Source organism: Magnolia sinica, chromosome 9 (assembly GCF_029962835.1).
Source record: "Magnolia sinica isolate HGM2019 chromosome 9, MsV1, whole genome shotgun sequence".
In the NCBI taxonomy this organism is placed as follows: domain Eukaryota; kingdom Viridiplantae; phylum Streptophyta; class Magnoliopsida; order Magnoliales; family Magnoliaceae; genus Magnolia; species Magnolia sinica.
In genome coordinates, this window is record NC_080581.1 from 10955747 (window position 1) to 11027835 (window position 72089).

Below are 72089 nucleotides of genomic sequence, written 5' to 3' on the forward strand. Positions count from 1 at the left end.
TCTCTTTATTTGTCCTAAAAACCCAACTCGAAACCTAGATCAAAAGACATGACGGTACCCAAATTGCATTGGATCTAATCCAGGTCCACAAGAATGAGACTCTAGACCCATTGACAACATGACATAATCTCATTAATCGCATTCAGACAACGAGCACAAAACGAAGTGTATCCTTGCTATAAAAAGGTAAGTGGAAGACCCAAGAGGACATTGATGGGGTAGTAAGAAAAGACTAAATGACATATCATCTAACTAAAGGTATGGCCCTTGATAAAGGGGAATGGCCCAACAGGATTCATATAGCCGACCCCGTAGTAATAGGGATAAGGCTTACAAGAAAGCAATGATGATAATGATGAACAGCAGGCACAGTCAAATCTCAGCCTAGCAATTCCCTAGTTTTTACAAATAACGAGATTGCTTGTGGAACCTAGGAAATTAAAACAGAAAGTTAGGGCCTGGTTCATTATTGGGGAATTTATTTAATGGTTTTTTATGTTCCCTGGGAATACGCCTGAACTAAGAAAGTAGAGCTGGGCCAGAGATAAAGCCTCTCTTACAATCAGAACAAAAATCGGGCTGATTATCTGAGAGGAATTGAGTGTGCGAATTGGAATTCGTTCAATCCAATCCAATCCGCACCTCCATATCAATGCCTCACAGAATATACAAACTAACATGGGCTTCCATAGATAACACAGCATATCTGCATCCAATATATACATAGTAGCCAACCATATATCAACAAAACAAGCAATAGAAGAATGTTTATATGAACATTCATTTTTACCTCTGCACAAGTTGGTGCAGAAATCAGGGCCCTCATCGCCACGATTTCAGACCGTCTAAACAGGTCGGTCGTGCACTTAAGAAACTCATGCCTTCCAACATGATACAAGGAGACCTATCAGTAACTAGCCCATGAAAGACTTGAAGTTGATCTTAGATGGACTGACGATGCTGCATTTCCATGCCTTTCATCTTGTTCTGGGGAGTCGTGGCAGAGTTGTAGCTAAAGACCAGGTGGAACTCTCTGAGTTTCATCAAACCTGGATTGTCATGTGTTAGCATCAAGAAATGCAGAAAGTCTGCGTGAGATGCACACATACCATGCTAATGGCTTGGCCTTAAAAATCAGAGGTCAGCCCAGTCATCGGGCAGGCTGCAGGTGCCTGAAATAGAAACTAATGATAAAAAAAATCTGCCAAAGCTCACATCTGATATGCACATGTGGCCCACCTGATGACTGCTCCAGCCTGATTTTTTGGCCACAGCATGTAGGCATGGGACCCACATGAAGAGTGACCCAGATCTCCTACGAGTGGGATGTAAAGGACTGCTCGCTCCAGCAAATAACCTTAACAGCATAATAGAATATTAAATGTACAGGTTTATCGGGGCTATGGACAATTTATCTGACTGAAAATTCACATGCAGTTAGCAACTGACCTGAGAATTTCTAGCTTTGAGTCTCTGCAGTTCCTCTTGGGCACACACGAGCCTACGGCAGCACAAAAAACAAACATAAAAGGGCAAAAAAAAAAAACAAAAAAAGACATTGAGATTTTAGTGCCCAACATCAATATTCAATTTTATCTGAACATGAATACCTCCACTGCAGGTCAGTAATGTCCTGCAGTAGCTCCTTCTCCCTATCATGTGCAGACTCCAGCTGTGAAGAAAATGAAAGAAATTCACCAACAACCTCCAAGAAAGAAAAGAACGCATTTACAGCTTTTCACACTTAATAAAACACTTATTGAGATTGTTCCGAGGAATGTAATCAAAATTTTTAGGCCATTAGATGATTGATAATCAGGAGGCTATGTAAAACCAAACCTGGACAGACATAAGACGGAGAAAAATGTTATGGGCGGTAATAGTTTGGAATTGGACAACCCCAACTATTACCTTCGCAGCTCTGTCTCAGTAATCAACAGATGTATAATTTGCCGGGGCGCAGATTTCAGTATGGTAGGACCCATAGTTGGAAGCATCCAGAACACCGATCAGATGGACCAACAATGGATGGGAGATGCCCCAAAAGTCTCCCTGACAGATGGATCCTAACCTTTTGATCTTATCTCTGCAATGTTAAAAATGTAAAGGATATTGCGGTTCACATTACGGAAAAATACATCAAAGATGAAGCATTAGACTTGGGATCTAATCATGCATTATGATATAACCATGCCCTTCAAAATGACGTTTTTGTGAGAGATTTATAAACCTCTGATGGTTTTTCTGTGCCCAGATATACAAGTGGATCAAATTGCCAACATTCAGATTAATATGAGAAAATGGTGAAAATTTTATGATGTTTTCCTAGTATTCAAATTGTGGAAGTACCTCAAATTGCAGTTCTGTCTTTTCATAGTCTAACTTGCAACTACCATAATAACAGTTCAGAGCCAAGAACCTCATATAAATGCTAAGGAAATCAAGCAATTTGTTACTTGCACTTCATCATATTAAGAATCACAATTCAATTCAATGCATCCAAACACACCCTTTGTGTGAGGGATTTATAAACATTTGAACATCACAAACCAAACATCTTTTACCCATATGAAAACGCTGTAACACCCTTCAGAAATTAACTGTGAATCGCAAACCATGTCTAGTGCTCAATCACCAAATAAACAGAGAATATACTTCCTTGGCATTAAAAAATCACTAATGAAAACAGTTTCAATCAATTATACAGAGAAAATAGCAAGAGCAATTGTGCCTGAGGAACGTGGAGTTACTTACCAAAGACCTCTCCGCTGCAATGGTGGACACTGGCATGGACCCCACTGCAATGGTGGACACTGGCGTGGACACTCCATCTGCTGTTCGATTAGCTTAAGGGATAGAAACCAGATGTGTTAGGTTATCTCAAGCAAAAGAAGAAGGAGAAGAAATGCGAAGAAAAGGAAAAGGAAAAGGAAAAGAAGAAGGAGAAGAAGAAGAAGAAGAAGAGAAGTAAGAAAGAAAGAAAGAAAGAAGAAGAAAATGCAGGTTTAAGGGACAACATGGACGAGTACCTGATATATCACCAACGCTCACTTGCTTCATCAGATTTAGAATGTTCTCCTGTTAAGAAAAGGATGACAGTAAAGAAATCCTAAATAAAATTAGACATCAAGATGATGTAAAACATTGCAATCCGTACCCTTTGAAGAATATTAGCTTGCAAAATAGAATGCAATTGCGGGAAAAGGGAACATCCAAGAAGATTTGATGGTGGAGCATCAGACGGTGACGTTGGAAACATTTGAGGAAGTTGAGTAATCACCTACATAATCCATAACCTCTATATAAGACATTCAATGAAACAAGATTGAAAAGCAAGATGCATGCAAACTTCCTTGGAAGAATTTTGCTGAAGCCCACACATACCTCTAAATGTGGCCACACTTGCCAGCCTGGTGCATGTAGAACACCAGACTGTGCATCAGGCATGTCCCACCATGCGTCTGTCTGACCCCAAATAAAGGCCAACCCAATCATCGAGAGGGATGTAAACATGTAGACTGGATTTGCACAATTGACTTTGTTTTTCTAAAATCTGTTTCGGTTTGCATGTGACAAACTTGACAGGCCTGATTTTAACAAAGTTCATCTACACAGTGGGGCCCACCTGATGCATGGCTTGTATGTCCCACAGATGCATGATTGCATGTGGGCTTAGCAAAGGTCTTCTTTGAAAGAACATGCGACATTATGATGGGAAAAAATTTTATTGTTTGGAATTACAGCTTCTCATGTTTCACATTCTAAACCCTTGATGAGGTGATGTTCTTTTACACTGGGAAACCTGTTCATGTCTGATAACAAAATCAAATAATGGATATATTGTGCATGCATAGACCATGAAATTTTGTTTTCATGCGTGTCTTTTAAAGAAAAAGGCCAGTGGTCCATATGATGGCATCCCAAAGGATACACAGGCAATTGTGAAGTGGAGGCTTCATTAGTCCCTTGCACCAAGTCAATCCATGGGTTTTTTTTTTCCTTAGGTTTGCATTGTCATCATCATCCATTCCACTATCAATATCAAAAAATTGTGGACCCTTGGGCAAGAAGTTTGTTGTCGTTGCAAATATGGGCACCATGATTGATGCAGGACAATTAACCACTTGCTTTAAAAGCTCGAACTGTTAGAGCATGGCGAATCAATCCCTTTATCTCATAGCCCAGGCCCCACATCTCATGGGTTAGGACCTCTGCTGAACCCCCCCTTCTGGGCCCCAAATCACATTTGTACCGCCTCACACGGGCCGCCCACCCCGAGTGTGCCCCTACATCCCACAGGCAACCCCACTCAAGCCCGGTGTGAAAATGTCCCTGCATTAATCACCCCCGGTGAGGAGTCTCAAACCCAAGACCTCCTGCTCTGATACCAATTTGATGCAGGACAATTAGCCACTTGTTTTAAAAGCTTGAACTATTAGAGCATGGCGAATCAATTCCTTTATCTCATAGCCCAGGCCCCACATCTCATGGGTTAGGACCTCGGCCAAACCCCCCCTCGTGGGCCCCAAATAGGGGTGTACATGAATAGAGCTAGCTCGATTAGCTCGCTCGATTCGATTCAGTTCGAAGCTAAGTTCTAACCGAGACGAGCTGATTTTTTGAGCTCAAAAATGAGTTTGAGCCGAGTTCAAGCTGGCCCCAACTCGACTTGGATTGAATCAAGCTTGAATCGAACTAGGATCGAACCAGTTCTGACTCAGTTACTTTGCTGTTGATGTTGCTCACTAGGTGTTTGAAGAAATGACTTAACCAAGTGTGGTTGGTACTGTAACTGTGTAGGTTCTCAGTTCTCTTTCCTATCTATTTATATGCTAATATTGTGTATGAATGAGTCTATGCATGTGAGTTCTTTAGTAATCATTGACATGATTGCATGCATTCTGGTAGCTCATGATCCATCTTCCAGAACTAATTCAAATGGTGAGTGTGAAAACTCTTCTTGGGTCGTCATAATGAATGGTGCTAGTCTGTGTAGGCACAACATTTCAAGGATTTTGAAATTTATTTATTTTGTTCTCATTTTGTGCACAAAATTTTGTTCCTTGATAGTAAAGTTTGTAGTGTTTCTTGTCTCAGTTTCCAAGGAAGGTATGTACATGAAACAAATACCCTTTTTTTTCTTGGTTTTTATGTTGCTTAGAAGGTATTTGATAAAATACTTGTAAAACCATTGCTTCTGTTTTACAAACAATGGGATTTTGAAAGTGCAGTCCAAGTGTTTGTGGAAATGCTACAATGGCGAACTCGGATCAATCTTGGCTCGAACTCGGCTTGAACTGGCTTGAGCTGCTGACCGAACCGAGCCGAGCTAGCTAGTCAGGCTCGAGGACCGAGCCGAGCTCGAGTTGAGGTCGGCTAGCGGCCGAGCCGAGCCGAGTCGAGCGAAGGCCAGCTCAACTCGGTTCGACTCGATGTACACCCCTAGCCCCAAATCACATGGGTACTGCATCACACGAGCCACCCGCCTCACACGGGCCGCCCACCCTGAGTGTGCCTTTGCATCCCACAGGGCAACCCCACTCGAGCCCGATGTGAAAATGCCCCTACATTAATAATCCTTCGAGAAACCCATCTTCATGGCGGACTGCTGTCCAAGTGAGAGCCATTGTCCACCACAGTTTGAAACCATTTTTGTTGGTCATCGTGCCTCACTTTTCCAATTTCACCATTCCTCGGCGGTGTGTTCAGCACAATGATGCTTCATGAGGTTCTTCTGGGAATTGTGAGGGTCGATGTAGATGTGTCCAGGCACTCCATGTTGAAGTTGGAGCAGCAGATCAGTCCATGGATTACATCTTATGTATAACCAAGCATCCTCAGTATCAATGAGTCCCAAACTTGTTTTTGCTTGATACACGCAAATTGTCTGACTTAATGCTCACTCTAACCTCACATGAAGGATTTCAACCAGCCCATGTTATCAATTGTACTTCACTCACCTGTAGGCGTAGTAGTAGTATTGCCTTGTGTCTTCACATGTTGCAGATGCAGTCCCTTGCTGTTGGAGTATGAAAACACCTACGGAGTGCCCTATCGTCATGTTCATGATCATGTCTACATTCATTGTACAATATCATGTAAAGATTCTTTTTGTTCTTATCCCCCAACTGTAAACTAGTTGATAAAGTATGTAGTCTCTGTTTATGCTTGTCTCTTCTTTGAAGAATATCAATTAAATACAGTGATTCATTCTCAAATCTCCTTTCTTCTCTCTTTGTGAGATTTTATTCCTGCAACATGGTACAAGGGATCTTTAGGGTCTACATATGATGTTATTTTGTAGTTGTTCATCATTGGATCTGTGGGGCCATCTTCTGCTAATCAATGCGTTTGATTTGTTGTGGATTTTACACTAACACAAGATTTTTGTGCATTTTCCATTTTTTTTAACTCTCCAAAGGGGTCAAATTTCTTCCATTTCTCTCTTCTTCTTTTTTTCTGGACAACTGTCCAGTTTTATTCCTGGACCATAGATCTTTGCAATAAGATCACATTTGGATCTCAATCTTTGGACCCCTTGCCAATTATTTTATTTTATTTAATGGTGAACGCATCAATCAAGGCCAATTTTCAAATGGAACAAGTTTAGATGGAATTTTGCCTCTGTCGTCACATCTATCAAGGCCGATTTTGGAATGGAGCAAGTTTAGATGGAATTTCGCCTCTGTCATCACCTCCCCCCTCTCTCTTGTGATGATTTATTTTGTACCCTCATCTATGGCGACCTCCTCTTCTTTAATTAGTTCTGGAATCTATGACAGGATTTCGAAATACATCATTCTAAAATCACAACAATCAAGTTGAATGAAAACAACTTCCTACAATGTTGATTGGCCATCAAAATACTTCATGGGAGACAAATAGAAGTTAGGATATGCTGATGGGTCCATAACCAGCCCATTCGAAGATGATTCGAAATACAGAGAATGGTAAGCCAATAATCAACTTGTCATGTTGTGGTTGTTAAATTTGGTGAGTGAAGAAATCAGCAGGGGTTTATGCACACATTACTCCGCAAAAGACATCTAAGGTAATCTTCAAGAATTATATTTTGACCAAAATAATTTGGCACATATCTATCAATTGCATCAAGATGTTGCATTTCTTCGTAGTATATGAAAAGAATTGGAATACTCTTATTTCTTTTTCTTTTCTTTTTTCAAAGTGAAGAAGTTTTATTATTAAGGCTCACCTAAGCAAAAGCTAAAGCGGGAAATAATTACAACCCAAACAAAAAAACCAAATTAAAAACAACCACGGCTTCCAAGATGGGAGCCCACTCCACTACAACCATCTTGATTTTTCCTTGCCAAATCCTCCATTAAACCAATCTTGTTTTTAAAAGAATGGTTGTTTCATTTCCCCCAAATAGCCCAACGTGCCTTCATTAGGACTAACTACCAGAACACCTTGCCTTCTTTTCCGCTATCCTGTATAACAGGACAAAAGGAAGTCAACAATCAACTTCTACATCTCCCAAGAGGTGTTCAAGAGAGGGAGGAGTCCCACACCATACGGGTCAAAGAGCAATGAATGAAGAGATAATCAAGTGTCCAATCATTATTCATGCACATCAAGCATACATTTGGAGAATCATGGACCGTCTTGGGAGATTGTCAACTGTGAGAACCCTCTTCCTTCCCACTAATCACACGAAGGTTGCAACCTTAGAAGGGGCTTCATATTGCCATGAACAATAAGCACAGACCTGCTCCCCCAATGTAACTTCCTAAGCAGATTGTAGAAAAAGTGAACTAGGAATCACCCCAACTTATGATTATGCCATACCATCCCATCCCTCTCTCCCAAAGATGGATAACGGTCCTACAGCCAAATCAAGAGTCTAATGAAATCCCCCACTTCCTCGTCTTGAAGATCCTCTGACACAAAGGAGTCCATACCATAGCATCGCCACATAGGGAATAACAGTGGGCCACAGTGACATTCCTCTCTGGGGAGAGGTGAGCTAACTTGAGAAAGTCCATCTAAAGCACCCTTCCCCCACACTACATATCCTCCCAAAAGCAAATGCCTCCTCCCTCACTTAGGGCAAAAGAAACCCCCTCCTTAAAAACTCTGACGCCACACTAGAGATCACTTTCCACAAGCCTGAGGCCCTATCATGGGAGGAGCCTTCACCAACCCCCAAACCCACCCCCACCCCCCTAATAGACCCTGTACTCGCTAGCTAACATCTTGCCAGATTCTCCTTTCTTCTATCCCAAAACCTCCATGGTCATTTTCCTTGCAAAGCCAGTTCCATATACCCCTTCTTCCTTATCACCCGGGACTTGGATGTCCCTTGAAATGCTAACCAACTTGGCTTCCCTCTTCCCCAAAACCACATTGTTCAAAGAGTTTTCCCTCTAGTAATTTCAGCTTCCATAAACCTAAACCCTACAAAACCCCCCACCACAAAGGACTCCCACCACTCCTTGACCATGTTCGAAAAGCCTTCCACTTCTAACTAGTTAGGTCCCCAGTTCTCCTCCACCTCAAGAAGGATTGGCTAATGATAAAAAACTGGCCTTGAGAGAGCACATTGTTAAATTAATGGGAATCTCTCTACCCAATCCAGGGAAAGCAGAAATATGTCGAGACAGGACAAAATGGCCTCCCGCCCATTCAACTATGTGAAACGGGCTCCTCCAATGGGATGTTGATCAATTCATGACGATTCACCCATTCGAAGAAATTCTTCATATTATGAGTGACATGACTACCGTTTGACTTCTCATAGTAAACTTGATCACGTTGAAGTCACCCCCCCAATGCAACATGGCAATCCCCACAATAGCCTTACAGCATAGAGCTCTTCCCAAAGTTGGGACCTCCGCACAGCCAAACATGGCCTGTGTGCCATAGTGAATAGCCATCTAAACCTCAAGAGACATCCCTTAAAGTAACGAAGACCGAGAAGGAGCCCATTAGATCAATTGCATTAAGATATTGCATCTCTTCGTAATCCAAGAGAATTGTTATTGAATATTACACAACACTCCGCAGTCTTTGACAAGAAATGGAATACTCAGATGATATTAAACGTATCTGCCTAAAAGATGATGGTGCCCAAAAAAAGGATGATAGAAACAAGATAGATAATTAAATTTTGGCAAGGTTAAAACCTTTACATCTAGTTTGATGTCTAGGGACCAATGGAGCCAAAGTTGGTAAATGGTGCCATTATTTTCTCATTGGAGGCTATGTAAATGAGTGCCATTATTTTCTTATTTTCATTGATGGTTTCTTGAAATATGCATAGATTTATTTCTTGAAGGAAAGTCAGATGTCTTTGAGAATCCAAAGAATTTAAGAAAGTTGCAAGTAGTGTTGCCAATTACAAGGTCAGTTGTTTGAGATCCAATGGTGGTGGTGAAAATGGATCAAAAGAGTTTACTGAGTACTTGAAGGACCACAAAATTCGAAGGCAGTTCTCAAGTCCATATACCCCTCAGAAAAATGGAGTTGTAGAAAGAATCAAAAGCTAAGATAATGAGTATGCGAACTATGGCACACGTTATAAATAGACTACCACAACCACATCTTAGCTTCAAGTTGCCATATCAAAAGTTGAGATGAAGAAGGTTCACAATCTACTACAAGATTTCTGGTTGTGTTTGTTACACGATGGTGCCAATGGAAAAGGGGAACTAGTCAGAAAAGAAGACAATACAGGCTAATGCTCATTGACTACAATGAACAAACGAGTGTAGATGCTTGAATCCATCCAATGGAAAGATCTGTGCATTTAGAGTAAGGGTGTGGCAGTGGGTCAGGCAGCGCACGTGGTTAGAAGAGCCCAGCGCTACCCTGCCAAGCCCAGCTTTGTATCAGGACCTATTGGACTGGACCAGGCTTGGTCAGTCCTATTAGATTGGTCTATGGGCCAAGCTTGGACCTAATGTGTATAGCCCGACCAATTTTCGGGCCAGGCTTTGACTCAGGTCACTTTAGCCTAATCCAACTTAACCCAATGCTTAGAGTATCGATATTGTTACATGTACCAATGAACGGGGATATGGAAACATGTATTAATACCGCCGATATTATCGCAATACTAGGAAAAATATCATTGCCCTAGGGAAACATTAAGAAAAAGGTGAAAATTTTGAGTGAAACTTTAAGAAATGTTAAAAGACCTATATTTACACATTTAGGAATCAAAATGTTGCAAGAATACAACTATTCATAATAAGTCTCCATTTTATAGGGGGACCTAAACCTTCCTAAATTTATATCGATTTTCGACTATTTGTGGATGTTTCCTTGGTATTATGGATATTATCGTTGGTATTGGATATACTATCGATGGTATCGCTAATTCCGAGGAACTTTTATAAAGGATCCTTCTCAAAATATCGTCTGTATTGATAATACAACCAAATATTGCTGGTATTAAAAAAAATATCAGTGGTATTTGGAATTATTTTTTTAAAAGGCCAATAGTTTTTATGTTTCTAACATGGCGGTATTATCAAATATCATCGATATTTGGAACACCGAGCTCAAACCAACCCGACTTGACTGCAAGGGCTTTCTTATAATCGAAATATTACCCTAACCAAAGCTCTCTCTCTCTCTCTACTTTTTAAATGATAGTAACCTCTACTCCCATCTCCATCTTTCTCTTTTTTCCTACCTTACCACTTACTTCATCAAACCAATCAAATTTATTTCAACCCAATTCGGTGTTCTTTTTGGTCTCCAAAATCTAAAACCTGACCACCGTAGCCAACACACATCTCCATATTTCATTCTTACTATTTTACCCCTCACAGTGGAGCCCACACACAAAATCCAACTTTTCCAAATAAACAACCCTTCCATATCTAAATTTTCGCCTGATTGCCGCCACAACCAGACATATTTACTAAACCACTCAAAACCTAATTTCTCTTGAAAGAACTCAAGGAGTTGAACAAATCCACTCACGAACAGATTCACCCAAAATAATTGGGGAGAAAATAGGTTACTTGTGATTTTTTCAAACTTCTTTTGAAACTTTGGAGAGGGAAGTATGCTGTCCAAGTATCATTGATATGCATCACGCAAGTACCAACGATACAAGGTAATATTTATGAAGGGGCAGCACCATTATACCACAACATATCAACGATATCATCAATACCTTTAGTGACATAGGGAATTGTACAGAGTTTTACAAACCCGTGTTTCATATCAACCATATGTAATATTGACAATATTAGCCAATATTATCAATATTTAAAACACGAGCCCAGCCCATTGCCAACCCTAATCTAGAGATGCGATCCTCAATGAGGCCTCATCATGGTTGTTGGCAGTGAATGTTCCATTGCTAGATTCAAGTCTTGCAGGTAAGTTGCAAGGAGTGAATTGGTAGAGAGAGCTACAGCAAATAATAATAATAATAAATAAATAAACACAATGAAGTGAACCATGAACTGGTTCAAAATCAGGAAGCTTAAAGAGCCTGCCTCAACCATTGCCAGATGAATTAGAAGGGCAAAGACAAGACTTATAACAATGTCACAAGATGAAGTTTCCGCTAGCAAGCAAAAGAGCCCATAGATATAAGGAAAAAGAACCATACAAGATAAATGGGAAGGGAATCAAGGGGTACCCAGACCCTTGGGTACTTGATGGACACAACCTGATTTTAATGGCTCCCAATCCAATTTCTCAATCCCATTTACAAATCAGGTTGGGTTCAAGTCCACCTTTGGACTGGCAAAAAAAAAAAAAGTCTAGTTGGATCCGTGTCTAGGTCCACCATCTTGGACCCAATTAAACTTGAGTAAAGTCTAGTTAATGTTAATAGTAACTAGGGGAAGTGGCACGTGCAATGCACATGGAAAGAAGAATGGAGGGGGGAATCAAGAGAGATTTTCATAGGGAAAAGATGCTCATATTCACACGCAGAGAGAGAGAGAGAGAGAGAGGTCACTAATGGTGGTCAACCCATCCCCACTTTTTATTTTGTGGCCCACTTGAGTTTTAGATCTGCCTCTCATTTGTGCCAACGTCCTCACATCAGGCGATGCAATAAATGTATGGATGAACGTTACATAATCATCACGATGAGCCCCACATAGCCTTCGTTGGATGGGCTCTGAGCCCTCATTTTGGCTACATGCAAAGGCAAAGAAACTTGGGAGCAGGGTACTCATGCAAAATGGAGGGGGCAGATAAAATCCAAGGTGTTTTTTGAATGGTTAAGATCCAAGCCATTGATTTATAAGAAAAAGATTTTTCAAAAGTCCACAAGTACCCTTTATCTTTATTGAAAATCTCATGCGATGTCCCATAAAAACTCAAAGGAAAAGGACACTGCTAAAACTAATTGTATGGACACAACACCTCCAATGTGTCAAACATGCATAAGCATGTAATCTAATCCATCTATTCAAGTGGCCCAACCATGTGAATACCCTTATTTGACATGGACCCAACCCGAACCTGACCGACTTGATGGGTACCGACGGTACATGAAACCGAGTGAGATCTGGTTTCAGGTCCTAAAAAACAAAATCCAGACCTAAAAGGACATTGGTCTGACAAGACCCAAACCAATTAGACTGGGTCCAAGACTTCTAGGACCCGACCCAGACCTGACTTTTGATAGCCCTAAAATGAGCTTGTGGTGAAGAAACACAAGTTGTGTCAAGTACACAACTATAACAAGAGTTGAGAAGCCAAAAAAGAGTCGTAGACAGTATGAGTTGAAGAACCTAAAGAGGATGCCATTAATCAGCTATGCTGCAAAGACCATCATGGATGCGAAGGCATAATTCTAAATATGGCAAGTCGGTAGACATGTAAGAAGTTTGGAAGGAAAATAGGTGTGGTGAGAGTCAACGCTGAAGGGGAGTGATGATGGTCCTTGCAACTCCGGCGCTTACACCTAGAATGGTCTGACCAATGAGCCATATTTGTTGATTTGGTTTCTAATTCAATTAGGAATCATTAGACTACAAGTAGAGATATATTGTGTTTGAATTGGAATTGTATACTAACTAGTCATGGGGGTTTACTTATAGAAATTTGAGTGGAGTGGGCCTCTTTTTTCTCAAGTACATATGAAAATGATCCAATAGCATCAATACTACTGTAACTTATGGTAGTGTTGATCTTTGTGGACCCCATTGTTATGTGTCAGACATCCACTCCATCCATCATGTGTGGCATGTCAAGTTTAGAGCCAAAAAAATCGGGCTGATCCAAAACTCAGGTGGGCCACATCAAAGGGAACAACATAAAATCATGCCTAAAACCTCTAAACCCATTTGGTGTGGCCCACTAGTCTTTAAATGGCATGATTTTTTTGTGTCCCTATCCTTGATGGGCGTCTGATGAATGGATTGGATGGAATGTACACATCATCCTCACCCCAAAAACAATCTAGAGGGCTTTATTGGTTGGGCTTGGGCTTCCCCTCCCTACTGTTCCGTTTTGTATGGCTCACCCGAGTTTCCAATCGGAGCTGAATTTTGGCCCCATGACCTAACATCAAAGGACACATTTGATGGAGGAAAAAGAATGTCATGCACTGATCACGGTGGACCCAACAAAGGTCGACACCATCGTAAGTTATAGTAGTGTTGACACCACTGGATCATTCATACAAAGTATGAATGTATGTATGTATGTACGTAGTGCCAGTGTAAAAATGTGAGAAGAAAAGTAACGAGTTGGCTTTTTTTTTTTAGTGCATGGCTCTCTAATGTCCACAAGACTTAGTTCTTCCATCATCTTTTGCCTTCTCAAGCAAATGGCACTTATTGAGAAATGCCACGATTTTTTTTTGTTCACGAACGTAGAAAATCACGAACGTAGTAGCAAGTCCATGACTGTGAGTGCCACTTGATGCCCATCGTGCAAGCACAAAAATGAAATATGAATGGGAATGCAGCAGGGAGTAATTGTTGACATACAAATCTCTTTGGATAAATAATCCAAAATGGGGGAATTCATCCTCCAAGAAAAAAGCATCATGCATAAACAAATATTGCATATATGAACACAAGTAAAATCGATGGAGGTGGAGGTTAAATGGTATAAATGAAGCCAATACATATGAACAAAAAGGAGTTTTGAAACTTCAGATCCAAAAAAAAAAAAAAAAAAACATCAGAAACAAAAGAAAGTCCTTTCAGCCTAAATGCACATCGCTTCAACACCACTAACCTGCACACTGTGACTCTTTGGTATCGACGGAGAAGGAAGTGCCTGAAAGAAACCACTGATTGTTAGATGCTTTTCGAATTTGCGGAAGCATTAGGACAAATCCATGATAGCCATATCACCTTCTCTAATTCAACACTCTCAGATGTCACTTTGAAACGCCCTTTCTGCTGGACAACAGGAATCTTTGTTTTCTCATCATGTTCATCAGAATTTGATGCTGCAATAACATGGGTCAGCTATAGGAGGCAAATAGTGAATGCAATGACCAAATCTTATTAGAACCAACATTAGCCAAAATGAAAAAATAGCTTCAACATGAAAGTCGGAGAGAAAAAGGATTTTAGACATGCCTGCCAACTTTGATGCTTTAGAAATAGCTTCAGAACCTGAATCATCTATCACCTGAGAAACCACTAGTCCATTGCCGCTTCCCACATTCTGTAGCTGATTTTTTTGTTTGTCACTGAAGAATTTACAAAATATCAGGACTAGTATTGACAAGAAAATTGGAAAAATAATCATCCCTGGCTGAAACCTAAATGGCACAATGACATAACTATAAACAACGAGAGGTGTGAATACACCCGCATGCATCTCTACACAGCTGTGTAGAGATCCAAGTGATGCATCAGATAATCCACGTGACATGTGTGAGACATCCAAGTGATGCATCAGATAATCCAAGTGACATGTGTGGGACATCCAAGTGATGCATCAGATAATCCCCACGATGGAGAAGACCTGGTGGAAAAATCAGGCCAGTTCACTAATCAGGTGGCCAGGCATACGTGTTGAATGTGGACAGCTGACATTTCTTCTGTAAATTGTTTAGGTTTTTCGTGCATGTGGCAAACCAGATTAGTTAGTGGCGTGCCCACCTAATGCAAAGGGATGTCCCATGTGTTCCAGGATTATCTGGAGGTGTACATGGGATTAGCAAAACTCTAAGCATAATATACATATGAGAAATGCTCTGATGCTCTTAGAGCACCATAAGTTATAGTGCTTCTAGTTGCGTTGGGACACAGAGACACTCCAACCCATTGATCCAAATCATTCATTATATCCAACAAACATTTAATGGGCTAACATGCAAACATCACACTAATCTAACAAATAGTAACTTTTCGATTGTTGGATTCTAAAATGTACTGTCAACATTGTTTACACAAAAGTAGGTCCAATCAACAATTTGATACGTCTATTTGTTAGGCCCATTATCAATTGGTCATGATTTTACAGGATTACTTTTGTTATGCAATTGTAACCATCTAATCCATGGTTTGGGAATGGGATGGCTAGAGAAAATAAGGTCATCGAGGATGAATTGGATCATTTGATCAGTGTGATTTTTTCCTTCAATCCATAAAATGTATTCAAGAGTGAATAGATGGTTTAGATCGATCAATCGGACTGTCCAAGTGACCAGATGCACAGAAGAAACGTGCAGGCATCAATTTCTCTCACAATGATCAGAAGGAACATTCAACTGCAAGACAATCAAAACAAATGCTGGTTCTGTTTGTTCCATGGCAAAAGCATCAAATGCCACAGAGAGGACAGAAGAGAGAAGAAACCATCTATAGAAAAAGAAAAAAAAAAAGCACTGAAAGAGGATGTAGAAGCCATTATGAGAAGGAACTAAGATCCTCTTATTTGCATTAAAAAGAAAAGTTCAAAGATAATGTACAAGCCATTATGAGGAGTTCAGATTCTCTCATTTGCATCAAGCCTGCAAAATGACCATGCCCATGTCGAAACTTGATCCTTCCATTAAAAAATTACCAATCAGGTCCTATGACTCTGTCATGTATGTCAACATCCCAAAGACGTGGTGACCACCATAGTGACAAATCTCATTGTCGGCAATTTCTTGACCCAGGAATTTCTCAGGACATTTTCAGAATTTGATATTTTTCTTACAATATTATCTAGACAATCTCAGTAAAAAATATATTTAAAAGTATTTACTATAAATTACTAAATAATTTTGAAATTTTTAAATATAAATGTCTAAAGTGAATTATTTTAACTTCTAAATAATTTTTCTATTAAAATTGTGGAAAAAATTGTAATAATTTTGTGATTAAATAAAAAAATAAAAATAAAAATAAAAACTGCCGAGATTTTGAAAAACTTGTGATATTGTTGCGATAATATTGTTTCATCCAAATTCCGCGAAAATATCGAAATCTCGGCAATATTTGTCACAACGATAGCCACAAAAATATGCAGTCAACGAAGAAAATTGAATTTTAAGAATGAAACAGGGAAATATTTGACACATGCAAGCATGCAGTAATGTATATATACACAAATGCACAGTTTCCAAATAGAAACAGGGAAAATAATGGTCACATATAAAACTAATTGTGAGATACAGTAACAGAAAAGAAGCTGTTGCAAGACGCCACATGCAAGCACCTAATTTCAAGATGGAAACAGAGTAACTATTTAGCACAAGCAGGCAGAAAATAAAATAACAAACTTCAATTTTCAAGATAAAAACAGGTGAAATGTTAGCAAGGCAACACTGGTTAACTAATGCAAATCACAGAACATTTGGTATTCTTCAATCAGAAGAAAGCATGCTCTAATAAGCATGGAAAATAATGTGATAGCAAACCTCTCTCCTTTGATGGGGGTTTCCGGTGCATGAGAGCCAATGGAAGGTCTCTTCTCATTGTGAGAATGAGTGACAATGCTGTCTAGATGCTTTTCGCCCATCCCCACTTCACAATTTTCACTCAAATCATTTTCAATACTCTTGCCATGAGAGAGCAAGCCATTCTGCAGGATGTTGGTTTCACAAGTGGAGGTAGCAATACTTGACTCATCTTCAGATCCGTCTAATTTGCCACTGGAGAATGCAAAAGTAATGACAGTATGATTAGGAGTACCCTCTAGCTATCGGTGGATGCAAATCACGATAACTGCTGCCGGTCAATAGACAACAAAAGCTCAGGCTAGTGAATAGTTGTGGAAGATATTTCAAGGAGGGATTATAAGATTGTTAACCTTAAACCCAAGGACATGCACAGTATCCTAGTAGTTTCAGTTTGTACAAGTGGGGCTCATGGTTCAGTGGCCAGACCATTGATCTGATGGGTCCCCCCACCATTGGAATGCCATAAAAATCAGCCAGAGTGAAATGCTAGGCATCCAATTTTTGCAATTTTTCAGTTAAATGTGAACCATTGATATATTTCTTTTCTTGACCACCTACTTGAAGGCCACCGATAACAAATGCAAGAATTAAGGAACCGAGGTTACTTCATACAGAGAAGATTTTTAGGGGTTGCTTTGTACAGAGAAGGCCCATGGGATCAATTGTCTGGACCACCTAATGCTGGCCCCACATGCACGAATTAAGGAACTGAGGTTACTTATCCATGAGCCATGGATGATTTAATTCATCCAATGAAATGGCCCAAGCATTGATTGATACCGTGCTTTATATTTTGAAGCAGATATTAAAAGTGAACTTTACAAGCTGTTATTATAGTAAAAGGATATGAAAAAAGAAAAAGAAAAACATAATGGTAATTAAATTATCATTAACAACTATAACAATAATCAGATGTGGTATTCTCTCATGGGAGTTGGCATACCTGAAATTGTTCCCAGTATAGTAGAATGATGGAAAGCGAGATAGCTTCTCTTGAATCACATCCTCATCTTCCTGTCAACCTCCCACATCATTAGGAACCTTGAATCTCACATTAACTTCCATCCAAGAAAAGTATACTATTCTAGACTTACTTTTTCAACCCCATCATCCTTGGAGGAGCTGCTCACAGATAGTGTAGATTCCGACTGTCTTTCCACCATGCTATCGATTCGAAATAAGGATTTTGTGCAACCTCCTTGATCTTTCTCTGGGATAGTTTCATCAACATCTTGAATCTAGACAAACATAAATAGGTCAGAAAACATTGAAGTAATATGAAGCAAATAAGTTTCGGTAGGTTGGATAAAGAAACAAAATATATAAATAGCCCATACCAGTGAAGCTTGGGCCTTCACATCTTCAATGTTGAAATTCCAATCACTGATCCCTCGTTTGTATTCATTCTACATGTAATTTTGGAACAAGGTATAGTGTCAAGATGCAGATCTTGTTAATGTATAAAACATGGGCCAACAAAAGAGAAGTTAGATCAGAAATAACCTCCACGTATTAAAAACAATTTGGTCAGTTATGTATAAAAGACAATGAGCAGCAGACTTGAGAGGTAAAAAACATAAGGAAAAAAAGAAGGAAGAAAGAAAACATGTCCAAAAAATCTTTCATGCCACTAAACACAATATCATCTGTAAAGTTAAGAAAACAGAAGGTTCAATTCAACAATAATAGATAACAGCGTCTCACTATAACATGGGTCTCAATTGTTTTATATACCACAATGAACAGGGATGAAGTGTATAACACGCACTCAATTGAAGTAAAGATGAAACTGTCAAACACACTGTAAGCATGTGTCTATGATTTCTATAATTGAAAATCATTGAGTACTAACAAATCAGGTAATGTATCCATTTATTGTTCTCTGCTGCCACAGATATGAAGAGAACTGGACAAGTGCTGTGTTGTTTATAATCAAAATATGCTGCCAATATAATATCACCTTGAGCAGGGTTCAAACTTAGAATCCAGACTTCTCCACACCAGCACTGATATATGACATTAGGTATCTAAGATCCATCAGATGAAACTACCCTGAAAGGTCAACAAATACCCATGTGTTCAAGATAATCTTTTACAGCCAATGCTACCAGGAAACTAAGAAAAATAATTCTTTATTTGGAGAATCAAGGGGTGTGATATTTCCAGACCCAGATCCAGTCATGTTCGGGTACACATCAGGTCTTAGGTACTTGGCTTCGTGTTGGGTTCAGGTCCTTCCGGTCATCTAAACAATCAGATCCACCTGATGGACAGACTGGATCTCACACAGGTGCTGCATTCACATATGCATGTTGTGTATGTGCACCTTAATACATGCTTGTGTCCTAGAAAACCTCATTCAATTACTAGAATAATTCACACACAAAGAGAGTCTCAAAATAATTAGTTGTAGACAAGAAAATCATGCAATTAGTTGCATGTGGGCCCACCATGGTGTGTGTATAGCATCCCACACATCCAGCAGGTCACCCCACCCAAAGTTATGTGGATTGGGGGTGTTAGGTTGATCCCACTGTGAAAATGGTAAGACCAAATGATAAAGTTCGTGCACATGTGCCCAGTGTCCAATAGGATGACCCCACACAAGTGCAAAAATAGCCCCACCGTGACAAGTGTTGAACATCAAAACCGTGCATTTGATGGGTCCCCTTTAAATTATCGGATATCCCAAAAATCAGCCGTATACGGAACTTAGGTGGGCCATACCATCTAAAATCATGTGAAGACATGCCTAAAACATATAAAAGCACTTGGTGGGGCCCACCTAAAATTTGGATGCATCTGAAACTTGGTCAGACCCCTCATCCAAGTGGGACACACATAATAGATGGTCTGGATTTGTGAACTACATCTCGGTGGTCCCAACAAATGATTATGAATGTTTTAACGGGAGAGTAACCTCTCTCAACTTTTGTATGTGGTGTGTCCCACACAAGTCATGGATTGACTTGATTTTTAAGCCTGAGGCCCACCATGGAATGGTGCATCTAACTGATGGGGTAGATATTTGACACACATCACAGTGGGGCCCACACAACTCGACCTCATGGGAAGTTCCCATGAGGTCAACCGCATAGAACCATTTCCCTATATATATATATATAAAATACAGATGTAGCCACCTGATGGGTGGATAGGGCTGATATTTTCACAAGGTGATCCTCATGGTGGCATCCAATGTTTTGGACAGGTTGGATGTCACACACACACGTGAAAGGATGAAAACTATTCATTAGTTGGATGGTACATAAGGATGAAAGGATGCACACATGTCACACACACACAAAATACAGGCGTAGCCCATCTGATGTATGCATGCATGCATGTATGTTTGCACACAAGCATGCATGCATCTGTATGTGCATGTGTTTGTGTTTGTGTATGTGTATGTGTATGCATGTGTATCGAAACACTGATGTCCCCACCTTCAAGGGGAAGTTGCAATGACCCCAAAGCTTCTAAGTCACACATACCACAGCCAATCATTGATCCAAACAGTCTATTCAGTTATACAGTCGGAAGCAATCCATGATTTGAATGTGAACAATTTTGTTATAACTTATCTATTTCTTATAAGCCATGGATCAAATGGTTAGCATCATCAAACCAAAGTTCATCTTTTAAATCATAAGCAATCCACAGTGGGATCTATTGAATGGGTGCTTCAAGATGATGATTGGACATATTTTGTTTCTCCGCGCGATCTTAATTGTCTATTTTTCAAGCTCTTGATCAGGTGGTAGGATCATCCAAATCAAGTTTGCACCATGGCTTGCTCCCAATAGTGGGGTCGAATGGCCCAAATAAGCACCTTGGCTTGATGATAAGCCATGGATCAGATGGTTAGCACCATCAAACCGAAGTTCATCTTTTAAATCATAAGCAATTCACAATGGTATCTATTGAATGGGTGCTTCAAGATGATGATTGGGTGTATTTTGATTCTCTACCCGATCTTAACCATCTGCTTTTCAAGCTATTGATCAGATTTTTAGGATCATCCGATCAATTTTGCACCATGGCTTGCTCCAAATAGTTTGATTAAATGGTCCACATAAGCACTTTGGCTTGATGATTGTAACCATCTGATATATGGCTTGCAAAAGATGGATGGTTGTGAAAATTGGCCACAATCAAAAGGTTAAGGCATCTGATTGGCATGATTTTTTGCACCATGGCTTACCCCCAATGGTGTGAATGAATGGTTTGGATTGGTGAGTGGGAATACCACACCTTTAAATGTTTTGGGGATGCTAGTATTTCCCATGTGTTCGTGCATACATGTGCATTGTATATGTAGACAAATGCATTTCAAGATCAGTGATTGCAAAGACCATCTAGATCAATGATTGTCTGCGTCGCAAGCGACTTAAAGTGAGGGAAAACACATTTTCATTGCACATGAATGCATTTTGAGGGAACTTACAGGTAATTTTTTCTGCACCGTCATCACGTATGTATCACACCCTTGGGATACGGATACATATCAGTTATCATGCAGGATATATTGGTTGTATCACATAATTTGTCGCTATTGTTGGGAAACATAAGGAAACATTGAGAAATTGGTCGAATTTTTAAATGAAACTTTAGGGACGGTTAAAAAAGACACCAATACACACTTGGAAAAAAATCACAAAAAACAAGTGCACATAATAGGTTTCCTTGGTATAGGGTCTTAATCTATGCGCTGTCTAACTAAACTAATGCAAGTATGCAACTATATTCAAAGTCAATTCATAAAATTTAAAAATGTAAGAAGACATTTATGGAAACACATGCATCACATTCAACAGCAAAGGAAGTAGAAAACTAGAAATATACTTGTGGATTTCAAAGTATATATATTTTTTAACATTTTAAAATTTTTTTTTGAAAAATCCCTAAATTGCCAAGAATGTGTAGACTAGGTTACATACATGTTTGATTTCATGTTTGGATACTAAGATTGTAACCAATGTTTTAATTATCGTTATCAAGTAATGTATCACACCCTTGGGATACGGATACATATCGGTTATCGGATGAGATATATCGGTTGTATCGTGTAATGTATCGCAGTTGTTGGAAAACATGGGAACATTGGGAAATTGATTGATTTTTTCAACGAAAATTCAGGAATTGTTGAAAAAGACATCAATACAGTCTTAGAAATCAAAACAATACAAAAAAAGTGCATATAATAGGGGTTTCCTTTGTATGAGGTCCTAATATATGCGCTTTCAAATTGAACCAATGCAAGTATATTCAAAACCTATTCACATAATTTATAAACATAAGAAGACATGTATGGAAACACAAGAAATACATTCAAAAGCAAAAGAAGAATCACCGGATCAGGTTACATACATGTTTAATCTTGTGTTTGGATATAAAGATTGCAACTGATTTGCAAGAAATTTTGATTTTTCTCAATTTATCCGCAACTTGACCCATCTCCCCCAAATCTCAAAATCGAAGCTCCAAATCCATATTTTTTCATGGAAAACATGAAGAATCATAGATTTGCAACCATTTGATATTGGTTTAATGTGATTTACAACAAAAACATGGATCGAAAATCGAAAATGCTCATTGGATCAAATATGTGGGATATATCAACACTACCTGTGCATTTCGTATCGCACAGGTTAGATACAAAAGATATTGTGGGATATTTCGGCTGATACTGTCGATATTTAAAACACTGATTGTAACTGATTTAGGAAATTTTGGGATTTTTTTTTTTCCAATTTTTCCTAACTTGGCCCATCTCCCCCAAATCTCGAAATCGAAACTCCAAATACATTATTTTTCATGCAAAACATGAAGATTCATAGATTTCTTACCATTTGACACCATTTACAGCATATAAAAATGGGGGGGGGAAAGAAGAAAGAATCGAAACTAAAAAATACACACATTTTAGAATCCGGCCTCAAGAAGCTTCCGATCGCGATATCAGAGAAATTTTGAAGATCTTCTTCCAACTAACTAGAGTGAACTGATTGAAATTACCTTATGATATACTAGAAAGAATTTTTATTTTTATTTTTTTGGCAAAAAAGGTTTAATTTTTTGTGATTTTGTAGGATTTTCCAAACAAAATAGCTTCAGTTTCCTTTTATCCCTTTCGATATCACACTGGGTATCTATATAACGCACGATACATTAAGAATTTATAAAGAGGGAGTGTGGATATATCACACGATATTGTGACATCCATGATATATTGCGATATTGTGCGATATATTGCACGATACCATGAAAAATGGATATTACAACTAGGTTTCCTATCGCCTTGGTGGGATAAAAGATATATCCTGGGACACATGGATGATATTGTAAGGTACTGAAAACAATGCTTATGAGTAGCACTAATAGGTAATAAGATGAGGGAAAGCATACTTATATTGGCAATGCACAACAAAGACAAGAAATGCATCGGTTAGGAGTGTTGGAGACTCAAGGGGGGAAAGAGGGGAATGCCCAAAAGGACGTTGGTGGAAGCAGTAAGAAAAGACTTAATGATCATGGTTTAATTGAGGATACGGGCCAGGATAGAGTGGGTTGGCAGAATATGATTCATGTAATCAAACCCCAATTAGTTGGGATTAGGGCTTTACATCGAGCTGGGCCGAGTCAAGTCGAGGTGGGCCAAGCTTGGCTTGACTCGTCCTTGCTCTCCTCGAGTTCGAGCTCGGCCTCGAGCTTACTATTGGAGCTTGGCTTGTTTGCCAAACCTTTCGAGTCAAGCTTGAGGCGAGCTAGTGGATCGAGTCGAGGCGAGCTTACCTCAAGTCGAGTCGAGCCTGCTCCCAAGCCACACTTGACTCAACCTAGCAACCCCGCCCAACCTGCACCCAACTCAACCCAATCCCGACCCAACTGACCCAACCCCCAAATCAAATATTTGATTAATAATAATAATATATAATATTAGATCGAGCCATAGAGGTACCTTGTTATTGGTCCAGAGAGAGAGAGAGAGAAAGAGAGAGAGAGAGAGAGAGAGAGAGAGAGAGCTCAAGTGAGTGGCCGAATGCAAGCCGTACGGCTGAGACAAAGTCAGGCAAACACTGGGTTGAACTCGGAGTGGGGGGGAGAGAGAGAGAGAGAGAGGAGACCTTGGGCGCTGCGGGTTGGGTAAAGAATGGAAAGGGTAAGAAAGGGACGAACGGGTAAGGTAGGGTAGGGTTTAAGTTTTAACTTTTTTTATTTTTATATATAATATATTCGAGTCAAGACGAGATCGAGCTTCGAGCCGAGCCGAGCCGAATTTGAGTCGAGTCAAACTCCACTATGTTCGAACTCGGCTCGTTTTCAAAACGAGCGGGGTCATATAAAGCTTGGCTCGCCTCGAGTTATCGTTCAAGCCAAGTCAAGTTGAGCTAAATCGAACCAAGTTGAGCGAGCTTTTCGAGCTAGCTTGGCTTGTGTACAACCCTAGTTGGGATAAGGCTTAAATGCTGATAATGTATGTATGCATGTATGTTTGTACAAACGAACGGATATAAAAAGCCATGTTGTGGGTCATTTGACTCATTTCTTATCCAATCATGTCAGCATCGCCCTCTTTGTAAATGTTGGGTGGCCCACTGAGTTTTGGATCACATTTTTGGGCTTTGGGCCAAATATTGGAGATGAATTTACCTAAAAGAAAGAATATTTATGTCATTTCAATGTGTGTGCATCTGACCGTCTATTCAACAAACCTTTGTTGCTTTTAAAATTAGAGAAACCTTGATACTTTAGCAAGGCTAAGGGTGGCAATGGATTGGCAGCCTGCTCGACCCGATGAGCCCAACCTAGCTTTGGGCTAGGCCTGGACTTATTAGCTTGGCCAGTGGGCTGGACTTGGGCCTTGCAGCATGGCACAATCAATTTTTAGATCGGGCTTGATCTCAAGTCATTTTAGCCCAACCCGGCCTAGCCCAACTTCGTATGTAAGATGTGTTATACCCTACAGGTATGCCATTTCAATCCTCATTTAAGGCTACAATCCACCTTGAATGTAGATGTTTTCATTCCTCTAAAATGCTTATTTCTTTCTGTATGCATGGCCCACTTGAACAATGGATAGCAAGGTATTCCATGTCGGTAACAGTGGCTATAATGGTCACCACCATTACCGATACAGGTATCAACTGTAACGGGCGATATGGGGGGCGTAACAACCATTACAACCTCCATCATGATTGGGAAAAAAAATTGCCCAAAAATTTCTAGAAATCCCAGAATAATGTAAATATTCCAAATATGTATTCATTTTTCATTTTGAACATGTTTATGATAACATAATGGTCCACCCTTTGGTGAGAGTGTTGTATCGGGCCATCTAGTAATTTATGAACATGGTTATGTCTTTAATTTGTTTATACATCACAATCAAGATTTAAAATTGGAAATAAGAAAAAGGTATAAATATCACTTCTTTTTTTTCAATTTTTTGAAAAAATGGCCCTCAAAGCTTCTATTCCCTCAAATCGCTTCAATCTATGGTTTTAATCCTAAAAACTATAGTAAGAGCAATCGAAATCTCCTGTAGAATGATCTAGGAGAGTTTTTGGAACAAGGAAAGTAAAAATAATAATAATAATAATAATAATAATAACAAGAAGAAAAATGGAATTGAATAGAAAAAAAAAATGCCATTTTTTTTTTTACCGTTATGGGGTAACGGTCATTATGCCCCGTAACAGCTGACACAGTCCCAAAAAAAAACAACTACCCCGTTTCACCCCCATATAGCGTAACGGTCATGGCCGTTACCTATACATATCAGACTTCACGGCCATTCGTAACAGATATGGAATGCCTTAATGGATAGATTAGGACCATTTGAGTGTGAAATAGGGATTTGTCAATTTTTAGACAAGGTTAGGTTCCTTAGTGTCAGGCCCGGGCCCACCAATTTCTTCGAGCTGGAGCTTGGGCCTGCTATGCTGAACCAATGTCAGGCTTAGGCTGGGCTCGGGCCTTAGATCTTAAGTGTTAGGCCAGGCCAGACGCAGGCCTTAGATCTTAACTGTCAGGCCAAGCCGAGCTCAGGCCTTAGATCTTAAGTGTCGGGCCAGGCCGGGCCTAGCATGCCCAACCCAAACCCAAACCATTCGCACCCCTAGGCAGATGGTTGATACTTGGACACTAAGAAATTGTACTAGCAGTATACCACTAACTCAAAATAAATCTTACAAGTTATGGATTTGATATATATATATATATATATATATATATATATATATATATATATATATATATATATATATATATATATATATATATATAAACAGTTAATTGTTGTCCAAGCAGTAGATAAGTTCCATCCTGTTATTTGTGCACAACATCAAACCCGCCCAAAATTTTATTTGGACATGAGCATTCTCATATATATATGAATGATCCAATAATAACATTATCACCATAATTATGGTGGTGACGGCCGAAAATGGACCTCACATGATGTAGGTATGACATTCAACCCATCAACTACAACTACATGAGTCTCTTTGTTTCTGCCCAAGAGCCCAAACATCAGGGTGATCCAAAATTAGGGTGGGCCACACCAGCAGGGATAGTTGAGAGGGGACGCCCACCACTGGCTAGCATTGGACCCCACCAAAGTTTTAAAATGGCCTATTTTTAAGGTGTCCATGATCCAGATGGATGCATCGGATGGAGATTGAATGGCATATGTACAGTATGGTGGTTCCCACATGCAATCAAGGACGAGTGTCCCCTCTCAATTGTTCCCTATAGTGTGGACCACCCAAGTTTTGGATCGGACTGATTTTTGGGCTTAGGCCTGAATTTGAGAAGGCGTATCCGATGGATAGTCAGATGTCATGCATGCTTCAATAGGGGCCCATTTCCAGCCGTTACCAACGTAATTATGGTGCTTTACCAGAGGATCATTTCCATAATATAAGTATATACTACTATTTAAATTAGCCAAGTCCCAACCCAATTAAAATTAAACAGGAACTTGACCTGGTCTGATTTTTGCCAGGTCCAAGATGGTGGACCCAAACCTTACCCATTTTTTTTTTAAAAAAAAAAAACAGGTCTAAAAATTGGACCCATGCCCATTTAAATCGAGTTAGGCACCAAAGGATCCGAGTACCTATTGACATCCCTATCGATAAGGCTGTTTCTAATTCTTTCAAAATAATTTGTCCTTTATGAAAAAACTTTCAACAGAGATCAAAAGGAAGCATACATTGAAAAATTCTTCACTCTAGTGAGTTGAATTCAGTGAAAGTGATTCCTCATCTAGTATGGCCTCTGGTTCTAGCATTTAATTGGGAACTGGTTAACATGCCCTAAATACATTTAAATTTTTATTCCCAAGCTAGTACAGACAAACGCTGATTCTCCAAAGTACGAGGTGGACTATCACAGACTCTTTTGCCTGATAATGAACTTCATCCAATGGAAACTCCACCCAAATTTCAAAATAAACAGAGTGATCATTTATGCTATTGGTAATCCTATGCTGAAGAACTTGAAGGAAAGAGAGAAACTGTTTTTTTTTTATTAAAAAAAAAAAAACTTCTCCTGTCTTGTAACCATTATTATTTTGAATTTTATCAAGAATGGTAAGCAATTAGTAGTGTAGAATTTTCATATAAGAAAGGGAGGAAGTTTCATGATAAATTGACTGCTAGCCAACTTGAAATATAAGGATACAAAAGCTAATTTTCATTTAATTCAGATAGATTTATATTCAAGAAAACAGTATATATGCAATCTAAAAGGAAGCGAAAAGAAATCAAATTTTGGAACCACAACAGTCTTATGGAGCCAATCTAAAAGGAAGTGAAAAGAAATCAAAATTTGGAACCACAACAATCTTATGGAGCCAATCGTAGAAAGAAACTACCAAACTGCATCTTAAGATGTAATAAATAGACCTGGGATATCTCCTCCTTCTTCCCATCTGGCATTTTCTTCTGTGCAAGCATGTCTTCTTCCTTGATCTGCGCCAAAGATGGAACTATTCATGAGTGGCTGGAGAAAAAATCTACAGACCTATTGCCTTTCAAAATATTAAAATAAATAAATAAATAAATAATTAATTAAAAAAAATCTATAAACTATATTGATAAAGCTCAAACAACAGAATGGTCCCTAACCTTCAATGCTTTAAGGCGATCACCAAGAGTAGGCAACCCCTCTAAAATTTTCCGAGCAATGTAATCATTGGACCTAGCTTGCTTAAAAAAGGAATGCTTTAACAGCTTTTGTGCAGATGGCCGCTTTGATGGGTCTTTTACCAAGCACATAGCAATCATTTGCTTGAAAGACTAAAAGAAACTCCCAAAAAGTTTGTAAGGAATAAAAGCTAGTACCCAAAGAATGGAATTTGACAGAAACATGCATGTTATAGGAATACCTTCGAGAACTTCCTGTCCCTTTCATAATCAAGGCCCGGGGGTGCATTTTGCAAGGTCATAAGCAGAACCTGCAAAAGGAGCTCTGTTTTAGCGTCCACACAATTTCAAAGTGATCGACAGTGCGAGATTTATGTACCTTCATTGGAGGATACTTTGAGAAAGGAGCATGCCCATGGGCAAGCTCCAAGGCAGTAATCCCAAAAGACCAGATATCTGCCCTGCAGGACCATTGTCCAAGAAAAATCAGTATCTGAAATCAAGCTATATGTTGACGACAAATAAACAGAACTAGAAAGTAGCCAACTGACTTGAAATCATAACCGTGCAATTGCTCCATAACCTCAGGCGCCATCCTGCCAAGAACAAATAGAAAGAAAGGCCTTACTGTAGAACAATTCGTACAAGAAAATTGAATTTAAGGCGCTTTTAACAAGTTCATGCTTAATTGAATATGCTCCAGCTCCTTATTTAAAAAATATATACCAGCAAGGTGTCCCCACAAATGTATTTCTGGAGCGTTGCCTATCACCAGAATCAAAAAGGCAAGCAGAAACACCAAAATCTCCAAGCTTAACTGCACCACGAGAATCAACTAGGATGTTCCCAGCCTACGTGAAACAGTGAGATAATTGAGAGTGATGGGAGCATACAACTAAAGATTTTTAATCTTGCACCAGGAAAGCTAAAGATTCCAGTATCGAATCTACACACAAAAAAAAAGTACGAAATTGCACAAAATGCCTCCTTACAAACATTACTAAACCATGAGCACACCAAGAAAGTTTATCCACGTGAGGATGCTTTGATTCAGGAAACAATACAGCAAAACCTCCTCAAACAGATCACTTTAAAAGATGGCAGGCTTATACCATCACCATCAAGAGATCGCTTAAGAAATGGGGATCCGTAACAGTTGCAAGGTATTCGAGCTTTAGATCCTAGACCCTTTCATGCAATTGTGAAGCAAGAAACTTTTTCTTTGGGGAGGAAAGCCCATGGTCCTCAGGACCTTACAAACACAACTCTCCCCCCATCGACTTTCCCATTCTCTCTACTACTCCTTGGGACGTAAGAACGTGGTATTAGAGCAGCTCAAGTAGCTCCCTCTCAATTGCAGATCCAGTAGAATCCAACAGTGCTATATGTAAGGCCCAAAGGACCATCGGTGGATGGCAACATATCAAAGGTGCTATTCGTAAGGTACACAAGATTTGCTGCCATCACCAGCAGCCCTAAAAGGACTTGTGGCATTAACATCTGGTCCTTCAGATTTTTTTGTGATGTAAAGATAAGGTTTCTCGCTAATCTCTTCACTCTCTCTTTATTACTTTGGAAATGACACAAGATACACAGGCTCAATTGATGGTGAGACACAAAGGTCTTATGATCAGTATGGTCAAATTGGATGGCGCAAATTACTTGGAATGGTCTAAATCAGCAAAATTGTTCATCAAAACCAAAAAAAAACTAAGAAAAAGGACCCAAAGCAGATGATCAATCCCACGAAGAGTGGGAAAGAGAAAATCTAACCATCATGACATGGCTGTGCATTTAATGCAACCAAACATAATCCATGGATTTTTATTTTCTTTTCTTTTCTTTTTTTTAAAGGCAAACGAGATTTGGGATACAATGGCAAAAACTCATTACCAATGGCACAATCTTGCTCACCTATGTCACCTTCACACAGAAATTGGCAACCTTCAGCAAGGTGGAAGGAGTACTTTGTCAGATTGTGATAGAAATGGGAAGAGTTGGATCACTGTCAAACTATCTCGTTAGACCCCGAGGATATTAAGAAACAGATAGAACAGCTAAAAAACTTTTCAGTTTCTCAGGATCTTCACCCTGATTTTGAGTTACAATGTGTGCAGCAGATTCTTGGGAGGGAAACCGTACCTACTTTAGCATCAGTATACAACTATATAAGGGTTAAAGCTAGTAGATGAGCCACTACTATTAGAAGTCATGCTATGCCAGAGAGTTCTGCCCTTGCCGCCAAATCCAAGCCATTTAAGGGAACAAGACTGGGAAAAGGATACACAGATAAAAATAATTTTTGTTGCAATCACTTTGGCAAAAAACTGCATCCTAGAGACGAATGTTAGATTCCAAATTCAAACGTATGTCCCAAGTAATTCAGCTTGAAGCCACTAGTCAATTCAGTATTAGATGAAGATGAGATCTCCAAAGACCATATTCTCAGCAGTTCTGACCTTCATCCACGGTATAGAGCTATGAGCGATCTTCAACAATAGGTGGTAGTTCTTCAGGCTACCATACTACTGTTAATCTGGGAGAGGAGTCGGGTGCATTTACAACTACCAATCACATCACACAACCTTCGTCCTTGATCATTGGTTTAGGAGCATCTAATCACATTACTAGTATGGAGAGTGGTTATACCTCATATTCTTCAGTTTCCAACTCCAAAGCCATTGGAAATGGAACCTATTGTCTCACTTTTCTCTAAAATTTATTAACTATCAGCATCTTAAGAAAACAAGTAGATTGTTCTGTTCTATAACTCTCATTGTCATTCAAGATCTAGCAATGAAGACGAGGATTAATGGTAGTTGTGAAGATCGTAGTCTCTACTTTCTTGATTCATTGTGTTAATTCTGCCTCAATGTCTAGATCTATTTCTAGCAATAAAGATTGAGCAATTCAATGGCATACTCAATTAGACCATTTGTCTCTAAGATCACTTTGTTAGCTATTTCCAAATAAATTCGACAGTATTCATAACTAAGAATGTGAAACCTGCACTGCACGCTGCATGCAACAACGTGCTGCTGCTGAATGTGCTTGAAAACGAAGGGAAGTGAGGCCCACCATTGGACCCCACTATGATGTATGCGTATCCAATCCACCCATCTGATGAGTCAGATTATTTTAAAGCATAAGCCCAAAAAATCAGGTAGACCCAGAGTTCAAGTCGGCCATACTGTTGGAAACATTAGTCTGCATGACACCCTTCCAAACAGCTGAGAGTTCGTTAGTCCACAAATATGTAATTAGTTCCAAATTTTGTGTGATGATATTAGACTTGTATGTACCAAATTTGGGGTCAATCCAATCTTTCTAACCCCTTCATCCGATTAATACAATTCGAACCAGGTTTGCTTTCTAGTGCAATGGTCAGCACCAACACCTTTCTGAACGGCCCAAATTTGTGGGGTCCATAGATATGTGATTGATCCCAAATTTTATATAATGATATTAGACTTGATAGAGCATGTATGTACCAAATTTGGGATAAATCCAATCTTTCTAACCCCTTCATCCGATTACTGCAATTCGGACCAGGTTTGTTGTCCAGTGCAGTGATCAACATTGACATCCTTTAGAACGGCCCAGATTTATGGGATCCATAGATATCTCATTGGTACTAAATTTTGTGTGACGGTAGTAGACTTGATAGAGTATGTATGTACTAAATTTGAGGCCAATTCAATATGTGACCCACTAGGATGCATGTGTTCTATATTATGATGTATTTGTTTTATACATGTTGCCCACCAGTTTTGGCAGCTCATGTGGCCCACCTTGATCCTTGATGTATGTATTCTGAGCCAACGCTACAAATTTCTTAAGTAGCATGGTGGGTCGTATGGCAAGGTCCGTTTACGCCCAAAAATGAAGTTGTTTCAAGGCCCAAAGGGATCAAAATTATGGGTTAGTGTGTGGGATATGTGAGGAACCCAAATTGAGGTAAATTCCAAGTAAAATGAGGCCTGGTATTACTAAATACGTGGGCCATCTGATTTGTGTGTTACCAACAATTGGGCCCTTTTTAATGTATGTTTTATGATGCTTCTTATGTGTGGATGGTTTTAATTTATGCTTTCATTCGGCCCATTGGCAAAGTATATGTATAATATTATTCTTTTAGCGGTCCAAGGGGTCTGTCACTTTATCTTTGATGGTCGTGAGCCCATACTTAGTGGACCCCAATCCTATGATGCTATGAATGTGCAAATCATGACCATGGACCACACCAACTGTGTGGAGTTCAATAGCAAAGCATTTTAGAACTTTGTTTTCTTAAAACAATAATAAAAGTACTAGCGCATTTCATCTTATTCATTCTGACATTTGAGGGCCTGCCCCCAATTACTTCCATCATTGATTTTTGATATTTTATTTCACTCATCAACATCAATTCCCAATACAAATGGATCTACCTAATGAGAAGTAAAGGAGGTTCCTATAATTACTAAGATTTTTCATAAGATGATCTTAACTCAATTTTATACCAAATCAAATGTTTTTGCTCTACCAATTCCAAAGAATACCATCACAATGATTAGGAAAGATATTTTCTTGAACATGGGGTGAAATTTCAATCCTGTCCCTACATTCCACAACAAAATGGTGTTGCAGAAAGAAAGAATCATCACCTCTTAGAGGTCACACACTCCCTCTTAGTCAACATGCCAATTCCAAAAACTTTTTGGGATGAGGCTATTCTTATTGCAACTTATGTGACCAATAGGACACATAAGACTATGCTCAACGTTCCTCACTTTTCCATACTTCATAAGATTTTTTGGTGTGTTTGCTTCATACATGTTCTTGCTCCATCCCCAAACAAATTAGGACCTCAATCAACTAAACCTATATTTATGTGTTCTTCTCATTCTCAAGAGATAGTGTAGTGTGTGTGGGTGATCTAGGGCTCAATCCCTAGTATTGTTACCTTTTTTTATAAAAAAAAAGGTGTCTTTTCTAAAGACGTCATATTCATTGAAAATATACCTTATTTCCCTACACAAGGCAATACCCTTACATCCAACAACTCCCTCGATACCTTATTTACTCCTCCGTTGGCGAATCCATCCATCACACCCCTTCAAGATAACACTCCACATCATGATATGGAATTGAAGGTATATGCTCGAAGAAAGAAACAATTTGAGGCTCTTACCAATCACCATCCATCCTCAAACTAGAATCCAGTAACTCAAAATAAACGATTGCTATCTGCAAAGGAACCAGTTCATTCACATCACATCCCATTGGAAACTTTGTGTCCTAACAGTCTCTATCCCTTCTTACCACACACACTTGTCTTCCATCTCCTTGTTTCTATTGCCACCAAAATTGCATATGCCTTGGCCAATCCAAACGAAGGTTAGTCAACTCAGCAAGTAGAGTCGGGACTTGCTCAAGTCGACTTGGCTTGAATGCCCTATTGAGTCAAAAGTGGTGTCGACTCGGTAGGTGTAAAAATTGGGCATAACTCAAAGAATTTGTCCCAAGTTTTTTAGTTACTTGGCAACTAATCTTAGTGGCAAAAATCGAGTGAATCATGATGCAATACACATAATGTTTTAAAAAGAAGAACCAATCGAGTCTCAGGGATTAGTGAGTCGACTCATGCAAGTTAAAACACTAGATTGGCAGAACTCATGCAAGTTGTGAAGCGGTACATTTATGTTTAAGAAAGAAGAACCGGTCAAATTTTAATGGGTCAGTGAGTCGATTCTTGCCAATTAAAAAGTTACGGACTTACGATGTGAACTCATAAATTTTCAGGGTTTTTCCATTGTTTTAAGACTCATAATGCGAGTCTTAAAAAAATCTTTGATACTCTAGCAAGGCGTGATGAATGATACATGTTGATGCTCAAACCTGATCGATCCCACTTCGCCTCCTACGAACCTCTTAGATAACTGTACAAGAACAGTGAACAAGAAGACACTGGGGCAAAGGGGGGGGGGGGACCCTCCAATGCCTAAGTCAAGTGCATGGACTCACAGTAGGCGCAGTTGAATTGAGATAATTGTGTGTGCCTCTTCTTTTAATAAAGCGGTGTATTTATAAGTTAGCCTGGTAGCTTGCATATCCAAGTAGATCTATAAGATACGCTAGGATGGCCCATATTGGGGTCGGATTTTGTTCTCAGATATCTCTCCGATACTCGGATTATTCCTCCATTTGCGTGATCCTCGGCTAAATCTTCGCAGAGAACCCATTTACACACGGCATAGGATTTCCTCCAGATATTTCTATTCCGAGTCCGAGGTTAACTCCCTACCTCGAAGTCGGGGTCGAGGGCCAAGATTAGAAGTCGAGGACGAGATCTATGGCCGGGATCTAGGGTCAGTCTTTGAGGTTAGGATCAGAGGTCGGTCCCGAAGGTGGGGGTTAATACCCGAAGTCAAGGTCGGCATATTTGCTAATGAGTCCTATCCTTGACTTGTTCGGGGTCGGCCATAAAGTTACCTTATTCCGCCCATCTCCTCTAGCCCAGGATTCACTTCAATGGTCTCGTTTTCATACATCAAGTCATCTCAGTTTTACCCATAACAATACACATACATTTATAATAATAAAAAACTTAAACCTATATACTAATACTGTAGAACAAAACTCATACTTATTTGATTTTTACCTACCTGATTAGTGGACATTTTTTGAGACAATTAAAATAAAAATATCTAATGATCTTAATTCAATAAACTAGTTATCCATGGGTTAGGGATTAAGATTGTTCCAAAAATCTGATTTTTGGAGGGCACTTGGTGACAATAGGCAGCACACCTAGTCAGTAAAATTTAGTTAATACATGCTACACATACCATTTCTAAGTATGTGAATATCAACCTTCACACATAGTCAAAGTATCATATAGCTCACTACAGTGTTTGAAATATCAGTATCGCGTTACGTATCGCACCATTGGGATATGAACATGTATCGATTATCGCATGTGATATATCAGTTGTATCGCCTAATGTAATGTTGCTGTTGGAAACATGGGGAAACATTAGGAAATTGGTCGATTTTTTCAATGAAACTTCAATGATTGTTAAAAAAGACACCAATACACACTTAAAACTCAAAACATTACAAAAAAACAAGTGCACATAATAGGTTTTCTTTGTATGGGGTCCTAATCTATGCGTTGTCTAACTGAATTGATGCAAGTATATTCAAAGTCTATTGATATAATTTATAAATATAAGAAGACAAGTGGAAACACAAGCAATACATTCAAAAGGAGAATCGCTAGATCAGGTTACATAAATGTTTGATTTTATGTTTGGACACAAAGATTGCAACCGATTTGCGAGAAATTTGGAATTTTTTATTTTTTTCAAATTTCCGTTAACTAGGCCCATCTCCTCAAAATCTCAAAATCGAAGCTCCCAATCCATGATTTTTTATGGTTTATGAAAAATCATGGATTTGTAACAATTTGACACTGATTTAACATGATTTACAGGGGAAAAAAAAAAAAGGATCGAAAATCCTCACCACATCGAACATGTGAGATATATCCCACTACTTGTGTATTTTGTATCGCACAGGTGGGATATAAGATATATTGTGGGATATATCGGTCAATATCGTCAATACTTAAAACACTAGCTCACTAATGCAAGGACTTCAACTTAGACTCTTGCTCCTCTTTAATAGGAGTTTTCATAGAGTATGTTGCCGCAACAAAACACAATACCTTACACTAGCCTGTTTCCAACCCCGGATTGCATGCTTAGATTAAACCATTCATGTTCTCATTGCTAACATATGGAAGTTATGGCCTTATAATCATGCTTCATTGATTATCCTAACCTTTGAATCTTGGATTTAAATATGAGCCATTAAACAGTTATTTTTCCATTTTCCACATTCACGCAATCACCCATTCAACAAATGTTTCTTCCAATGGTCTATGTACCAAGAAGTCCAGAACATGCACCGTTCAAATAATCATCTAGGATGCAATACCAAGTGGAAATCAACCCCATACGGTAACTATGGTAAGGGACGCCTTACCCTATCAAATCCCCCTCTCGCTCCCGTTCTCTCGAGGCACATGCAAGACTGAGGATAGAGGCAAGGAAGGAGAAAGAGAGATGGAACCAATTTGGGTTCCATATGCGACTGTAACATACTGAGTGTGAGGAGAAGAAGAATAAGATGAAAAGAGTCACAACTTACCAGTCATACGGGAGGAAGCTCTAGAGTCTATGACCCAAGAGGTAGGAGAGGATGACGAAAGAAGAGCAGTACCTGATTGGGCCGAAGTTGTGTGAGAAGGCTAAAGAATATCACGAACATGAAGCCGCATCAGGGCATCATATACAGCCCGAGAAATGACGAAAGACTCCCCTGAAGAAGACTGCTCAACTATCAGGGTGGAAGACTGCCCTTAAGAGCAACTGCGGAAACAACAGAAGCGGCAGCACATGTAGGATGACCATGGAGCTGCTATTAATAATCAACAGTGTGATTGGTTCCACCACAATACAAATAAATGCGGGAACCATCACATCCTCGTCCACATCCACCACGACTATGAAGATTACGACCGCCACAACTTCGATCTCCCTCGCGCCTCTACCACGACCACATAACCAAAAATGAGTCATAAACTCAAGGATGGTGCCCGAAGGCCAAGAAGAAGAGAAAATTGATCGCCAGCAAGATGTGTCAAATGCTCTGATGGCATAAATGAATGGGAAGGAAGAGCGGAGATAATAGCGCGTTGGCATATGGCATAGACTATTGTCAATGGGGAGAGAGGATCCAATACAATAACCTAATCCCGAACATGAAGATAATCGGAGTTCAACTTGACTAGGAAGTAGGGCTGAAAGTCGGGAGGGTTCAACTCGACCAACCTATGACTGACCCGACATTGGGTTGGGCTTGGGCAGGATGTATCGGGTTCGGTCTCAGGCTTAGGCTATACAAACACCAACCCGATAAAACTTGGGTTGGACTTAGGTTGAGGTCTTGGGTTGCCCAACCCAACTCGAACCCGATTGATGCATAAGTTACTTATAAATTATAATTGAGTGTGGATCGTCTTTGTTGAAGGCACAAGAAATTCCAGTGCCATCGGGTTTCATTGGTCCACATTATTTCCAATGACTCAAGCTAACAAGATATGACACATCTCTCTCTCCCAAATAGATTGCATACTACACAATACGACTTTTAAAGGAGTAGTTGTCCTATATTTTAGCTCGTTTGTTTAGAAAAAATGAAATTCTTTACGAGAAATAACTACATATATAATTAATAAAACCATAGTTACAAAAAAAATAAGACGGGTATTGAAAATATACCGACTAATGTAATAACGAAAATATTAGCATGTATAACCTAACCGAGTCAGCTTGGGTTGGGCTTGGGTTGAGAATTCCTAACCCGATGTTGGGTAAGGTTGGGTTAGGGTTGAGGAATAGGAACCTTGGGTTGGGCTAGGGTTGAGCACCAACCCGACCCAACCCGCCCAACTTTCAGCCTTACTAGGAACTGCATGATACGAGTATCATCCCACTGCTTATGGGCATGTTTATGATCCTCTTTATATTTGGAAGGAAGAAGCTGATACGGGTCCAGCTCATCCCACATGCCCCGAAGTGTCGAATAGTAATCTTTTAATGATTTTAATTTTTGTTGAAACCAACCAATTTCTTGAATAAGTTGGAATACCTGTGAAAAATTCTGAAACTCCGAGAACATATCATGAAGCGCATCCCAAATGCCTTTAGCCGAGGATAAAAACATCACTGAGTGGCTAACCGAAGAATCCATACTATTCAACAACCATGCAACAACTCGATAATTCTCCTTTGTCCAAGACTTGTAGGTAGCATCTGTAGAGCTTGGAGGATCATCCAAAATATATGACAACTTCTCACAGGCTCCTGAGAACAGTTTTACATATTGCGCCTATTGAAGATAGTTGCCACGATTCAACTTAATGAAGGTAATCTGCAAGGGTTGGATTCAAGAGAGCCCATGCCAAGAGATAAGGGCCCTCTGTTGTCTATACGAGACTCCAAATAAGAAGGATTGATTCAAACGACTCTTTCTCACTCAACCCTTCAAGGGAGTGAGAGATAAACACCAACCAATTAGTAATCCTTCAAAATAACCAAATCCAGTCAGATCTGACACAAATGAGTGAAAAATGGCCCAGCCACATGTCCATTTGGGGTCAAAACCCACTCGAACATGAATCATAGCTAAAACAATCCTCCACAAGTAGCTTGGGAGCAAGATTTCGGTCAATCTTGAGCAAAGAAATTAAAGAAAAACTTACCAATTTCAGGTAAATCGAAGAAAAGCGGGTTAAGGACCCGATTTTTGAATTTCTCTATTTTGGCCAAAACACCATTAAAGAAGGTTTAAAAATTTCTTTAAAAAAATCATGACAAATCTTCTAAAATCAAGATCTATCAAACTCTTAAACTATTAGCTCAAATGGGGTCCATGCGTTCATACAATGATGACATCAGCCATATGGCTGCTGACATCAGCAAGGTGACATGTCGCCTCTCAACTTGTTAGAAGTGGAATGCCCTGATATATTCTCTTATACCAAGTAGAGGATGATTTGATGATTATAGTGTGGAAAAAAAAAGGAGAAGAGAGAGAGAAGGAGAGGAAAGAAGAGAGTTTGGGGGAAATGTTGTGTATTCCAACATGCCCTAACACAAAGTTTTATTAGAATAAAGCATATAGTACACTGCAGGAGAAGAGAAAAATGTGCACATGCGCTTGCATTAAAAAAGTCACTAACCACACACCATACACTAACACTCTCTAGAAGGCTCACATTGACATTAACCATTAGGTAGAAGACAGTCATAGGAAATTGAAAATCCTGGTATGTATTGTCATCCGGTTAGTCATCTAATCTATATGCCAATTACTGGCCTTGATATTACTTATGTTATCCGGGTGGTCACTCGATTCAAGCATGTGCCTTACCCTCATCATCTCAATGTAGAAAATTGGAATTTGTCATATCACAAAGCTATACTCAATGACGGAATTTTATATTCCAATCGGCGTACCAGATATCAGCGATATCATCAATATTATCACCAATATCATTGGTATTGTGGTACACATTTGTATCCTTATCACTACAATGTCACCAATGTTTGTATCTAAGCCCTCCCTCATATCAATGATTTATCACCGATACCACTTAATACAGTGCATAAATAGCCAGAAATTTTTTTAAAAATCAAAAAATTAGAAAATAATTTTTTTAATCTTTTGGGGGGTGGATTTCAACCACTCCTCTTCAAGCGTATCGTGATTCGAAATTATTTGGGGAAGAAATCAACACTTGAAAGCTTTGTGGGCTGGAACACCTAAGGTAAGCAAAATGAAAAAGCATGTCTTTTTTCTCCTTTCTTTTTGCATGAATTTCACTATAAATCCATGTCTATGCATGATTCTCATGCTGATTTGAGTGGAAAATCAAAAGATTTGAGAGTCGAAATGGAGAAATTTTGGAGGAAATTGGTGAAATCCAATTTTCCTCCTTTTTCTAGCCTAAACTAACTAATTGCAAGCCCAATTTTTAATATGATGATGAAAGTGGGCCAATCATCAATTCTTGTAGATTTTTTTATTTTCGAAAAAAAAAATCTTAAATTATTTAAATTTTAGAAAAATACATTTAAAAATTTTATAATTTAGTAGGGTCCATTTATTAACAAAAATATTACATTTTCAAAGATAAATAAAAATACGTTTATTTATAAAAATGTTTTCCATTTCAAAAATTAATTTTTCCATGGATGCATGGTTATATCATAAAATGTGTGTATGTGTGCATAGATGGATGGATGGATAGGTCATGTACATATGTATGCATGGATGGATAGGTCATGTACATATGTATGCATGGATGGATGGATCACGTGTGTGTGTGTGGATGGATGGATGGGTGGTTTGGGGATAATGTGTGTGTGTACTATGTACACATGGATGGATGGATGCATGTTTGCATGCATGGATGGATGTATAAGTGTATTTGTGCATGGATGGATGGATGGATGGATGGATGGACATGTATGTATGCATGTATATATGTACATAAATACATGCATGAATGGATGAATGGATCATGTGTGTGTGCATGCATGGATGGATAGATGGATAGTTGCTTGTATGGATGGATGGATGGAATGGGGACAGAGACGATGACTTTGAGCCACTTTACAACTCCATGTGAGTAAGAGGGATGGCTGGAAGGTATGCTTTTCAATTCCTTTAGCTTTTAGATGTTTTAGTTATTGTTGGTACCTGCATTTGTATGTAGTGTTTGAAGTATCGGTAATGCTACAAGTTTCGCTAGCTGAGGATACGGAAACTATATCAATATCACCGATACCCAGAAATGCGGGGAAACATGGGGAAAGTGGTGGAATTTTTTAGTGAAAGTTCATGAGAAGCTAAAAAACACATACCTGCACATTTATGAAGCAAAAAATTGAAAAAGAAAGCATGCATAATAAGTTTCCATTTAATGGGAGCCTAAAAACATGTGTTGTCATAAGAAATCAGTCCAACCATCCCATTCATTCCATCTATCCATCCAACCATCCCATTTATCCACCCAACCATCCAACCATCCATCCAAACATCCATCAATATTTCATAATATCAACAATGCACAATATTTCGCCGAGAAATTGTCGACAACTAGAAATGAAACGAAAGATTATAGTCCCAATATTGCCCATGTTGTGATAACTATAATATTGTGATATTATCGTCGACAAATTGAAAGTTGCATAAGACCATGTGACCATAAAAATTTTAAATGGGATTTTTTTTTAATATAATAGATTTTTGGTGATATCAATACATTGGCGATATTATCGAAATATCTTCAATACACTAGCGATACAACTCATGGAACTTATGCAATCGAAAATATTGGCAATACAAGCGATGCTTGGAATTTACACAGTTGAAAATATTAACAATTCCAATACATTAGTGATACTTAGGAATACATCGCCAATACTTGGAATTTCTGATACTACCAGTGTTACCAGTATCACTACTAATGTTATCAATATTGCCAAGCTAGAGATACAGATAATATTGGGGATACTTCAAACAATGTTTGTATGATATGAACTCATTTTAGTTACTATTACACTGATTTTTTATGACAGCACATGCTTTAGGCCCCTATTAAATAGAAACTTATATGTATGGTTCTGTTTGCAATTTTTTGTTCCTAAATATGTAAACATGTATATTTTATCATCTCCTGAAATTTCACCGAAAATTTTCACGTTTTCATATTTTTCCCCAATGTTTCCCTCAGTTAGCAATGCATTTCCTGGTTTCGGCAATATTAATACATGTTTCCATATCCCGATCAGTGATACATGTAACAACATCGATACAATCTGTGTGGGTATTGTGACGTTGACTGAGCAGGCTCTATGGATCATCAATCTACTTTTGGTTATTGTAACTTTGTTTAGGGTACTCAATTTCACAGAAAAGCAAAAAAGCATTCTATTGTTGCTCATTCCTCAACTGAGGCAGAGTATCATGTTACGGCTCATATAACTTGTGAGATCATTTGAATCAGAACACTTCTTCAAGAGATGAGTATCAGTATGTCATTATCAATTCCCTTTACATTATAACAATCAAGCCACATTCATCTCATATTGCCTCTAATTCAGTTTCCCATGAGAGATCGAACCACATCGAAGTTGAGTATCACTTTTTGCAAGGAAAAGTTCCATTCAAGTTGGTACGTGCTCCGTTTGTTTGCTCTAGAGTACACAATATCTTCACCAAAGCAACTTCTTCTGCTAATTTAAACTACACTATCAGCAACTTGGCAATGTCTAACATCTATGTTCCAACTTGAGGGTGTTAGGGGTACAAATCTATGTACTCTATGTTCCAACTTGAGGGTGTTAGGGGTACAAATCTATGTACTCTATGTTCCAACTTGAGGGCGTTAGGAGTACAAATCTATGTACTCCTGCAAAGTATTTAAACTATAAGATATTTGAGTATCTTTTTTTTTTTTTTTTTTTTTTTTTAAGAGAGATTATTTGTGTATCTTATTATATATATTTTCTTTAATATCGTGCTTATTTTTGTATCTTTTAAAGGGCTATATATAAATCATCTTGGTAAAGAGAGAAATACAACTCTCCCCTCATCTTTACCATTTTCTCTACTCACCTCCAAGAACATTCCAAAGGGCCACAGTTCACAATAGTTTTGGCAGTTGATCAATGTACTGACAGAAAGTTTATTAAGATATTTTGAGTGCTCCTCGAGGTTTTTATGGGTGATTATATGTAACTCCTACCACAAAATGCACATAAACAAAGTGTATAAATAAATACCTTAACAAGTTTTGAAGGCTTATCTAAATTGTTAATTCCATATGCATGATCAATTTAGAAAACAAGTACTACTTTGGGGTACGATTGTAGTGGTGAAACAATAAATATCTAATGTCTTTACCATGAGCTTTCTAAGAAAATAAATAAGTAAAGACATCTCATTTGATTTTTGCTTCAAAATATTCATCACCATCGTCCCAGCCTCATCCCAACAAATTGGGGTCTTCCGCCATTCCACTCTATCAAGGGCATAATTTTGCATAATTTCAGTTAAACAATTGGTCATGAAGTTTTTTCTTACAACCTCCACCCATGTCCTCTTGGGCCTTCCCCTTCCCCTTGCCCCTTCAGTGAGGCCATAGGTGGATTACAATCAACGAGTTTATCCTTCAAAATATTCATAAAGGAACACACACATGCACAAACACATTCATCATAGTTATTCAGTGAACGTCAGTATAAACTTGACAAGTTTATCCTTCAAAATATTCATGAAGGAAAAAATAAATAAATTCATCATATTTATATAGTGAATGTCAGTATAAGCCTTGATGATGATGGGATGGTTTTATTTAAAAAAAAAAAAAAAAAAAAAAAACTTTGATGATGATGACGACGATGACGATGATGATTTATCAAGTAAATTAAATAGGATATTTATGATAAACCAACAATCACTAACCTTGACATCTCGATGTATATGCCCATGATGGTGAAGGTACTCTAATCCCTTTAACACTTCCCGCAAGACAGTTGCAATGATTACCTCCTCAAAACCATCAGGATAAGCAGCCTTCAATATATGAAGACAAGATCCTCCAGCCATGAAGGGCACGACAACCCATAGACTACGCTCATGTACAAAGGAACAGTGCGCCTTAAGAACATTAGGATGGTCAACCAAGATCATAGTTTGTGCCTCACGAGAAATATTATTCTGTATAGAAAATGTAAAAATTTAATGTCAAACTAAACTTGTGTAAGGCCAATTACAAGGGCAAGGCAGTAAAACATCATGCAAATTTTAGTAGTCAATCAGAAGATATGGAGGATGGCAACCAAACAACCAAAACTGAAAAATCTCTACATGGCATATAAATGCATGAAGAAGTAGCTAATGAAACCACACTGAGATTATTTGTAAAAGACTTTTAGTATCCAAGTTCTTCAAGCAATATTCTAGACAATGTTTTCTAGTATAAAACTATTTCAGACAATGTTCTCCAAATATGATAAGAAAAAAATGACTGTCCCAATTATACATTTATCAACACATTCCTAAGCATGTATACACATGCAGGTAGAGTGCATGAAGCAAGTTTTGAATGCATTAACAGACTAAGAACATGAGTGGCTGTAATAATTTAAGAACAGTAATTTGGAAAACTGAAATTTAGTGACAGGATATAGTTCTCAGATGAAAAAAAATTGAGGACTTGCCAACTCAGCTCATGACTAAATCAAATTGAATCAACGGATCTAACTCTGGCGGAAAACAAAATCAGTTCAACAAGGACAAACTTACGAGGATTTAACTGATTTTCTCAAGTCCTGATTAAATCTGACTGCATTTCTTAACAATACTTTTCCTTTTGCCATCTCCAGAAACTGCACATAACTGCATTTTTTTTCAATTTCTAGTGATTCTTGAGATGGTTCATTCCCCCAGAAACCCAAATGTCCATTTCTTTCTTCACATGTCCCAATATATGTTTGGGCATTTCTTTCTCAAGTTGCCAAACAGTAGCAGTAAATATTTCGCTTTCGCATGGGAGATAATTTCATCTGCTGCCTCAGATCTACCATATTTTTGAAGACACTGTCACCTTCATGAAGAAAGACGTTTGATAAGAAGCAACTTCCTTGTTATTTGATAAAGTGAACAATTAAGCAACAGAAATTAGAAAGAAATAACGCACATAGTCTTGCATGAGCACTAAATGTGATTAGAGAAGTTTATCCAATCACAACACTTCTGCTGCATGTTTCTTCACATTATGTTTTCATTGAACAATTGGACAACAGTTCAAAAACCACCAGAACCTATGGGAAGGCAATGTAAGCAAGAGATATAGCCACTAAGAAGAACAAATGAGGTCCTTAATGCATCTGAAGCTACACACAAATCATCATCATCATCATTATCTAAGCCTTATCCCAAATAATTGGGGTTGGATACATGAATCCCGTACTGCCATTCCACTCTATCATGGGCCATACCTTCCCTCAAAACCATATGTCACCAAGTTTACCTCCATCCACCTCCTTCTGGGCCTTCTGCTTTCCCTTTTAGAGCCTTCAACTTGTACCAACTCACTCCTAACCGGCGCGTTTCTTGGTCTCCGTTGCACATGACCACACCATCTAAGTCTACTTTCCCTCATCTTATTACCTATTGGCGCTACTCCTAAGTTCCCTCGAATGCCCTTCCTAGTCTTGCCACTCATCCATGTCAACATCCTCATTTCGGCTACACTCATCCTATGAACATGTTGTTCCTTACCTGCCCAACATTCTATCCCATAAAGCATGGCTGGTCCTATCCCTATCCTATAAATTTTCCCTTTCGAGTTGACTGGTAAATGATGATAAAATAAAACTCCAGACACATCTCCATTTCTTCCACCCAGCTTGAATTCTATGGGCAACATCATTCTAAATCTCTCCACTCTTATGAATATTGACCCAAGGTATCAGAAGTGGTCATTTTGGGAAACCTCTTGGTCAGAAATTTAATTAATTCCTCGTTTTCACTCTTATTGTTACTAATATTGCACTCCACATACTCTGTTTTAGTCCGATTAATTTAAATCCTTTAGATTCTAAAGCATCCCTCCATAAATCAAGCTGTGTTTGCACCCTCCCTAGTCTTGTTAATCAAAACTATGTCATCTACAAACAACATACACCATGGGACATCTTCCTGCAAATGCCCCGTCCTCATCAATTCTTCTATGACCAAAGCGAAAAGGTATGGGCTCAATACCTACACGGCTACACCTGGTGCAAGCCCCTTGTAATTGGGAACTTGTTTGTACACTAGTGGTCCTCACATTTGTTATCGCTCCCTAATGCATGTCCTACTTGCAATACGATTCAATTCAATACAGAAGGGGATTAAGAATAACGTCAACATCTCAAAACTCATATCTATGCCCTGGAACCAAGGTGTTTAAAATCGGTTATGTAAGAGTAATGGTCATAACCGTTACGTGTTATGGGGCCGTAACGGCTGTTATAAGAAAAAAAAGCAGGTCGTAAAGGACCCGTAACGGTCCTGCAACAATTTTTTCAAAAAATAAAAAAGGGCCATAATGGCTGTTACAGCCCATATCATAACAGTAATGGCGGTGGCCATAAATTACCGTTATGGAACACATTGCCTGGAACACCCAATCATCTAATGGAATCTCCTTCATTTGCGAGACCAGCAAACCAGATGTCCCAACAGCAAAAATATTGTTGGAGAAAGAGATCAGCAAACCAAACAGTTTCTCTTAGGGAGCCTTAGCAATAATATCGTCAACCACATCAGCAGCACTTGGATCTCATTAACAGAAACACCTCCAGAATGCCCAGCTGTTTAAGACAGCCTATGCTGCTACAGTGAAAATAAAAGTTGATGCCAGCATGTGAATGCGAGATTGTGGCACCACAAATATGGACTTCGATATTGCTGCATCTAGCAAGTAGAACCAGATAAACACTGAGCTCCAATGAAAATAGAGGTCAATGCTACATTATGAAGCCAAGATATGTACTGCTATTACCATATGACACTGAAGTTCAAAAGCTGTGGTGCTATATTCAATAAGTAGAAACCCAAATGTCATCTAATCCAATTAATATGTCCAGTAGATGAAAGTGCCGGTTTAGACACTGCTCATCCCTCGCCAATTATGGGTCATATTGATGATAACAATGCAACTTGGATGAATTGGACCAAGTCAGTCCAAAAGTTTAATTAGAATGGGTCCTCTTTGACTTGGCCAATACGGATGAGTCGCAGTGTGCACATCACTGACACAGACAAGTCATGTAGTCCAATCTAGCTGAGCCCGAACAAGTCCCAAAAGTTCATCCAATTTGAGTGGTCTCTTCTTTTAACCAGACCCCCAAATCGTACCTCTTGGGTCAATGCAAGTCTACTAAAGACTCGAAAGAGGCAGAAAGCAGCAGGTATCCCCTTAATGTTTTGCCTATTGAGAAAGATTTCTAGAAGTATATAATTGACATCTGATTGAGAACATGGCTGGGTAGTTAGGCTTGTAGCTAAGTCACGAGAAACTGTCTCCCTTAATGCTTCGCATATTGTAGGAAATGCTTGGTTCAAGTCTCTGCAAGCGAACTCAGTATCAACAATATCTTAAATCAAGATATGCAATGGTTAAAGCACGGTAAAATGTGAAAGTCTGCCTAATTTATCCCAAGGGGAAGCGTAATACCACCACCCCCTCCAAGAGAAAGTAACATTAAGGGGTGAGTGGGTGGGGCGAGATTGTAATACTCTACCTGACTTATAAAGACATGTGACCCGCCACCTAGATTAAGGGAGAAGAAAGGTTCCACCTAATTAAAGGGAAGAGGGACAACGCCCACTTGAATAACAGGAGAAATAGGTGCCATATCGTTTCCCACCTCAATTAAACAAAAGAGGTTCATAATGCCCCAGCAAATTTGTCAACAAAGCAAGGGGAAGCAACAAACACCCCACACGAGGTACATTGCCACACCATAGCCACAGGTTAGAAGTTCAACAGTAACGAAATCAACAATTCCAAAATAAGAAGATATTCACAACTTCTAGATCCTAGTTTCCAAATCATGAGGTGACATTTATTGAAACTAGAAGATAGGGTAAATGCAACAAACGTAGAAAGAGGAGAAGTGAGTTGCCAAAGGGGGAATACTCTCATACATTGGCATTATGGTAGCTGTGTGGGGCCCCTTATGACATGTGAGTACCATGCAATGTGTCCATTAGATGCACCAACCCATGTTAGGCCTGTATCCTAAAAATCAGATTGATCCATAACTCAAGTGGGTGACACCAAAGGGAGCAATGGGGGAAATTGGGGAGGGTAACACCCACCATAGAAACTTCTGGATGGAATGTGGGTTCCACTATGCTATGTATATGCCATCCAACCCAGTCATCAAGAGAACACGACCTTAAGAGACAGACCAAACATCAGGCCTTTACAAAAACACAGGTGGGCCAAACCACATGGCGAGGTGTGATTGTACATTATTCCCTGTGGAGGGTCCTACCTAAGATTTGGATAAGCTTTTTTTATGTCCAGTGAACATGAAGATTAGTAACCAATTTGTGGTTTGGATTTCACATTCACATAATGGGTACACCCATGCACCTCAGACATTTGGTAATTACCATATTTTTCAATGTATGAAATTCTTTGCCAGCATGGGAGAAGGGCGCGAAGGCAGTTTCTGGAGGATGTTAGGACATGGTAAATGGTTGTAAATTACCTAAATACCCTCAGTGTTGGTTTAAAACCCTTCCCATCTCCTTAGATAAAAGTATGGTTTACACCACTTGATAAACTGGCCTTGTATCAACCTTTTGACATAAATAGTATCGATATAACAAGAAGCAAGAAAAAAAAGAAAGTAAAATCATTCATAATTCAATAATATGAAACAGTTGCACGCCTAGGCATCCAAAACAAAGGAGACATAGGGTTCAGCACATCAGAAAATATGCTTGTTTTTGCAGGATTTCATGCATGTGGAGCCCATTGTTCAATGATCCAGATTGTTGACAGCCCCGTCTTGGATAGGGGTTGCTCCAAAAATTACCCTCATAGGAAGATCATAAAAGTTAGCCTAAAATAACATAACAAGTCGAAAAAATACAGCAAGCATCCACATTCATTGTAAAATTTCCAATGATCAAAGGGATCAGATCTAATTTGGGGTATCCACCATCTTATTCTTCTTTTTTTCTTGTTTCTTCTTTTTTTTCTTCCTTTTTTTTTTCTTTTTTTAAAAAAAAAAATTTAGAGAGAGAGAGAGAGACTTAATTAAAAAGAAAAGGAAAAAAAAAAAAAAAAGACAAATCAAGGATGAGGGAACAAGTTCTCAACACAATAGAAAAATGAGGCCACCCTCCCTTGGCCAATTCATCAACCACAATATACCGAAATGGTCAAATAAAGCCTTTAGCCTAGAAGCAATTTGGCAAATTACATTAAATGAGTGAGTTGAATTTGAAAAGGCTTACGATCATGTTGATGTTAATGTATTGATTTGTGCACCTTGTTTGTCAATCACGTGAGTCCATGTGTCATGTAGTCAGTTGAGCCCTTGGAAGCTGAAGACCGAAGACAAAAGAGGACATGAGCATCAAGGAGCAAAGAACGGGTAAATGAGATGCCTTAGGGACCTTGACCCTTGACCCAAAACAACCCTTGAACCTCTAGATGATCCCTGACCTTATAGGTAAACCTTCTTGATTATCCCTTAGCCTTACGTGCTTAATTAGAACATGATAAATAAGGCTAAAAGAGATGCACAGCTGCTATAAACATACCTGCTCAAAATAGCAGTTTTCGAGTGGACTTCGATCCCATCAATAGTTTGTCGATGGGTTTCGATGCCCTTGAAGATCCGATCCAAGAAACAGTTCAACAACTCAACAGATATATTTCTGAATTTTCTCTATAGGATCGACAGTATGCTCGATCCCATCGAATGGTCTTTCGATCCCATCAAGAAAGCTGTTAAACTAGTCATTTGGAATATGGTTTCTTATAAAAGGGCATTCGGTTCTTGGGCATTTTGATGGATTTTTGGTGCTTAGGTGATTCCATGATCATATCCCTCATCCCAAGCCTCTAAACCAATGAGTTCTAAGTCATTTTCCTTGAGATTAATACTCCAATGAGGATTTCAACCTCCACCTTGAACATGTGCTTGAACTCTACCACTTTTTAGAGTTTAGACCCAACCTTTATAAGAATATCCTTATATAAATCCTCTAAAAGACTCATCTAGGTGAATCCCCTAGAATTACAATATTCTCACTTATTGTAAGAGAATTCACTAACCTCCCATCACCTTGGTCACCTCAAAGGAACACTACATGCAAGGTGTTTGATCTTGGAGCTAAAGCCTTGGCAAAGCACCGGCATCATGATCGAGAGAGCAACGGGAAGATGATTAAAGCATGGGAGAGTATAGATCAACCAACCCTAGATGGTGCATCAATGATGCTATATTCGACAAGTGTCAATAAGTGAGTCCATATACACTCATTCCTTGTGTAGGATTGAGTGTAGAGTTTGAATTGTCAAACTCGACTAGGTTCTTGTGTAGGACCTAAATCAAAGTCCATGAGTAGGCCACTGGACATGAGTGTGTGCGTGTTAGTCCCCAAGAGAGCCTCCGGCAGGAGTAAACATAAGTCCTTGGACTAGGACCGAGGTTCGTGGCAAGCCTATAGAAAACCACGTAAGTCTCTGAATGAGTCGATCCTTGTGTTGCATTGTTAAAGGTTAGACGTGAACCTGATTTAAAACCTCCGATAGTGAAATCCAATACATTCATGGGTTGAGTGCTTCCATCGAGAGTGGAATAGGGAAACCAAACCACTATACAGACTTGTGTTTGGGATTATCTTTAAGCATTTGTTTAATTATGCTTATGTGATGAATGCTTAATTATATGCATGTATGATTGGATGAATGTTAGGACATCCTACACACACATGTACTCTATCATTTATAGACTAGTTGCTTGAATGGTGTAGCATTTGTAGTCTATGTGAAGCCTTATTGTTACATTGTCTTACTTAGTTTAATTGCATATTAGTTTAAGTAAGCAATTGTGTGTTTAAAAGACAAATTTTATTCGGTCCTAATCACTTCCCCATTTAGGACATAGCCTTCATTCCATATCCTCGCCAAGCTTCCACGCATAGGCTATGGATCCTATTCGACACGATTTCAATTGAATGGTCCTTTTTTAGATAGTATGCTCAATCGTGTGGGTTTTCGAGAAAAATGGAGAGCTTGGATTAGAACCTGTGTTTCCTCTGCAAAATTCACTATGATTATAAGCGGATTCCCCATTGGTTTCTTCAGAGCATCCCATGATCTAAGACAAGGTGATCTCTTATCTCCCTTCCCCCTTGTTCTTGTTTTAGAAGCGCTCAGTTGTATGCTTTTTATGGGACAGAAGGTGGGTTCATTCTAGGGTTTCAAGACAGAGAATTATCTGCAACGAATTTGTCATCTCCAGTACAATGATAATACCTTACCTTTTTGCAAAGCGATGGATTTCATGATCAATTTCTTGAGTATGACCATCTATTGGTTCCAAGTTATTTCAAGTCTGAAGATTAACATATCCAAAAGTCTATTCTTTGAGATCAATTGGTCGAGTGAGGATACAACCTCCCTGGCGGAGTCTTTTGGATGTGGAGTTTGTTCCCTTCCCTACAGCCTATTTGGGTCTCCCTCTTTGGCAAACTGGCCTTACCCTTGTAAGATAAAATCATCAAGAATATGGAAAGAAAACTTTCCCCCTGGAAAAGTGAGTTACTTTCCCTAGGGGATAAAATCACCCTCATTAAGGCATCCGTCTCCAACGTGCCCTAATATTACATGTCGTTGTTTCCTTGCCTTAAGTCGGTTATCACTTGTATTGAAAAGCTTCGAAGAAATTTCTTGTGGCAAGGAAGCTCTTCTCCAAAAATTTTGCCTTCTCAACTGGAGGGAGGTCTATACCCCCTATGTGGATGGTGGGGCGGGTATAAGGCGCCTTGATCTATTCAACAAGGCCCTTTTGGGGAAATGGGTTTGGCGGTTTGGTTACGAGAGTTATAGTCTATGGAGATCAATCCTAGTGGCCAAGTACGGCCTTGCCCCTTCAAGGTGTCAAACTAACCGTCCTCCCTTTATCGCTCTTCCTTTCGAAAGGGATTGCTAAGTTGGCCCCAAATCTGTTCTTGAATCTGAGGTTTGCTCTAGGTAAAGAAGAGCGCATTAGATTTTGGAAGGACCCTTAGTGTGGTGATTCCTCTCTTAGGTTCGCTTTCCCTACCTTATCAGCTGTCAATTTTGTCAAAAACATATCGTTAGCTGAATGTTTTTCTTGGCAAGGGGAGGGTGGGGTTTAGATTTCGTCACTGAGGAGAAATCTCTTAGATGAGGAAGTTCATATGATTATCTGGTTTGGGGCCACGCTAGTTCGAGAGCCTTCTCTGAATCTTTCTGTGTTCTTCTTACGGCATGTAGCTCCCGGTCACCTGCTGTCATTCAAGTGCCTTGTGGTCTTATGGGGCTCTCCTCAAAGTGGCAGCTTTTGCTAGCTGGTCAACAAGAATCAGGTTCTTACTATTGATAATCTAGGGAAAAGGGATTGATTCTTCCCAATGCTTGTCTCCTCTATCTACAAGATGCTGAGTTCATCGACTACCACTTCCTCCATTGCTCTTATTCTTCGGAGATTTGGATCAAGTGTTAGAGCTGGTTGGTGTTTATTGGGTAATGCCAGCCTTCATCTATGGTCTCTTCTATCCTTGGCATGCAAGTGAAGCGGGCTTCTAGGCAGAAGAAAGTGGAGTGCATTCATCTCCTCTGCAAATATGTATCTGGTGATACCTGCTCTTGAGGTCAATCTTCGAAAAGATGGTGGCACCCACCATCATGTCTAGCATATCGTCAAGACGTGGTATGGGAAACCGATACTTGACCGTGATCTTATTGATGGCTCTACTGTCCACACACATGCGCCACGTCCCATCTTTCTCGAGTGTCAAAAGCGTTGGCACGATGCACGGAGTCAAACTCTCCTAAATGAAATCCTTCCTAAGGAGCTCATCAACTTGCTTCCTCAACTCTACATGCTCCGTAGGGTTCATTCGACAATGAGGAAGGTTTGGTAGGGTCACCCTAGGGACAAGATCAATGGCATGCTGGATATCCCACATGGGGGAAGCTCATCCGGTAGGTCCTCTAGGAATACATCGTGAAACTCATCCATAATCGGAATTACCTCAGGGGGTCCCTCTACACTAACCTTGGGTGTGACTTCTCTAGCCACTAAGGCGTACACCATCGAATCTACCTCAGTCTCTCTCTCTCAAACTCCTTGGCGTTTATAGCATGGAAAGATTTACATTGGGATTTCCTCGTATCCCTTGGGTTACTCAACTTCCCCTCGGCTTTCTTCTCTACATTGCTTTTGGTGGGAGAGGAACTAAAGTGACCTTATTGCCCTGATGCATGAATGAGCACACATTCAAGCAACTATATATCGTCACATCGCGATCAAATAACCAAGGTTGCCTCAAAATGATGTGTCCGACATTCATGGGCAAAACATCACACCACAACAAGTCTAAATAGGATCCAAAATGAACAAGCACAAGACATCGTTGGGTGACAGGCAGCAAGATGAGTCGATCCATGAAACTCTAAAAGGCCGAGGATGAGGTTTGGGTTTCAAACCCAAACGGGATAAAGTGCCGATGGAGACCACATTTGCACAGCTACCACTATCGACGATCACCTTATAATTCTTTTCTCCACATTTTGCATAGGAGTAAAAAATCGTAGTCCAACGCCAGTCATCAATCTCCTTAGCATTGGTCAAGGTACACCTGACTAATGCAAGTAGTGTGGTCTCATCTTCCCCTCTACCTCCTCGTCATGAGCACTAGTGACATTTGGGTAGATGAATATCTTCTTCATAGTTGTTGTATTAGTCTCCCTCATTCTCACCTTCACCAATCACTAGGGCCTTGTTTCTCTCTTTCGAGGGACACTGATGCGCATAATGACCCAACCCATGGCAATTGAAGCACCGCATTGGCTCACCTCCCCTAGAGCTAGCACTTGTTATTCACTTTCCTTTAACATCTCTAGGGTTGGATTAGGAACCAACTTAGGGCTTGGATTGACTCCCTACATTAGACTTCGTCCCTTGAAGAATAGTCTTAACACTTCAATCCCGAGAGTCAAATCGCCTCCCAACTGGTGCTTTGAGATAGTGCTCGATGTCCTGCACCACTTGGTACATGTGCTCCAAGGTGCCAATGTCACAAGAATAAAGTTCTCGTTGTATCTTGAATCAGAGGCCAATCCTGAATCTAGATAGTGTAATCATCATGTCCTCATCAACGCCACATCGCATCATGTATTCATCAAACTTGGCAATGTGTTCTGACACACTCATGGACTCCTAGGGCAAGGCATGCCATTAGTCTAGGAGCCTTTGGCGATAAGAGAGAGGGAGATACTTTTCCTTAAGTACTTCTTTCCTCTCAAGCCAGTGTACCACTGAGGGTTCTCCACTCCTCTTAATCTTACATTCCATATTGGTCCAAAAAAGTTTGGCCTAGCTTCATCTTAGCAAATCTCATTCGACGGGCATCAGATATATCATACCACTCAAAATAGTGGTCCATGTCTGTCATCCAGCTAAGGAATGCCTTGGGATCTAAGTAACCATCAAAACTGGGAGCCTCAACTTTCACACTCTTTATGCCTTGCATGTTTGGGTCATAATGGTCATGATGGTCCTGAAGTTGTGGTTGCACTTGTGCTCAACCACGACCACGTCCTCACCTATCAACTTGATCCCCAGCTTGAGATCGAACATCTTCCCCGGTGTCAAGGTTCACCTGAAGGGAGGCCTCAAGCTGATTGACACGCACATTGGTCGCGGTTAATTAAGTAGCAGTGGTCCTATTGTGCGCTTCAATGGCCATTAGACGATGGTGGATAGTATTAAGGGCCTCAGCAATTTGTTCTAGATTCATAGTGGGATGCAGACAAAAACTACTTCCAGAACGAGTGGGCATACACAAGGAAACTCTAAAAGGGAAAACATAAATCCTAAGGTAATGTTATGACAAAAATTAAAACCAACCTAGATATCAAATTGGACACACTAGAGACACTAATTTGAAAATTCAGAAAGTCATTAACCCTAAATACTACGCTGAAATTCAGCAGGTTGGCAATCCAAGATTACCAAGCTGAAAATTCAGCAAGAGTGTAATCTGAAAATTACAAACTGGAAATTCAGCAAGGTGACAACGTAAGATTACTACGCTGAAAATTCAGCAATGGTAATGTGGATTGTGGAGAATGCTAGCTAGAAATTCAGCAATGGGTTATTCCAAACTAGGAATAAAATTCAGCAAGATGAACCCACATTCTATATGCAATGCATATTCTAACAACCCTAGATGTAAATTCTACCCTAACTGTAACTCTTAAACTAAGTGCAACACAAAAATCCTATGCTAAACCTAGGTCTATGATACCAAATATGATGCAAGACTAATGTATGAAGCCAAATAATGAGTGAGATCAATCAGCAAAATTAAATTAATTAATAAAAATCACAAATTATGTTAACATCACCACAAATCTCAAAATTCTAAGAAGAATTTATACATAGTTCAAGGCTAAGATGTCAAGCATCGTCCTACATAATCATTAAATACGGAAAACTAGGATCTAATGGATGAAGGGGCATCCAAATAGCATAGGGTTACGTCTAATTCAAGGAGGAAAACCTAATGCTACCTAGGGTTTGTTAAATCAAGATAAGGGTAAGTCTAGGGTTACAGAAATTTGGGGAAGAATGAAATCAGGGCTTAATTGTTCCAATTGGATGAGAAAATTTTGGGGATTTAGGGTTGTAATTAAAGGAATTAGGGTTTGGATGATTGAGTGTTTGGGAATTGAAGTGAATTAAGGAAATTAAGGTTTTAGGGTTTGGGAAATTTGGGAACTTAGGGTTAGGGTTAGGGTTTAGGTCTAGGATTAAGAGGGTTTTGATGGAGAATCTAAAGGAAAACAAAAGGGGAAGAGGGTGGCCATACAGACCAGCCCACGGGGTCCACACGTGTGGCCGTACGTCGTACGGTCACACATGTGGGGCTTGGGCGGCTAGGGTTTGGTCCGCAGTAGAAGGGGTTGATGGTGAATGTCAGGGGAAAGCAAAGAAGGGGTTTTGGAAGGCTATTGGAGGTTTGGAACAAAAAGAAGATGAAATCTCAACAAAATACCTCAAATGGAGAAGGAAAAAATCAATGGTTGATAGTTGGAAGCCTCACACTCCCATGGTTGCAGAAGGGCATCGCACCGATCTTCGTTCCAAATTGCATGGAACAAGTCTTCACATCACATGAAGAAGAAATGAAGAAGCCTTCATTTGTTTTTAGAGAGAAATCCCACCATTAGTGAGAGGTTACACGTGTGAGGCTTGGGCGGTTAGGGTTTGGTCTGTACTGGAAGGGGTTGATGGGGAATGTCAAGTGGAAAGCAAAGAAGGGGTTTTGGAAGGCTATTGGAGGTTTGGAACAAGAAGAAGATGAAATGTCAACAAAATACTTCAAATGGAGAAGGAAAAAATCAATGGTTGATAGTTGGAAGCCTCGCACACCCATGGTTGAAGAAGGGCATTGCACCGATCTTCGTTCCAAATTGCATGGAAAAAGTCTTCACATCACATGAAGAAGAAACGAAGAAGCCTACGTTGTTTTTAGAGAGAAATCCGCCCTCATTTTTTTTAGAGAGAAATCCCCCCCAACCCCCCAGCACACACATAAAGTCTCAGAAACTTTTCAAAATTACAATATTGTCCCTGTTTCATGTATTTTGACTCCTACTCTAAGAAAAACATATAAAACCCCTCAAATAGTCCAAAAAACACAACTCAAGCTGAAAATAAGTTAAATAACTCATAAAACAATCCTAAATATATATGATGTCCTCCAATGAAAGATGACCCACGATCAATGGCCCAATCATGTATTCCATGCGATCCGATGATCCGATTGTCGCGTCCATCAAATTTGATGGTCTGAATCACTCCCTCAAACAACCCATATACATGCAATATGGGGTCTTCAGCACGGATACACCCCTAGTAACAGAGAGACCGGGGCTCACCTCCTCCTCTGATACATGCATAAAGGCGTGCGTGATGTGATGTCCTCATCACTTTGCCTTTTCTTTTGTTGTGTTCTTGTTTTTTCTTTCTTTCTTATGCTTTATTTCCATTTATCTTGGCTTTGCTAAATAAAATTCTTGATCTTTAAAATTTTATATGTGTGTGTGTCTATATATATATATATATATATATATATCGTGATGTGATGTCCTCATCACTTTGCCTTTTCTTTTGTTGTGTTCTTGTTTTTTCTTTCTTTCTTATGCTTTATTTCCATTTATCTTGGCTTTGCTAAATAAAATTCTTTATCTTTAAAATTTTATATGTGTGTGTGTCTATATATATATATATATATATATATATATATATATAAACAGGCCAAAGAACTCATTAGCAACCACAATCCTTTTCTCAATGCCACAACATCTTCTTTCAAAGTATCACTCATCCAATAGAGCCCGTTCCCTTACATGGTGGGCCTACCAGATCAATGTTCCCAAATCACCTAATTATTGGCCCCACGGGTACAAATCATGCACATCAACAAAATATTTGCTTGTCCAGGCACAGGACCCTATCCAATACAGGAACAAAAATAACCTTCATCAATCATTTATGATTCACATAGATTAAAATTATTGGCGCAAGGTAAATCATTCAGGCCAACATTTATCGACTCTCTAATCATGAATCTGAAGTGGCAGAACATTCTTGCAGAATCAGGTTATAGCTTTTACATATACTTAGCTAAGTTGCAAACTCTCTTAATTGATAAATCAAGTGTCGCCAAAACCATCTTAAGTCCTAATGTTGATAGAAACTAGCAACACAATCTCAGAAACTGACAAAATATTAACTCAACTACTTCAACAGTTCAATTACAACTGTATAAACTAAACATTGGCCAAATCCAATAAATGTATGATTTAATTGGCACCACCTCTATAACTCAAGAGTTGCAAATATGACATGTACAGAAATTTTGACAGGGCAACTCATCAATTGGTTGACAAACAACTGCAGTAGTCAAGTGTTTTGAATCTTTCTATCAGTGGACTTTTTCCTTCACTGTTACTCCAATTTTTTTACTGAACATTTGAACCTCTAATTGGGACAGTTTTTCTCATGTACCTCATCCAATGTGTGGCCTGCTGATTGGAAGGTCCGGATCAATCACCATGTGCAGTAGTCAACAGTTTGTCAGGTTGGTACCGCTAATTATCAATAGGTCAGTACCATTTATTGCATGGAATCTGACATGCACCAACTCAAAAATCAAATTAAAAGGAAGCTGTTTACATCATCATAGAGACAATGAGACAAGGAAATTGACGACTGAAATTGTTTACTGCCCTGTTTCGGTGTTACTGCTTCTTGCAGCTGATGCGTGTTCCAAATCTACTTCACAAGAACTTCAAGGACGACTTGGGAGTTATCCACATGTGGATTTGGGGGTAGAGTCAGACCTTTCGAGATGCAAATACAAAAGAATCTCCAAATCACCATGTCATATCTGACCCAGTGGCAATTTGAGGTAGATCCAAACAGTATATTTATTGACATAAACATGCTGCCTGTTTTAATTTGCACATCTGCACGTTGGCAAATAGAGGCAGGACAGGATAGGCTGAGGCATGCCTGAGTCCAGCCCAGCCCATGAGCTAGGAGTCATGGACAGGCTGGGCCCACCACCCAAACACTCAACCAACCCAGGTCCACTCCAATCCATTCCCTACCAAATATTGTGGAGATATTGCGTTTGGGAGTTTCATAACTTTCAGGCGGACTACATTCCGACTCCATAGTCACATGAATGTTGAATTAGGGGCAGAAATTGCACATTACCAGATGAGCTTTAAAGAAAACCCCAACACAAACACGCTCGTTGCTTTATGTTTATCCAAATCTATTGGAATCACCATCAAGACCAAATTCAATGCCAATCTGGGAATGCCAAAAAAAAAATGCCTATGCGCTGTTTGGTTCCCACTTAAAATGAGTTCATCTCTTTTTTCTTTTTTTTCTTTTTTTTCTTTTTTTACGTTGATTATGTATTAGAGATCTTGGAAATGATTAAAAATAATATTGATAAACCATAATTAATATAAACTATGATATCTAATACACAATTACTGTTAACTAAAATGATACCAAACCATTTTTTAGTGGAAACAAAACAGGGCCTAAGGGTGAGTTTGGGGATGCCCCAAATCTCAGGAAAACTGAATATTCTAGCAGAATGCGCAGCCATCCATTCAACTGCACCTTTTGGGCAGCTGAGAGAACCAGAACTGCATTCCCCTGGATGCGATTTTTCTACCTTTGTTGTCTGGCCTGAATCAATATCCTTAGGGACGCCCCAACATTATCCCAAAACAATCAAGCAAAATTGGAAAAAATAAATAAATAAATAAATAATTTTAAAAAAAAATCCGCAAGTTTCAATTTCAGCTGAAGATTTCACCACCCGTTTTTATCCAGTAAAATTCCAATTGGTCACAAAAAACCCTCCAATTAAAGTAATTTCAAGAAAGCCTAATTTAAATAAAATATATATAAAACCACTGCTGGGAAGCTGAAAATATCAAAACAAAACAGATTGGCGGCGGCAACGAAAGATGAAGGCCCATGAATTTACCAGATCGCTGTTATTCCGCTCGAAATCGAGGATCTTGATCGCGACAACCTCATCGAATGGGACGCAAAGCGCACGGTAAACAGACGCACTGACGCCCTGGCCCACCTCCTCCAGCAGCATATATTCCTCCGCCCTGATCGGATACTTCTTCCTCTCCACAGCAGCTTCCCGCCGATCTCCCGCACTGCTGACACTGCGCATCTCGAAATTCGGCTTCTTCATCGAAGAAGATCCCTCGGGATTAAGCTTCCTCATTGAGAAAGATGCCGACGCAGCGAGTTCCGAATGATTCCGCATTCTCCCGATGAAAGGATCGGAAATGGATCGATTAAAGAAGCAAATCAGGCAGAAACTGGGACGAAAATCGAAGCAAAAGAGGAAGAAGATGAGATTTTTTTACAAGATATGAGATATTATCCATAAACCGATTGGATTTGGATGGAGTTTTTGAGTTTCTAGGGCTCTGTTTTGTGGGCGTGAATGGCGGAAAACAGAGAGAAAGAGAAGGGTTTTGATTTCTTCTCGTGAATGAGAGAGGGAGAGCCCGCGCCTTTCGTCGCGGAGTAGGACGAGAAACAACCATTTGTATGGCAAAAGCGCGCCACATGTGAGGGAGCTACTCGCGTGTACGATGAAGATTCTAAAATCCTACTCGCATGCGAGGATGAGTTTGACCGACCGGATTCATGTTGAGGTTTGCTTGAATACAACCCGATGTATTGTAGAACGATACGTGGGACTGTTACATTTGAATATGGATCATATTCCAGTGATCCAAACCGCTCATATGACGAGTCTGACTTTGGAAATCAAACATAAAGGCTTTAGTGATTTTCTTTTTCTTTTTCTTTGAATACGAACGGTCATCATAACCTTTGTATAATCAACACGTTAAATATTCAATCCGTGATTTACTTTTGGAAATCTCACATCCAAGTGGATCCCTATCAAATAAGCGGTTTGGGTCGTTGATAATAGCCTAAATCCAGTGGCTGGAGTCCGGACATATCTTTTGACCATACATCGGGATGTATCACAGCAAACCTCTGCGTTTTACTCAGCTCACCCAAGCTTGTGGGACCGACCATGTTGGGTATGTAAAATCCACTCCGTTCATAAGGTTCTGTCCTCAATTCTATAACATGTGACAAAAAAGGAAAAAAAAAAAAAAAAAAGACAAGATCCACACTCAGCTGGGCCACACCACAGGGAACAATGGTGTTGGAATGCCACCCATAGATGTATGTGGGGCCACCTTGGTGTGTATCTTACATCAAACCCGTTAATCACCTAATGGACGGAGTGGATTTCCTATTAAGTACGGTGGATTCAACACAGCTTTGATGGCTTCCGTAGATAGATAAAACAGGAGGAAAGAGAAATCTGCTGGCAGATAAACAGCAGGGGCAATCTCTTTCCTTATATGATACGTTTAAAACACTTCGTATGCAGGCACTCTAAATTTGTATACGTGGCGTATATTAAATCACCAAAAAAAAAAAAAAAACCGATCGGGTTGTGAATCCCACTGAGAGAAAAAAAAATATCAATAGAAAGATTAGATTGGTTGAACAATTCTAACCGTTGATTCGTGGACACTTGTTTGTGGAAACAGGAATGTTGGATATTTTTATTTCCACCGTCTAATAAATTTCCACCAATCCAATAGTCGAATAATCAAATAAATTTACTTTTGGTTTATGATACATTTACTCTTTGTATCATAATCTGGACCGTTTACTTTGTCTATTTAAATGCCAATTTGTTGAATTTTTAAGTGACTGTGTATCATCCATCACGCTCTGCCAGAGTATTAGAGCTTTTCTCTTCAGCGTCTTTGCTTGGCGACTGGTACGCAAGGGAAGTTTGTTACACACCCGGCGTACGATATACAGAAGCCTGACACGTGTTCTGTACGTGTCCGGAGAGTTACTTGCTGACTCGAAAGTAGCAACAGCAGCACCTCTTTAGTTCGGGAAGCACGTGTACGGCAAGCAAGAGTCGGAGTATAAATGCAAGGAGAGTTCGTTTTGCATCCCCTGCGACACGGCATCCAGCGTGCGTTGCCACGCCATATTCTTAGATGGTCCGATGATCTGAACCGTTCATATTCTTTTCACCGCTAGAGAAAAAGATATTTTCAAGCCGCTGATAATTTTCGAACTGTCCTAATTCATTTACCGAAAGTGATGGTTACAATCATCCATTCATCGTAAATTTGCTAAATTAGACTTTACAGAATAGATTCCAAAATGTAGACGGTTCCGATCATTGGATTAGCTTATGGGGCCCAGTGGGTGGAGACACACGCCTAAGTAGCTACATCAGCAAAACAAATTCGTCACGTGCAGCCAGGAACGGAGTGGATTAGGTGCAGCCCTGAAGTGGAGCCCATCTTGATAATTTTTTATCATATCCACACCGTCCATCCGTTTTTAAAGATTCTTTTAGATCTTGAGACAAAAAATAAAGTGTATTAAAATCACAGGTTGACCACAATATAGAAAAAAGTGGTGATTGACCATTAAAAACTTCTTATGGGCCAAAAAATTTGTAGATTGAGTTTATATTTGTTTTTATTTTTATTTTTATTTCTTCATCCTGGTATTTTTTACCTTATCAATATATTGGATGGAAAATAAACATTGCGGTGGCCCTAGGAATTTTTTTAATGGTGGGCGTTCAATCACCACTGTTTCCTATGGTGTAGTCCATTCGATATTTATATCTAATTAATGTTTTGGAACCAGACCTGAAATTATCTTTAAAAATGGATGGACGGCATGGATTTATTACACATACATCGAGTTGGGGCCCACGGTTAGGGTCGCACCATCTTAGGTAGCCGGGGCGCACCTAATCCGCTCCCGCTGGGAATGGGACGGGATGCCATGTTGCGAAGCAACATCCTTTCCCGCCATCGTGCCACCTGCGGAGGAAATCTGGGATGCGGAATACTCGAAGACCCGGTCACTGTGGGGCCCACCGTGACGTATATGTTTTATCCACGCCGTCCATCCGTTATTTTCATATCATTTAAGGGCATAATACCAAAAATGAGGCAGATCCAAGGATCATGAGGACCACACCACATGAAACAGTGGAGATAATGACACCCACCATTAAAACCTTCCTACGGCCCACCATGATGTTTATTTTCCTGCAGCATGTAAATAGATATCAGCTTGATTCAAAACTCATGCGGACCCAAGAAGTTTTGAACGGTAGGCATTCAACAAAACGGATGGACGGCGTGGATAAAACGACATACATCACGGTGGGCCCCACCATGACTACCGTCTCTCCATGCAATCAGCGTCTGGAAATCCTTGCCATGCAAACAGTAGGACTGACCATGAAGATCATCTGGCGTAAAAATAGGCTGCTCGGCTCATCTGGTGGGCCCCACGTAAACGTTCAATGCGGACCGTTTGCCATCTATTAATTCCTTCTCTTTTTTCTTATTTCTGTCCCCCGCCTGTTGCGCTCAATTATTTGATTTTTGGGTTAGATCGTATACACATCAAACCGTACCTAGCTTCGGTGGATCCGTGACTGTGGGGCCCACCGTGATGTATGTTCCTTACATCCACGCTGTCCATTCGTTTTCACAGCTCATGTTAGAGCAAGATCTCAAAAATGAAGTAGATCCAAATCTCAGGTGGGCCATACCATAGGAAACCATGGTTATTTGCAATTAAAAACTTCTTGTGGGCGACAAAAGCTTTGTATGATCCCATCATCAGTGTCCTTGTGACAGTATCAACAGGTTGGATGGCAAGTAAACATTCCGATTGCAACAAAGAAGTTTTTAATGGTAAGTATTCAATCATAATTGCGGTTAGTCTAAGATTGTTTTCTGCTTCATTTTTTGCATCATGGCTTAAAATGAAATTTCAAGACAGTACAGGAACGGAATGGATTCAACACTCATACATCACGGTGGGCCCCACAGTCAGGGATCCACCGTACCCACATCCCATCAAACCTGCCAGATAAGTAACTTGGACTTCACACAAACGTGGCCCTTTTGCACTGTAAACGAGTAGGCCAGACTATATATATATATATATATATATATATATATATATATATATATATATATATATATATATATATCCGAAATTAAGATGTGAAACATTTTTTTCTTTTTCTTTTTTTGAATTTTATAAAGTAGTACCTGATTTTTGTAGAATCTTTTCTAATGTTTTTATAAAACTATCTAAAAAAAAATTTTTTTTTTTTAATGTAGCTTAGTGAAACTTATTTAGCTTTTTTTATTATTTATTTTTTTTGGTAACGATCCCTAGTGGGGGTGGCTAACATGGAGTGTGTGTGCACACATGAGTGTGTACTAACAAGCTAACCCAATAATAATTATTATTATTATAATAAAAGCTAAATAAGTTTCACTAAGCTACATGTTTTTTATTTTTTTTTCAAACATACCATATGGTTAGTTGAACTCATGATCTCAGTGTTGAAACCAGCGATATAGGTGAGACACTAAACCTCTGGCCTACTTTGATGTATGACTAGTGATATGGGTGAGACCCTAATCGCATGACCTACCTTGATACATGCATTGTATACCTATGTTGTTTATACGCACTTTTTAGCTTACTTTTTGCCAATGCAGATACAAATTTCAGATGGACCAATGGCCAATGTATGATATGGCAACAAGAAGTCCTACAATGTAGTCACTTTAATATTACTTGCCATGGCACATCGCACACTAGAAATTTATGGGGGTTACTTTCTCAAATCGAGAGATTTGGTTAATTAAATCTAGCCAAATCACATCCCAAGATAGAAATAGCGGGTCCCTTGTTGGCCCCCATAAGAATCCAAAATTCCCGATGGGAGTACTCAACTACATTCACTTTTAACGGCTCATGCGTCGACCTCTTAGAAAGCCAATGGACCAAATTAATCAATGACATAACCAATACACATATTTAAGTTTAAAATTTGACCATCTTTCATGCTAAATCAAGTCCCCATGTTATGATCATATGGTCCAAACCACTGAATTGATCTTGATCCTACAAATGAGAGTGTCCAAAGGTTACAACCAAGATTCTGTATCCATGCTCACTCACCCACATATATCGTCATCCATCTTTAAGCATCCCACATGTGCATATGTGCCAATGTATCACATATAACCAAGTGATACAAGTTGCTCACAATCTATCTTCAATGCATACTTTTTACAATTGATGTTAAAATAAAATGATTTTTAAAAAAATTATATATCAAAAAATAATCAAGGGAAATGATTTTTCCATTTTCACTAATTTCTAAAAATGACAATTCCCACGCCATTTCATCAAAGTTTTTCACAAGCTTTAATATTTTTTACGAGAAAAATGGTAGATTCATCATTTACAAAAATGTCTCACTTAATTTAACTTAAATATTTTCCTTTATCATGGAATGCGTTCTTCTTTTTTAAATCATTGCATCAAAGGTAAATTCTTTTTTTTGTTTCCTTAAAATTTGTATTTTTGTTTACCGCTTATTTAAGCATGTCAGGTCTAGTGACACAAATTATGACATATGGCAGCAAAATCTCAATAAAAAACAAATAAATTATCTTTTTCACTACTCCAATAATCAAATGTGGTCAAAATACGAAAAGCCATGAGTAATACAAAAAGGATATGCCCAACTCTCTCCTATCATGGGACACGTATCACATATTTTGCTCATGTGATAGAATGAGCTACTCACCTTGGCGGCCTCATGGCTGATAACGAGTAATGATCGAAATACGATCATGGCAAACGACAGATTCATTCGATGTACCATAGCATCATGCATAAGAGACTCTTACAATCAAAACCACTTAAAGAGTTAAACAATGCCAAGTAACACACGATGCATGTTCAAGCAAAAGAAAGAATAACAATAGTCTACATGTGCCAACTTATAGAGAAGTCTCACTCGTGTAGTGGATTGAAAAGGTCCACACGACCAATGGCCAATGCACAGTAAATAATTGATACACATGGCATTACGTGATAAGCCACAATTGTTTATCGGCCCAAACAGTTATTTACACATCAACAAACGTGGGTAGTGGCTACAAAGATTGCTCTCCATCAACCGCTCATAAATTTTCTAAATATGAGGAAGGTGCTCTAAGCCCTTGCCCACCCAACACAACACAACTCCACACTACAATGATGTCTATCTTATTTCAGCTCTTAGCTTGGCTCTTAGTGTAATTTAGTCCATGTACGTTCCTACATTGGACCGACTTTAGCTTAAATATAGTGTAACCCAGTGTATCTATGTTGGACCAACTTTAGTTTAGTTTTAGTGTAATTCCATTCATCAACATCCAAGTCACTAGATTAAGGACAACCTTAACTTTAGAAATTTGCTAACTATGCCACGGTTGCTAGATTGCTGAAAAATTCTCTTTAATTTGTAAGTGTTTATATTTGATAAATATAATTTTTTTTATTTTAATTATTTTCATGCTAAACTGTTAATTGATTGATTTTTTACTATCACGGTGAGAAAATTTTATTTTGACTGGAAAAAAAAAAAACAGACATTAGAATGATAAACATTTCCCTTCACAAATTGTTTTATCTTTATTACCGGTGACTAAATAGCCAATCGAGCCGTTAGGTTCTCATTCTCTCAGTCCATTTCAATGCTTGAGGTCGAATCCATTCAGTTCAAATATTGAGCCACATCAAGCTCTAGACTTGCATTGCAAGCACATATCATACAACCTTGTTTCAAGCCAAACAAGGGAAAGTATATACAAATATTTTTCCTTTGTAATTTTGCCTTCTCGACAGGTGCAAATGTCGTGTAAATACAAAATTCCAAGCCTGCACGCTATCTAAACAAGCCCCAAGTGTGATTTTCCGGTTATGGCCATCCAAAGTGGCCCCCACAAACAAAAGTGATCAACATGGGCTCACATGCACGGCCAACATTGTTGGAGCACTTTGGATGGACAGATTCATGTGGATGAGATCCACATTTCAGGCCCTTCAACCAAACTACACACTGATGCAAAGCTCAGGTAGGCCCACCATAGGAAATAAAGTAAAGTCTACCTAAAATCTTTAAATTCACTCATGTGGTGTGGTCCACCTGATATTCGTAATAGCGTGATTTTTGGAGCGTACCTTTGTCTTGGCCGAAAAGAGTCATGTGGATGGATTGGATTGGATTGGATATGTACTTACCCAGTAACTCGATCTGACTCGACCCGGTTAGACTCAACTCGATCTGAAACTCGACTCAATCCGACTCTCTAACCATACCCCGACCCAATCCCAACCTCCCTCTCTCTCTCCCTCATCCTCCTCTTCTAAGCCCAACAACCACCCACCACCATCACCTTCTCCTCCTCCTCTCTCCCCTCTCCACCCCCTCCCTCCCTCATCCTCCTCCTCTTCCTCTTCCAAGCCCGGCAACCACCCACCACCATCACCCTCCTCCTCCTCCTCCAACTCCCTCTCCTCTCCACACCCTCCCTCCCTCATCTCTCAATCTGACTCAGTGCCAACTCGACCTGACTCAGTACTTCTGACCGGATCGGACTCGGTCCGGATCAGTCCATGTCAGACCAAACTCGGATCGAGTTAGGCATGCTGAACTCGGTATCGAGTCGGATCGAGTTCGGGTCAAATCTATTTCAAAACTGGATCGAGTCGAGTCAGCCCCAACTCGGTCTGACTCAACTCAATGCCCAGTTCTATATGTGTTCTATACCCATGTCGTTAGAGCTGGTCATGGAACAACTCGACTCATTCAAACCCAAATCGATCCGAACTGAGTGGGTGAGTCGATCCGAACTCAGTAGACTTCATCCGATCCGAACTCAAACTAAGTCGAGTTCAGGTCACCCAGTAACTCGACTCAACCTAAAATCCAACTTGGTACTAACTCGACTCGATCTGAAACTTGCTCGTATGTGTGTCTTTATATGTATGTATGTATAAAGAGAGAGGAATGCTCACCGACGCACCTTCTTAGCTGAGCACTTGTGCCCACCTTTGCACACGTGTCATGGGCACAAAATCCAAACCGCCCACATGATGTGGCACCCCTTGAAACCTCACGAGCCAAACTTTCAGCCCAATACAAAACTCTGGTGGGCCATGGCAAAAGGAAACAATTTCCACTCTTGATTTGCATTTCTCTTTGCTATGGCCCAATAGAGTTTTGGATTAGGCTAAACGTTGAGCTTTTAAGGTTTCAAGGGATGTCGCGTCATGTGGACCGTTCAAATTATGTGCCCATGACACTGTGCAAAGGTGCGCAACAGAGCAAGTGAGCATTCCTCTATGTGTGTGTGTGTGTGTGTGTGTGTGTGTGTGTGTGTGTGTGTAAACTCATATATGACGTTCCATATCTGAGATGTCATGTAACTGATGGAGAGGCTGCAATTCTAGCAAGTGCACCTAGGCTTTGAGTTGTGATTTCAGCTCGTGAATACCTGTTGCATCTAACCGAACTCAGTGCCGACTCTACCCAACTCGGTATTCGTGAACGGGTCGGACTCGACCTAGATTAGTTCAAGCCAGACTCGGACTTGGATCGTGTCAAGCGTGCTGGATTCGGTACTGAGTCGGGTCGAGTTCGAGTCAGGTATATTTCAAAACCGGATGGGGTCAGGTCAACCCTAACTCGGTCCGACTCGACTCAATGCCCGGCTCTACACACCATCCATCTATTTTATCATATCATTTTAGGGTATGAGGCAAAAAATGAAGCAAATCTAAACATCAAGTGGACCATATGATAGGAAATAGTGGTAATTGAATGCCCCATCGTTATAAACATCTTAGGGCTATGTTTCCATAATGTTTATTTGACATCCAACCTATTGATAAGGTTACACAAACCTAGATGAAGAGGAAAAACAAGTTGATCTAAAACTTTTGTGGCCCATGGCAAGTTTTTAGTAGTTAATGCTAAACTCACATGGGTTTCAATACAGAAGTCATGGGTTCAAGTACTCGTCGTGGTGAGTGTGGGTGACAAAGCATGTAAAAAAAAAAAAACACCATTGATTCCTTTGGTATTGTCTTATTAAGGTTTAGATCTGCTTTATTTTGGGGATCCATACATCAAGGTGGGCCCCATGGTAAGGGTTGCACCGCATTGGGTGAGGCCGACGTTGCACCTAATCTGCTCCCCATAAGGTTAGTGGGTGTTACCTTGACCATGGGGCCCACCTTGATGAATATGGTGTATATCCACGTCGTCCATCTGTTTTTCCACTTCATTTTAGGAGGTGTTCCCAAAACTTAGTAGGTACATATCTCCAGTGGACCACACCACAGAAAACAGTGGAAAAATAACATTCACCATTGAAACCTTCTAGGGCCCACAATGATGTTTATTTGCCATCCAACTTGTTCATAAGGTCACATTGACCTGGATGAAGCGAAAATAGAGATATCAACTTGATCCCACTTTCTTGTGGCCCACAAAAAAAAATCTTTAAGGGCCAATCATCATTGTTTCTAGTGGTTTGGTAGTTGGATCTGCATAAGTTTTGGGATCACGTCGTATACTGAATTGGAAAAATAGATGGATGACGTGGATAAAAAAAATAAAAAAATCCATCAAGTTGGGCTCCACACGGTTAGTGTAAGACTCAGTAACGTGTTACTTGGGTAACATCTTTAGCATCTGAGCAGTGGACCAATGTTAGGTGGTCATCAATGGTTCATAACATTTGTAAAACGTTTCTAAACGTTGGCACTAAAATTCCAGTGTTTCATATCGTGGGATCAAACGATCTGACTGTTGGATCATCAAAGCTCATCTATTTTTGAATCGTTTTGACTATTAAGGCTACTACCCATTCTCAAAATGACCGACAACTTTGGATCCATAGATTCGACCGTTTCCAGTAGCCTATGAAACACAGGCTCATCTCACACCTCTCGCACTGTCTCGTAGCGGTTTGCGTAATGTCGCGGCGGAGCAACCACTTCGTAACACGATGGTCACGTACGAAGTGCGCCATCTAGTGCCACTACAGCCACACTACCCACACCCATGCCTATACCGGAGCTTGAGCACGCGCATGCATACGTGTGTTCCATTGCTACGTACTATAATATGCAAACCGAGCATCTCATCCTCCATTTCTCCATATAAGAATATTGTCCACTCAACCACTTTTAAACTATAACTTTTCTTTCACTTTTTCGATGTAGGATTAAAGAAAACACAACTTTTCATTTGAAAATTTCAAAATCATTTTTGGAGAGAACAAAATTTTCAAAAACATTTTATTTTTAAAACAAAAATTTTAACAATTCCCCATTTGAATTTTAAAACAAACAGTAAAAAAAAATTTCATAAATAAAAAATAACTCTTATGCACAGAGAAATATCTCTCACAATTTGAATATTACCTTAGTGTATGTATTTTAAAGTTTTATCGAAATTCCTGATAGCCGCAGCTTTGAATTAGTTATTCTTAAATGACACAATTGAAGATACCACACACATAATATCATATGTGTTATGTGAGTTCATTTACATTACTCGCTTAACACTTTTAATGGCCATGTGTTTATCATGTTTAATGAATAATCCTGAGAGAGCTCTAACTTTCATGAGAAGTGGCACCACTTCTACGTTCATATAGGTGAAATCATTCTAATGTTTCCGTTACTTAAAACACTTGTTTTATTAATTGTATTTTATTAAGAGTTACAAGACTTAACCCTCTAGATATAACGGCCAGCACTCTTCATCTTGGATAATGTTATTTCCAAATGTAGTACTGGAGCTTTCCACATATTAGTGATTTGTTTTTATCCATTAAACGATTGGGTTTCTATCACTGGTGTAATTCTGATTGAAGAGTTTCAACCCCGTTCATTATCCTCACTACCTCTCTTATTAAATATTTAGTAAAAGGATCGGTCGATTTATTATTTAACTTTACAAATGAGATCGCAATGATTCCATCTTGAATCAACTTCCTTATATAGTCATGTCTTAAACTTATGTGTCTGGATTTCCCATTATATATACCATTATAGGCTATCGCTAGAGTGACTTCACTATCACAATGAAGTGAAATAGTCAGTATATGCTTCGCATATAATGAAATTTATAATAGAATATCCCTTAACCACTTAACTTCTTTACCAGTTGCAAACAATGCTATGAACTTGGACTCCATTATTGAGTGCATTATACAGGTTTGTTTCTTAGGTCTCTAAGATACAGCAGCACCTCTTAAGGTGAATATTCACCATGTTGTGGACTTGTTGTCCCCTGCACTCGATATTTAACTTGCATCGATATATCCTTCCAACATGATTGAAAATTTTGAGTAGAATAACTCTAGCTCTTTGGTTTCTTTTATATAACCTATAACTTTACTTACAGCTTTTCAATATTTTACAATATGATTACTAATAAACTTACTTAGTTTACTCACAGTGTATGCTATATCTAGTCTTGTGCATCGCATAACATATATAAGATTAATTGCTTACAGCTCTAGCATACTTTAGTTGTGTAACTGTTCTTCCATTGTTTTATTTTAATTTAATACTTGTATCAAATGAGGTTTTTGCCTTTTTTATTTTCAAGTGACTGAATTTATTCAATATAAAGAGACTAACAAAATGCATAACCCCTACTATGCTTTTTAATTTTGATACCTAATATAGTATCCACTTATCCAAAATTCTTTATTTTGAAAACAAAATAGAGAAATCTCTTTGTTTCAGTTACACCTTCTATTTTATTAGTGATAATTAACATGCCGTCTACATATAAACATATGATTATAATATAATAATTACAAACTTTTGAATATATGCATTTATTAATAATGTTATATACAAAACTCTAAGATAATACCTTAGAATTAAACTTACCATGTCACTCTTTCGATGCTCGTTTTAATCTACATAGAGACTTAATGAGTAGCATGTCGATAAAATCGAAAACTATTCAAAAATTGTTGTTTTGGACTATTTAATTTACTACAAATTTTCACCTCTCTAGCCTATTTATTATGTTTCGATTTGGTTCTTAAGGCTGAGGGATTTTTAATTAAGGGTTTACCTATTAAGGAATTGATAATTTAAAAGCTAGGTTGTTTTAAGTTTAAGATTATGGTCACCAAGGCACCTCATTATTTACATATTCTTTATTCTTTATGCCATGTCTTTATGAATTTTCGATTTTTATCTTTCAAAGACAGAATCGACTCACCGACACATGGATTCATGTGATTGACAAATAAATATACAAATGAATGTACTAACAATAAATAAGTTAAATAGTAAACAAATGTCAAATGTCATGTAGGCCTGGGAGAGGTTTCAACTGCAAGAATCATTGTCCACACAAAGGTTACCATTTTTATTTTATTTTTTCCAACGGTGTGTTTCACGTTAGCTATGGAAATGTCTTTTTTATTTAATTATTTTTTTCTTTTCTTTTCTTTTCTTTTTTTTTGTCTCAAACGCTCAAATAATCTCACCGAATGGATGGACCCGTGGATGTAACACATACATGATGTGACGTTGACACACCACCGAGGTCAGTGGCACACCACGCAATCCGCTTCCATGTGTTGTATATCCACGCGGGCCATCCGCAGCTCATTTTAGGACAGGTTGGCCGCAAAATGGTGATTGAATGCCCACCCTTAAAAACTTCCGTGCGGTACAAAAGTTTTGAATAAAGCTGATATTTATCTTCCCGCTTAATCTCAGCCGTGCGTGGCTTTATCAGCAGGTTGGATGGCAGATAAACATTACTGTAGGTTCTTAGGAAGTGTTTAGCTGTGGCCGTTGAATCACCACTGTTTCTTGCGGTGTGGTCCACCTGAGTTTTGGATGTGCTTCTTTTTTAATTCATGCCATAGAACGAGCCGGCAAAAACAATGATGGACATTATTGATATACAACACATATAATACATCAAAGTGGGACCCACGGCCACGCCTCACCCATGTCCGTGTTTCCCAGCATCACGGAATCAGTTCTCTGCTGGCTGACATCTGCTCACGTCGCCGGTCCAACTAAAAATTCAAGCTGACCCCCGATTTGGGGAATTGAATTAGGTGCGACCACAGC

The 72089-nt window shown here is 39.2% G+C and overlaps 1 protein-coding gene across 18 annotated transcripts; it reads right to left on the bottom strand.

Annotated features, from left to right (window-relative positions):
• Positions 1-703: 703 nt before the first annotated feature.
• Positions 704-59554, bottom strand: LOC131256878 (serine/threonine-protein kinase BLUS1). 18 transcript variants are annotated; one of them, XM_058257949.1, is made up of 22 exons: positions 58984-59554; positions 43093-43347; positions 28735-28859; positions 28560-28604; positions 28388-28469; positions 28251-28319; positions 27991-28161; positions 27769-27834; positions 18193-18261; positions 17950-18093; positions 17799-17869; positions 16814-17047; positions 14538-14650; positions 14307-14404; positions 14188-14229; positions 3158-3280; positions 3030-3078; positions 2799-2831; positions 2755-2768; positions 1611-1672; positions 1450-1501; positions 704-1049 (listed from the first exon to the last, which is right to left on the bottom strand). In XM_058257949.1, exons 1-22 carry the CDS (start codon positions 59278-59280, stop codon positions 1044-1046), a joined length of 2220 nt encoding a protein of 739 aa, XP_058113932.1. In that variant the 5' UTR covers positions 59281-59554; the 3' UTR covers positions 704-1043. The 18 variants fall into 18 exon arrangements, 14 of the variants coding, with proteins under 14 accessions (XP_058113932.1, XP_058113931.1, XP_058113929.1 ...); XM_058257948.1 differs by having other exon boundaries at positions 2799-2834; XM_058257946.1 differs by having other exon boundaries at positions 2799-2846.
• Between the last annotated feature and the right edge of the window lie 12535 nt (positions 59555-72089).

What these genes read in the sequence shown, in the direction of transcription:
- LOC131256878 (XM_058257943.1), bottom strand. Translation starts at nt 59,280, where the DNA reads ATGCGGAATCATTCGGAACTCGCTGCGTCGGCATCTTTCTCAATGAGG. An exon ending in AGAGTGTTGAATTAGAGAAG is followed by an intron (nt 14,230 to 14,306) that starts GTGATATGGCTA and finishes GGTTTCTTTCAG; the next exon opens with GCACTTCCTTCTCCGTCGAT. An exon ending in AAGCTAATATTCTTCAAAGG is followed by an intron (nt 3,079 to 3,157) that starts GTACGGATTGCA and finishes TTTTCTTAACAG; the next exon opens with GAGAACATTCTAAATCTGAT.